This window comes from Lolium perenne, chromosome 7, assembly GCF_019359855.2.
Source record: "Lolium perenne isolate Kyuss_39 chromosome 7, Kyuss_2.0, whole genome shotgun sequence".
Lineage (NCBI taxonomy): Eukaryota > Viridiplantae > Streptophyta > Magnoliopsida > Poales > Poaceae > Lolium > Lolium perenne.
In genome coordinates this window covers 222,923,510-222,994,140 of record NC_067250.2, presented here as the reverse complement: position 1 = coordinate 222,994,140, position 70,631 = coordinate 222,923,510, and the positions used below count along the sequence as shown (strand labels likewise).

At 43.6% G+C, this 70,631-nt stretch overlaps 4 protein-coding genes and 3 long non-coding RNA genes across 12 annotated transcripts; 2 read left to right on the top strand and 5 right to left on the bottom strand.

Moving 5' to 3' along the window:
• Window positions 1–14,962: 14,962 nt before the first annotated feature.
• Window positions 14,963–18,580, bottom strand: LOC127313665 (uncharacterized). Its single transcript, XR_007859164.2, has 6 exons — window positions 18,103–18,580; window positions 17,918–18,014; window positions 17,676–17,752; window positions 16,716–16,791; window positions 16,471–16,549; window positions 14,963–15,047 (listed from the first exon to the last, which is right to left on the bottom strand). It is a non-coding gene; the product is annotated as an uncharacterized lncRNA (long non-coding RNA).
• Window positions 18,581–24,122: 5,542 nt separating this feature from the next.
• LOC139829864 (uncharacterized) lies at window positions 24,123–26,543 on the bottom strand. Its single transcript, XR_007859162.2, has 5 exons — window positions 26,189–26,543; window positions 26,004–26,100; window positions 25,762–25,838; window positions 24,803–24,878; window positions 24,123–24,636 (listed from the first exon to the last, which is right to left on the bottom strand). It is a non-coding gene; the product is annotated as an uncharacterized lncRNA (long non-coding RNA).
• An 11,384-nt stretch (window positions 26,544–37,927) lies between these two features.
• Window positions 37,928–45,805, top strand: LOC127313664 (uncharacterized). Of its 2 annotated transcripts, none has more exons than XR_007859160.2 (3): window positions 37,928–38,137; window positions 39,267–39,465; window positions 45,064–45,805. It is a non-coding gene; the product is annotated as an uncharacterized lncRNA (long non-coding RNA). The 2 variants fall into 2 exon arrangements; XR_007859159.2 differs by having other exon boundaries at window positions 37,931–38,137; window positions 45,366–45,805.
• Window positions 39,045–45,259, bottom strand: LOC127313662 (zinc transporter ZTP29). Of its 5 annotated transcripts, none has more exons than XM_071823095.1 (13): window positions 45,144–45,259; window positions 44,862–44,920; window positions 44,495–44,749; window positions 44,314–44,398; window positions 43,489–43,550; window positions 42,912–42,968; window positions 42,598–42,638; window positions 41,981–42,048; window positions 41,122–41,178; window positions 40,915–41,032; window positions 39,960–40,060; window positions 39,659–39,727; window positions 39,045–39,390 (listed from the first exon to the last, which is right to left on the bottom strand). In XM_071823095.1, the coding sequence occupies exons 1-11, from the start codon at window positions 45,205–45,207 to the stop codon at window positions 40,015–40,017; spliced, it is 912 nt and encodes a 303-aa protein (XP_071679196.1). In that variant the 5' UTR covers window positions 45,208–45,259; the 3' UTR covers window positions 39,045–39,390; window positions 39,659–39,727; window positions 39,960–40,014. The 5 variants fall into 5 exon arrangements, with proteins under 5 accessions (XP_071679196.1, XP_051200104.1, XP_051200105.1 ...); XM_051344144.2 differs by lacking the exon at window positions 39,659–39,727 and having other exon boundaries at window positions 44,495–44,581; window positions 44,657–44,749; XM_051344145.2 differs by lacking the exon at window positions 39,659–39,727 and having other exon boundaries at window positions 44,314–44,395; window positions 44,495–44,581; window positions 44,657–44,749.
• Window positions 45,806–46,002: 197 nt separating the features above from the next.
• On the bottom strand, window positions 46,003–46,732 carry LOC127313663 (uncharacterized). Its single transcript, XM_051344146.2, has one exon. It carries the CDS (start codon window positions 46,720–46,722, stop codon window positions 46,285–46,287), a length of 438 nt encoding a protein of 145 aa, XP_051200106.1. The 5' UTR covers window positions 46,723–46,732; the 3' UTR covers window positions 46,003–46,284.
• A 5,205-nt stretch (window positions 46,733–51,937) lies between these two features.
• LOC127313661 (transcription factor BIM2) lies at window positions 51,938–55,037 on the top strand. The gene is made up of 9 exons (XM_051344140.2): window positions 51,938–52,095; window positions 52,269–52,446; window positions 52,529–52,631; window positions 52,753–52,822; window positions 52,936–53,040; window positions 53,122–53,275; window positions 53,365–53,509; window positions 54,046–54,175; window positions 54,780–55,037. Exons 2-9 carry the CDS (start codon window positions 52,356–52,358, stop codon window positions 54,804–54,806), a joined length of 825 nt encoding a protein of 274 aa, XP_051200100.1. The 5' UTR covers window positions 51,938–52,095; window positions 52,269–52,355; the 3' UTR covers window positions 54,807–55,037.
• Window positions 55,038–55,415: 378 nt separating this feature from the next.
• Window positions 55,416–60,722, bottom strand: LOC127313660 (probable E3 ubiquitin ligase SUD1). The gene is made up of 9 exons (XM_051344139.2): window positions 60,416–60,722; window positions 59,758–60,270; window positions 58,390–58,986; window positions 58,093–58,295; window positions 57,710–58,003; window positions 56,944–57,101; window positions 56,695–56,858; window positions 56,429–56,611; window positions 55,416–56,031 (listed from the first exon to the last, which is right to left on the bottom strand). Exons 1-9 carry the CDS (start codon window positions 60,692–60,694, stop codon window positions 55,645–55,647), a joined length of 2,778 nt encoding a protein of 925 aa, XP_051200099.1. The 5' UTR covers window positions 60,695–60,722; the 3' UTR covers window positions 55,416–55,644.
• Window positions 60,723–70,631: the final 9,909 nt, after the last annotated feature.

Genomic DNA, 70,631 nt, shown 5'->3' with positions numbered 1-70,631 from the left:
CTAGGGTTTGTGTTTCCAATGTATAAGTATGAGGCATGTTCTTGAGTTGGCCCTACTTGATGGTAATTTTGCTTCTCTTTCATTGCAACGGTCGATGATTAAATTGTTGTGGAACTGCAAGTTCCTCACTTTCGGATGTGATCCCGGGATGGTGCAAGTGAAACTTATGATATACAAAAACGCAAATCATCTTGTGCACCCACTCGGTTCACTAGCCCCATCCCTAAGATTTGTGTGTATAATGTAAGTATGATGCATGTTCTTAAGTCGGACCTACTTGATGTTCATGTTGCTTATGGTTTGTTGAAATGAACGATGATTAAGTTATTGTTTGAAGGATGATGGCGTGTAATTCACACGTTCGTTGGGAACCCCAAGAGGAAGGTATGATGCGCACAGCAGCAAGTTTTCCCTCAGAAAGAAACCAAGGTTTATCGAACCAGGAGGAGCCAAGAAGCACGTTGAAGGTTGATGGCGGCGGGATGTAGTGCGGCGCAACACCAGGGATTCCGGCGCCAACGTGGAACCTGCACAACACAACCAAAGTACTTTGCCCCAACGAAACAGTGAGGTTGTCAATCTCACCGGCTTGCTGTAACAAAGGATTAACCGTATTGTGTGGAAGATGATTGTTTGCAGAAAACAGTAGAACAAGTATTGGCAAGAGATTGTATTTCAGTAAAGAGAATTGGACCGGGGTCCACAGTTCACTAGAGGTGTCTCTCCCATAAGACAAACAGCATGTTGGGTGAACAAATTACAGTTGGGCAATTGACAAATAAAGAGAGCATGACAATGCACATATATATCATGATGAGTATAGTGAGATTTAATTGGGCATTACGACAAAGTACATAGACCGCCATCCAACTGCATCTATGCCTAAAAAGTCCACCTTCAGGTTATCATCCGAACCCCCTCCAGTATTAAGTTGCAAAGCAACAGACAATTGCATTAAGTATGGTGCGTAATGTAATCAACAACTACATCCTTAGACATAGCATCAATGTTTTATCCCTAGTGGCAACAGCACAACACAACCTTAGAACTTTCTGTCACTGTCCCAGGTGTCAATGCAGGCCTGAACCCACTATCGAGCATAAGTACTCCCTCTTGGAGTTACAAGCATCTACTTGGCCAGAGCATCTACTAGTAACGGAAAGCATGCAAGATCATAAACAACACATAAGTATAACTTTGATAATCAACATAACAAGTATTCTCTATTCATCGGATCCCAACAAACGCAACATATAGAATTACAGATAGATGATCTTGATCATGTTAGGCAGCTCACAAGATCCGACAATGATAGCACAATGGGGAGAAGACAACCATCTAGCTACTGCTATGGACCCATAGTCCAGGGGGAGCCTACTCACACATCACACCGGAGGCGACCATGGCGGCGTAGAGTCCTCCGGGAGATGATTCCCCTCTCCGGCAGGGTGCCGAGGCGATCTCTGGATCCCCGAGATGGGATCGGCGTTGGCGGCGTCTGCAGGAAGGTTTTCCGTATCGTGGTTCTCGGTGCGGGGGTTTCGTCACGGAGGCTATTTGTAGGCGGAAGGGCAGGTCAAGAGGCGGCACGGGGCCCCACACCACGGGGCCGCACGGCCAAGGGGGGCCGCGCCGCCTAGGGGTGTGGCCCCCTCGTGGCCCCTCTTCGTCTCTCCTTCGGACTTGGAAGCTTCGTGGAAAAATAGGCCCCTGGGCTTTGATTTCGTCCAATTCCGAGAATAGTTCCTTACTAGGATTTCTGAAACCAAAAACAGCAGAAACTTGACAGCGGCACTTCGGCATCTTGTTAATAGGTTAGTTCCGAGAAAATGCACGAATATGACATAAAGTGTGCATAAAACATGTAGATAACATCAATAATGTGGCATGGAACATAAGAAATTATCGATACGTCGGAGACGTATCAGCATCCCCAAGCTTAGTTCTGCTCGTCCCGAGCAGGTAAAACGATAACACAGATAATTTCTGGAGTGACATGCCATCATAATCTTGATCATACTATTTGTAAAGCATATGTAGTGAATGCAGCGATCAAAACAATGTATATGACATGAGTAAACAAGTGAATCATAAAGCAAAGACTTTTCATGAATAGCACTTCAAGACAAGCATCAATAAGTCTTGCATAAGAGTTAACTCATAAAGCAATAATTCAAAGTAAAGTCATTGAAGCAACACAAAAGAAGATTAAGTTTCAGCGGTTGCTTTCAACTTGTAGCATGTATATCTCATGGATATTGTCAACATAGAGTAATATAATAAGTGCAATAAGCAAGTATGTAGGAATCAATGCACAGTTCACACAAGTGTTTGCTTCTTGAGGTGGAGAGAAATAGGTGAACTGACTCAACATTGAAAGTAAAAGAATGGTCCTCCATAGAGGAAAAGCATCGATTGCTATATTTGTGCTAGAGCTTTGATTTTGAAAACATGAAACAATTTTGTCAACGGTAGTAATAAAGCATATGCATCATGTAAATTATATCTTATAAGTTGCAAGCCTCATGCATAGTGTACCAATAGTGCCCGCACCTTGTCCTAATTAGCTTGGACTACCTGGATTATCACCGCAATACATATGCTTTAACCAAGTATCACAAAGGGGTACCTCTATGCCGCTTTGTACAAAGGTCTAAGGAGAAAGCTCGCATTTGGATTTCTCGCTTTTGATTATTCTCAACTTAGACATCCATACCGGGACAACATAGACAACAGATAATGGACTCCTCTTTTAATGCTTTAAGCATTCAACAACAATTAATTCTTTTCTCATTAGAGATTTGAGGATGTTTGTCCAAAACTGAAACTTCCACCATGGATCATGGCTTTAGTTAGCGGCCCAATGTTCTTCTCTAACAATATGCATGCTCAAACCATTCAACTCAGTGTAGATCGCCCTTACTTAGGACAAGACGAACATGCATAGCAACTCACATGAAATTCAACAATGAAAGTTGATGGCGTCCCATAAACATGGTTATCGCACAACAAGCAACTTAATAAGAGATAAAGTGCATAATTACATATTCAATACCACAATAGTTTTTAAGCTATTTGTCCCATGAGCTATATATTGCAAAGGTGAATGATGGAATTTTAAAGGTAGCACTCAAGCAATTTACTTTGGAATGGCGGAAAATACCATGTAGTAGGTAGGTATGGTGGACACAAATGGCATAGTGGTTGGCTCAAGTATTTTGGATGCATGAGAAGTATTCCCTCTCGATACAAGGTTTAGGCTAGCAAGGCTTATTTGAAACAAACACAAGGATGAACCGGTGCAGCAAAACTCACATAAAAGACATATTGAAAACATTATAAGACTCTACACCGTCTTCCTTGTTGTTCAAACTCAATACTAGAAATTATCTAGACCTTAGAGAAACCAAATATGCAAACCAAATTTTAGCATGCTCTATGTATTTCTTCATTAATGGGTGCAAAGCATATGATGCAAGAGCTTAATCATGAGCACAACAATTGCCAAGTATCACATTACCCAAGACATTAATAGCAATTACTACATGTATCATTTTCCAATTCCAACCATATAACAATTTAACGAAGAAGAAACTTCGCCATGAATACTATGAGTAGAAACCAAGGACATACTTGTCCATATGCTACAGCGGAGCGTGTCTCTCTCCCATAAAGTGAATGCTAGGATCCATTTTATTCAAACAAAACAAAAAACAAAAACAAACCGACGCTCCAAGAAAAAGCACATAAGATGTGATGGAATAAAAATATAGTTTCAGGGAGGAACCTGATAATGTTGTCGATGAAGAAGGGGATGCCTTGGGCATCCCCAAGCTTAGACGCTTGAGTCTTCTTAATATATGCAGGGGTGAACCACCGGGGCATCCCCAAGCTTAGAGCTTTCACTCTCCTTGATCATGTTGCATCATACTCCTCTCTTGATCCTTGAAAACTTCCTCCACACCAAACTCGAAACAACTCATTAGAGGGTTAGTGCACAATATAAATTGACATATTCAGAGGTGACACAATCATTCTTAACACTTCTGGACATTGCATAATGCTACTGGACATTAGTGGATCAAAGAAATTCATCCAACATAGCAAAAGAGGCAATGCGAAATAAAAGGCAGAATCTGTCAAAACAGAACAGTTCGTATTGACGAATTTTAAAATGGCACCAGACTTGCTCAAATGAAAATGCCCAAATTGAATGAAAGTTGCATACATATCTGAGGATCATGCACGTAAATTGGCTTAATTTTCTGAGTTACCTACAGGGATGTGGACCCAGATTCGTGACAGCAAAGAAATCTGGAACTGTGCAGTAATCCAAATCTAGTACTTACTTTTCTATCAACGGCTTAACTTGGCACAACAAAACACAAAACTAAGATAAGGAGAGGTTGCTACAGTAGTAAACAACTTCCAAGACACAAAATAAAAACAAAGTACTGTAGGTAAAAACATGGGTTGTCTCCCATAAGCGCTTTTCTTTAACGCCTTTCAGCTAGGCGCAGAAAGTGTGTATCAAGTATTATCAAAGGGTGGTACATTCTCAGCGGGGCGCGGAGTTTTCTCAACCAGGCATAGTATATTAGATACATAAGTTTTAGCATCTCCCTTTTCATTAGTCTTAGGTGTGCTACTCTCATCAAACAAATTTTCAGGAACAAGCCAAGCATAGTTATTTTCTAGTGCATCATTCATAGCTAAGAGCTTACATGGTATTGGTGCTTTGATCTCCCCTCCATCATTAATATTATTAGTGTACTTTATTCTATCCATATCCATCTTTTCAAGGAGACTAACAAAATTAGTATGAGAACCAAGCATATTAAATTTAGCAAAGACCTTCCTAGCTTCTCTTGCTAGACCACCAAATTCTCTAAGAAGGGTTTCTAAAACAAAATCTTTCTTTTCCCCTTCTTCCATATCACCAAGTGTGAGAAATATGTGTTGGATTATAGGATTAAGATTAACAAATTTAGTTTCCAACAGGCGAACTAAATGCGCAGCAGCAATTTCATAAGTAGGCGCAAGGTCTACCAAGTGTCTATCTTCAAAATTTTCAATAGTACTAACATGATTGAAAAATTCTTCTATATTATTTCTCCCAACTATAGATCCACGTCCTACCGGTATGTCTTTTGTGGTAAAATTAAAAGGAAACATGATGAAATAGGTAAAGTAAATGCAAGTAAACTAATTTTTTTTTTGTGTTTTCGATATAGCAAACAAGATAGCAAGTAAAGTAAAACTAGCAACTAATTTTTTTGTATTTTGATTTAGTGCAGCAAACAAAGTAGTAAATAAAACTAAGCAAGACAAAAACAAAGTAAAGAGATTGAGAAGTGGAGACTCCCCTTGCAGCGTGTCTTGATCTCCCCGGCAACGGCGCCAGAAAATATGCTTGATGGCGTGTAATTCACACGTTCGTTGGGAACCCCAAGAGGAAGGTATGATGCGCACAGCAGCAAGTTTTCCCTCAGAAAGAAACCAAGGTTTATCGAACCAGGAGGAGCCAAGAAGCACGTTGAAGGTTGATGGCGGCGGGATGTAGTGCGGCGCAACACCAGGGATTCCGGCGCCAACGTGGAACCTGCACAACACAACCAAAGTACTTTGCCCCAACGAAACAGTGAGGTTGTCAATCTCACCGGCTTGCTGTAACAAAGGATTAACCGTATTGTGTGGAAGATGATTGTTTGCAGAAAACAGTAGAACAAGTATTGCAGTAGATTGTATTTCAGTAAAGAGAATTGGACCGGGGTCCACAGTTCACTAGAGGTGTCTCTCCCATAAGACAAACAGCATGTTGGGTGAACAAATTACAGTTGGGCAATTGACAAATAAAGAGAGCATGACAATGCACATACATATCATGATGAGTATAGTGAGATTTAATTGGGCATTACGACAAAGTACATAGACCGCCATCCAACTGCATCTATGCCTAAAAAGTCCACCTTCAGGTTATCATCCGAACCCCCTCCAGTATTAAGTTGCAAAGCAACAGACAATTGCATTAAGTATGGTGCGTAATGTAATCAACAACTACATCCTTAGACATAGCATCAATGTTTTATCCCTAGTGGCAACAGCACAACACAACCTTAGAACTTTACATCGCTGTCCCGGTGTCAATGCGAGGCATGAACCCACTATCGAGCATAAGTACTCCCTCTTGGAGTTACAAGCATCTACTTGGCCAGAGCATCTACTAGTAACGGAAAGCATGCAAGATCATAAACAACACATAAGTATAACTTTGATAATCAACATAACAAGTATTCTCTATTCATCGGATCCCAACAAACGCAACATATAGAATTATAGATAGATGATCTTGATCATGTTAGGCAGCTCACAAGATCCGACAATGATAGCACAATGGGGAGAAGACAACCATCTAGCTACTGCTATGGACCCATAGTCCAGGGGTAGACTACTCACACATCACACCGGAGGCGACCATGGCGGCGTAGAGTCCTCCGGGAGATGATTCCCCTCTCCGGCAGGGTGCCGGAGGCGATCTCCTGGATCCCCGAGATGGGATCGGCGTTGGCGGCGTCTACGGAAGGTTTTCCGTATCGTGGTTCTCAGATCGGGGGTTTCGTCACGGAGGCTATTTGTAGGCGGAAGGGAAGGTCAAGAGGCGGCACGGGGCCCCACACCACAGGGCCGCGCGGCCAGGGGGCCGCGCCGCCTAGGGTGTGGCCCCCTCGTGGCCCCTCTTCGTCTCTCCTTCGGACTTCTGGAAGCTTCGTGGAAAAATAGGCCCCTGGGCTTTGATTTCGTCCAATTCCGAGAATATTTCCTTACTAGGATTTCTGAAACCAAAAACAGCAGAAAATAGCAACTGGCACTTCGGCATCTTGTTAATAGGTTAGTTCCAGAAAATGCACGAATATGACATAAAGTGTGCATAAAACATGTAGATAACATCAATAATGTGGCATGGAACATAAGAAATTATCGATACGTCGGAGACGTATCAAAGGACACAGATGTCGTATAGAGGAGTGAATACGCGATTTAAAAACTTCTACAAGAATAAGACTAGTATTTAATTTGGCAAGCACAAAACCTATATAAACTATGGTTCACCTATGTGCACCAACAACTTATTCTAAGCAAGACAAGCAACAATGTAATAGAAAGATATATAACTTCAAGTATTAAGGCTATCACAATGTAAAGTGCATAAGTAAAGATCTCAGGTGCAAGAATAGCCAAGGGGACGTGGAGACGACAATGTATCTCGAAGTTCACTTCCCAAAGGAAGCTAGTCTCTATTAGAGCGGTGTGGTAGCCAGCGGGAGGATATTGAATCTTTGTTGTCAACCCTAGTTTGTTCTAGTTTACGGCGCTATAGCCTCATAATCAATATGTCGGATAGCCTTGTTTGTCTAACCAATCGACAAAACCACCAACGCACCACTTTTCCATCATCCATGTTCATTGCCGAGGTAAACCCTCGTCAACCGGTGCCGTCAGTGGGAAGCTTGGGCACTGGAGTCATGGAGCCGGCGATTTTTTGGTTTCACCAAGCAACAACTCGATGATTGATGGCGTCCCGATCAGGTTCGGTTCCATCGATTTCCTTCCACACCCACCCGCTCCAAGTGATAAAGCAGGCGATATGAAGGATAGAATTTGGCGTGGGCTGGTGCAGCTGCACGCCATAGATAAAAAGAAGCCCACGGAGAAATTCATGGGCAAGGAGTGAAAGTCCGCAAAACATAATCGACGAACATTACCCGCCAGCCTTCTAGAGGGTGAGGCACCATCTTTTCGCCGGCGAGCTTGGCCTCTGACTTGGTGGAGACTGGAGAGCATCCCGTACCGGTGAAGCTTACGCAAATCGCCCTGTGTACACTTGGAGCGGCTCAATCCAGACACCTGCGGCTTCCTGGTGGTGTCCTCACAGGCGACACACGCGGCCTTCACTTTCTTCACCATGGTGGTGGATGAGGAGATTGGATGCTACATAGAAAGGGGAGGAATATGGAGCTAGGGAGTGCGAAGGAACAGAGGAAGAATATGAAGCTAGTGGCGTCATCGAAGAATGGGATGAAAAAAGTACATATGTTCCCCTTTTTATCTTACGAGTTGGCAAACAAGGACCGTTCGATGCATGGGACGGTTTTCGTGGCGTTCATCTATGGAGGACACGTGGAGAGCAGGAGGTAAACCAGTTCATCCATTTACTGCTCGACGTGGGATTTAAGGAAGTTACCACGCGCCGCACCAACGGACGTTTCGGTTCTCGTGTGGTCACGTGGTCAAATCTCCCATCGTGGGTGAACGTTGCGCGTCTGTCACACTGTGACATATGGCCGACACATGACGCGTCATATCAGCCTTGTCAAAACAATTTGGACACACCACCATCGTCATCATTGGCATCGTGAGCAAAGGAAAACAAGATTCTTCGAGTTCATAGTATTTAAAAACTCGCAGATTAGAACTAGACTAGATCCAACAACTCCACCTATGGCAGCCCCCTATACACATATGTTCATATAGTGGATTGCTAGCAGGACGTAGCGATCCTCCACCGCGGGGACGTGAACCTGGGTACATCGTGTACCGCCTCGCTCCCGGAACCTCCGTCGTCGCCTTTCTCTAAAACCCAATCCCCTCATGGTGGGCATTGCCGAGGAACCGTCTCATCAATTGGCGTCGTCTGTGGGAATAGCGTCGACTAGATTTCGTTATCATCAACAACGCGCATGCTGATCAACCTCAACAAAGCAGCAGCAGCGCATCCGATCTACGTCAAAAAGCAGCGTCGCAATGCACGTGTAGAAAGAAGAAAAGAAAGAGGAGGCAATCAAACTCGTCGATATCGTGCAGGCACAGAACGGTGCCGTGGTGCCATATTCCGATCGCCGGGCGACATTCGAAGCCACGTGAAGCCATGTCCTACTGAATCCATGAGAGAAAAGCAAAAGGAAGTACCATGCAGAAAAACAGATCGGATCAGCCCATGTCCCAAGATGAGAAAAAAAGCAATCAACCGTCTGGAATTGGAAGTGGATCAAGTTTCAAAGCAATACAAGCAAGTACTCTGTAGGAAAAACGAAATAACTACTCTATATTATTTGGGAACTGACTTCGTTTTTGTAAGAGTTTTGAGTTTTTTTTTGAGGTTAACGTCATGGTGACACGTGTTGTTTCAGATAGTTTGTTACCAGCTGGTTTTCTTCTGTGTAGCATTTGGTACTCTCTAGCGTTTTGTTGGGGGGGGGGGGGGGGGTAACAGGCTTCAGTGATGTGTTGGCTTCGTGTTTCCTCATTGTGTGGTCATAGCTATAACTTGGATGGGACAGTGGTGGGGGCACAATTTGCACGACTTGTCGGTCGTTACTGCCCACACCGCTTTGACTGGTTTCTCTTTCCGCGTGTCTGTCTTCTGAACTCGACCGATATCAGTCTCGCCTCTTCTCCTCACGCGCAGCCTCCCGATTCCCCACCGACGAACTTCTTCGGTGAGCCGTCGTGGTCCACCCCAGCGAGCCTACTGTGCCCCCTCCCCCACCTCACTTCGCTGTCCGGTGCCTCCTCCACCACGAGAACCATCAACCCCAGAGGGCTGCTGCCGCTCCGCGTAGGTCTGCCGCTGCCACGGCCTGGTGGCGGGGCACGGCGTCGGGGCCAAACTCGGGAGATCGGATTTTTCAAGATCGGGGCACGCTATAGCTGGAGGTCGAGCGCCGGCGGCGGATATCCGGAGGGCAAGATGGGATGCACTGTTGGGAAGATGAGGAGGTGGAGGCCGAACCAGAAGATCGCCTCCTGGAAGGTCCTCTCCACCATCCTCTGGTGCGGCGCCATTAAGGCTGTCCTCGACAGGAATGAGCCCAGCAAGGGAAGCTGTCGCCTCCTTCCTCGGACTGTCCTCGAGGCCCTCCATGAGCATATCGCCACACTCTGCTGGAAATCCGCCTCAAGGTATGTCCCGAAGATCGGACGGCCTAGAGCCGGAGCGATCATTCCAACAAGTTACTCAGTCCTCCTCTTGTTTCTCAGCCTGCTTAGTGTTACCTTCTTTTCCCTATACTGATTTGTTGATGTTACTTGTGGTCCGAGCGATGTACCTCAGGGTCAAGTCGGCAAGAGCGCCGCCTGCAGGAGGGTGTATGTAGGGTATACGTACCGCCAGGATGGGGTTGAGGGGCTGCCGGAGACGGTTGACTTGGAGGGAGAAAGGAGCAATGGTTTGCGGCTTAAGTCATGGTTAGCAGGGCAGGGAGGCGACGACCACGGGAGCCAGCCGCGTCGTGCTGCAATGTACCATGTAGCCCCCCTGAACTCTAACTCAGTTAGGATTTGTCAGAAGTGGATGCAGTTCATCAGGTGCATGGAATCCCACAAGCAGGATTTCGGAACGGTCCAGAGAAGATTGAGCAATGAGGCAGCCAAAAAGATATAGTAGGAGGCTACTCATGGAAGGTACTTCGCTAAATTCCATGTTTCATCTTACTGTGTGGTTGTGATATGATGCATACGAGATACAACATGATGTGCAACATGATTGCTACATTTAAGCCACTCAATCATGCAAACCAGTTTTTTTTCTTGAAATCTTAGCAATGTCTTAACTGGTTCAGGGGTGACGGCTTTGGATCTGTGTACTACTGTAGTTATTGTGGACATGGCAATAGAAAAAGCAAGAAAGAATTAGTAATAGGAAGATATCTCCCTTTATTTATTAATGCATAGAAGACATTTTTAGGATTCTAATAAGTTCATTTCAAATTTAGTATAATGGATGGAAAGTTGATCTTGAAATTTGTCTGAATAAGTGCATATTAATTTGTATTTTTTCAGAGAACAATAGACAGGGAAGGTCCAATTGAAGGCAGTTACAAAACTGCAACCACAATTTCAAGAGGAAGGTTAAGGTATCTTTTTTCTTGCTAGATAAATGGTTGGCTCTGCATTTATTTGGGAAGGTGATTGAGTAAAGCTGTGCCTCCAATTCAGAAGTTAAGGTGAATAGAAGGTTTAGTTAAAGCACTTCTCATAGTATTCTGCGTAGAGGTAATTTTGGTTCATGTGAACTGCTGGAGTTCAGCCAATGGACATTAGCAAACTTCTGAATCTGGCTGGCCTCCAACGAGCTTTTACTTCTACATCCTGCATAATGAACTGGATCTCAAGAGATGGAGGTGCATGTATGCCTTATTCCGGCAGGTATTTCTTTATCTCTACATACATTTTATGTGCAGTGGTTCTTATGCAAATGTTTAGAGGCGACAAAAATGTAGAGGGCTATCTATCTTTAGAAGAAAAAAACATCTTTTTGAGACAGATGGATTGATTCCGTATGCATGTATATTTTACCGGGATGTTCTTATTTTGATTACTAATTCAATGCATCTCCATCTCTCAATTGATGTGTGTTGAGTAACGACCTGCCAGACCGTATATAGAGTTTATCATTAATGATTGTAAGGATATTGGCTAATTCCAATTGCTTGAGTTTATAATCATATATGAGTCCCAGTTAAAAAAATATCTGCAATAAGTGCCATTTTTGAACTCTGTGATGGCAGCAAGTAGATCCATGGTCCTGAATGTTAGCTTATTCCTTAATGGCCGTACACCAAAATTCTCTGATTTGGTTATTTTAGTTTCCTTTGTCAACAATAAGGTTGTTTTATGTTTCTCAATTGTGATCAGATCTTTGTAATACATGGGACTGGCAATTTTCCAGCATATATTATTTTCTCTTTGTGCCCATTTAATACATGAGAATTACTTTCTGGAGGGTTTCTTCCAAATTGATTGATAAAATTTTCACATTAAGAACTCATTGACCTATTTTTCTGAACATTGAATCGTTATCATCTTTCCACTGAAGTTTTGAGGCTTATAGATATTTCTCTTGCAGGTTTGTCTTATTTTTGATAGACACAGATATATTATGTTCGCCTTCTGGTTCATAAGTTGCCAGTCCATAGTTCAGCACACCCTCCTGGTCCCACTCCGCCACGGTGACCAATTATTATGTGTCATGTTAAGTCGTTGCCACTGGAAGAACGAGCAAATATGATTATTTCTTAACTGTGATAATTGCATGTGTAAGTTCTTTTGTTTAATTCTAAATAAGATTCTTCAGTTGCTACTTTCTTTTGGGACAAAACCCACAAATCAGACGTATCCATTATGTCTGGTCAAGAAAAGATTGTGAGCATATGATTCGTTCTGTTCATTGGAAGTTGGATATGAAACTCAAATTTCCTTCGTGGATTTTGCGGCCCATAGGAAGATTCCATGTTTTATGATCTAAAATAGAGCCAGTGGTGCAAAAAAGGGTTAGGTTTTGTTTTTACATGAATTTATTCTCGCTTTGTAATCCCATTTTTCCTTTGTAATTGGCATATGATCGTGTGCCTACGGTTCGATATAGGTATGATATTGGAATTTGCAAATTGCACTGCAAGAAGATCGAACAAAATATATGTGAAATATGCCAACTATGCTCTATTCGTAGGTTATGCACTCATGATGCATACTCATGTTGTTTATTATGTCCACGAAAAGCCTCCCTGGAACCTGGTCCGTTAGATGAATATTAGAGAAGAGCAGAGAGAATTGTTTGGTTGCAATGGATTCCTATTTGGTGTGCTGCTTTTGTTTAGGTTCGTCTTCTAAAGAAATAATTAATTAATCAATTGAGATTGCTGAAACCTCGAAAGTCTGCATGCCCTCCCTAGAACCTGATCTTTTAGATATGCTCCTTCAGCAAAAGCTTCACCTCTTTTTATTCAAAACAACATGTGAAAAGGTGGTACATGATTATGAATTCCTTACCATCTAAAGGTGAATTTCTAAGCTTTAAGTACATATTTGTGGTATATCTGATAGATATGTCACCGTACCATATCAAGCTAAAAAGTTTAAGTCTTCAGCTACCATTATTAATTACTATCCTGTTTATCCTTTTCTTTGGGTGGGGAAACTAGCACAGAGCTATGTTATTGGCCACTCTCAGTGAGTAAGTGAGATCCAAGATTACTTTTAAGTCGATGAGTACATTTGTGCACCGTTAGCTTGCTACCTTTTTAAATAGTTGGATGAATTGCCCTATTCTCATGTTCACAATTTAAGTTACTGCTATCACTAAAAAAGGTTCCACTTGTTGTATTAAAAGGAGATCACTCTTCCTGTATATGAGCTGACTAATCTATAGAAAAAGGTTCAGCTCTCACAAGCACACACAACGATTTAGCAAACATACAGCTGCCCTATTCTCACATTGTCTTTTTAAATCATTGACATCCACTTAAATAAGTATACTTGCCATCCACTTAAATAAGTATACACTAAAGGAGATCACTCTGCTTTTATGTTGCAATATGAACCAAGAAGTGTACATGCATCTGACTAATTTAATCTCTCACAAGCATACATACATGTTATTAATTTTTTCTTCGGCAGATTTGACAGCCATTCTTACTAGCTCCATCCTTCAATACACAGTTGTGTCCACCAAGGTTTTACCACTGAAAATCTTATGAGCTAAAGAGTCATAGATAGTTATTTCTATGCATAGTTAGTACATGTGTGTATGAAAGACAGGAACATTTGGGCCAGCTCACTCGCTTGAACGACTTTGGAAAAATTTATTTAAAAATTTGGCAGATTTGGAGAACTACTTGCTAATACTTCCACAGCTCGGAGGATGCTGCTAGGAAGGGGCCATAACTTGCTAAGTTGTAAAGCTAAACCAGGCCAGTTGGACTTGAACTTTATTTCACCGTTTGTGTAATTGTGAGGTTACATCCTTTTGTTCACGATGAATTGTCTCTAAGTTAATGTCCTTCCAAATCACTTTCCATTTTATTTTCATTTGTAAGGCAAAATCCTCCCAGCCCACCAGAGTTCAAACCTCAGAGTTCAAACCTCAGGTATGAACATCTGTGTTTATCATAAAGGTGAAATATTCATTCAGTGGGAGGCGACGTTTCCATCGATAGCGAGGAGCATGTGGTGACTTCGTCAATTTCAAGATCCAGTCCGTCGGCTCAGTCTTCCGGACATGCTCATAAAGGTAGGGTGTGCGTGTGTGCGTTGAAAGGGGTGAGTGTATGTGCGTGTATGTGGGCGCTTGTGTTTGTACTGTGTTTCTAAAAAAACTCCAAATTGATCGCGTTCTATGTAATTGGCATGCAGAGTGTTTGACTATTAGTCGTTCTTGGGTGCAAACACCATTTCAGGCTTGACTCCATACATCATTCTTGGGATGGATGTAACCATGTAAATTGCCTGCGTCTACTTGCCCATCCTGACACAATAAGGATTTCTGTAGATACAAGGTTAGTTCCATGTTCGTACACATATATAGTTACCTAGAGGACACAAATGCTAAAATGCAAGAAAGGCCCAAGCCTGTTACATCAATGGCAAGATTTAGTATTAGTATTGATGCGAAGGAGCAAGTTTTTGTATGTATCTTTATCTTGAATTCGCTCTCGCTCTGAATATCACCATTATTGTGTAAACACAAGGTTTGTCCAAATTAATGCAGGAACTTGACTCTTTCTCACCTTTATGCTTGCCAAATTACAATCCTATGGCTTCCCTATATGCTCAAGTTCGCTATACAATTATATGTGAGTGGGATTTTTTGCATTTAGATATATAGGCTTATTATATGAGGCTCACGGTGCATGTTTTGAACTACAGGTTCCATGTCAATTGTGGGGACCCCGGACTAGCTGTCCGAAATTCCCTGTTATGTATACAGTTCACGATCCCATGATCAGTGTGTCGTGAACACATAACCGAACTGATATCAAATTACACCATCCATTACAAAGAGGAATAAGAAAATTACAACATGGTCACATGACCAATACTTACATAATAGCCTCGAAGGGCCTAACTAAACATCAGAGTAGCATCATCACTTCAAGAAATTGATACCCAAGTCATCTGCCATAACCCTACAGGCAACTGACTGGGAAGACGTTCCTAGCTCGCATAGACGTCGTCCAAAATCCTTCTTCATTAGTCGAACTCCTCCAAGTCTGGCCAAGTAAATAGCCAGGGACAAAGCCGTGAGTACATTTGAATTGTACTCGCAAACCATCAAGAAGGTGATACCAATTCTAACTAAAGAAGACAAGAGAGGAAGAATAGTTTCTCTTGTGGATATAGCATGTAGAAGAGAAGAGATGTTTTTGGTGGAGATAGCATCCCAACTTCTCGATTGAAGGGGACACTTCAAGAATTTATCTAAGACATCTCTATATCTCTATTTAAGAAGATACTTCAAAAGAGTTCTACAACATAAAACACTAGGGAGGGGGTAACCCAATTTTGTTTCCTTTCCGACCATCTCCATATGGTCAACCGAACCATTCCCGTACCCTTCCGGTACTCCGAAAACAAGTTCCTTTCTTTCATTTTCCAAACAATATTTGTAAACCAAAAACTCATCAGGCTAAGCAACAGCCATTCCAACCGTCCATGACCGCGGACGCGGCTATTCGAATAGATTTTACTCTGCAGAGTTTGCACACTTTCCCCACCTCTATCCGGATACCTATCGTGTGGGCATCATCCCCGCATAACAACATATGCCACGACGGATACCCGAACATAGCCTTTCGCCCATTCGACTTAGCAAGAGGTACTACCATATGGAATATGTACCTCCCCGGCACCGTGGCAGCTCACCACCCTTTGAGCGTGGCTCCACCGCCAAGCCAGGAGACCCATAGTGTCTTCCGGACGGGTCAGCCCCGAAGGCCTCCCGTTATACTATTGTCCCAACCATGACAACCCGGAGGGGGGTAACCGTACCCTTGTATAGTTGTGCAGTGCCTCATGCTAAGAAGAACAAACATCAAGCTAAGCTCCGTGCCCACTTTGGAGTAGCTGTGGTTGCGCGGGTTAATTGTCACGGGTGAATACTTAGGCGCCAAAGTTTTCGAAAACAAGACTTTCTTTCCAACCATCTTTGCCAAGATCCTTTCCTTTCGTAAACACACGCTTGGGTAAATCCAACTCACCCAAGGTTTTAAAAAAATTCTTTTCAACAAGGTATTTTTCCAAGGGGGTTCCCAACCTATAGTTTTATGGATGAACTAAGATACATCAAGGCATGATGCTAGCCATCATACCACTAAGGATATGATAATTGAGGTGTCAAGGGGATCATACATACTTAGGATAAGCATGCATAGGGACATCATAACTAAGATGATTCAACAAGGGTCATGATGTTAATCATTATACCACTAAGAAGGTGACAATATAAGTGGTCAAGGGGGCATACATGCTTAGGGTAAGCATGCCCTAACATCAACAAGGGGTTCAACATACTTGGGAATAAGTATGCATAGAGTAGAGGACCAAACATCACACATGATACAAGGAACCAAGTATATAATGGAACAATGAACACAACAAGAAGGATAAATAGCAAGAGATCAAAAGATGGCTTGCCTTGGTTGGCTTATTTGTCCCTGGACTTCTTCAAATTCTTCAAATCCTTCCTCTCCTTCAAACCCGATAATGTTCGAATCTATCGCCGCGAAATATAAAAGGAACACAATCAATCACATTGCAACAACAAGACAACATTCAACAATCAACAACTAATCATGCAGCCAAGGTATAACATACTAAGGACCTATAGATACCACAAAACAACTTTACGAGTTTTAATTTAGAAAACCCCATTTATTTACCTAGTAAAGGTATGAGTGCATCACAACTTAGCAATTGCCTCTCTCGTTTATCACCATGGTATAAACCAATTATCCCCTGGTAGATAACACCATAAAGATGACAAGTGCATTAGTTTGGCATCAAAAACATTCACATTATAATCTGAAACATTTTTGCAAAAGCGGGCAATCATTCTCCCTATTTTATAAAGCTTACATAACACTACACAAGAATAGGAAGCAAATGATATGCCCCACCATTTGAAGACTTAAGCAAAACAAAAGAGCTAAAGTTAAATTGCAGAGGTTTTGTTTTGCAAACATAAAACAAAGGTTGCCCATCTCTACTAAAAAGAGTTGGTCAAGGGTTTTAAATAAACCGAAAAGTTTTGCTTCAACAATGCATGTCACACATAAACATTACTAACAGCAACAAATATGTATTAACAGAGACTAATAATATTTTTCCTATATAGCCAGAACTAATACAAGACTAACCCAATTGGAATCACCCAAAAATATTAAACCTACAATTTTAGGAATTTCTTTGAATCTGACTGTATAGAAAACAAGATCTGTAAGCCATAAATCGTAGAAAAATCCTAAAAATATGAGGCCACTGGAATTCGAAAGATATTTAAACAGAGATTCACACACAATTGGATTTGGGTTCAAATTATTTCTGAAACTCTCACAATTGGATTTACAAGTTTACTGCATGTTTTCACCATTTGCTTTAACTATGGAGTTGCAGAACAGATAAAGGTTTGAATCTTGTTTGAGATGATTAAGAAAACATTCAGTAATCCTACAGAATTGGAATCACACAATTAGGTTCAAAAATGGATTTTTGATGATTTAAAAGCTAACAGCCATGTCTGCAGAACACACAGAACAAGTTTAATTCATCAAAAATCATACACAAATCATAGAAATATGAGGTCAGGTGCATCTGAAAGGTATTGAATAGGTGATTCTTACCCAATTGGTTTCATTCAAAAATTCGTTCCCAAGCTCCTGGTTTAATTCGACAAAGTTAGATCTGACCAGATCTTGATCTGTGAACCATTTCAATTTCAAGATGTCATTTGAAGTGAAACCAATGCCAAAATGAAGGTACTGGAGATGGCTTTCACCCACAGTTGAGTTTGCTCAAAAAGGTTTTGTAAAACGGGAGAAATCTAACAAACAGTGATTCTGCATGTTTGCAGAACTTTATTTACCATGCAAAATCCGTAACTAATTTGAGGATGAGACCAACGCCAAGTTGTAGATCTTTCCAGTACCTATCTGTGGAACTTTGAATCACTCAATTTGGATCTGCACACAAGATTTGGCGGATTTTACAAGTTCGTACCAGAATCTGAAACAGCAAGATACAGAAATTACTGCAAGGTTTTGGACGAACTTTGCTCAAGAACTTCAGATCTGAGGATAGCTCAACCTTCTCCATGCTTGGACCAACATGCACCTGCATCAAGATCCAATTTAGTGAGAGGAGAAAGGATAAAGTGAGCTGGACTCATCAAAGATTAGGGGAGAAGAGAGGGAGAGAGATGCTCTCATGGTGAGGGGAAGCTTGAGGGAGGAGGGGAGCTCCATCTTGGTGGCTTTCCATGGCCATGGCTGGCCATGGAGCTAAGGAGGAGCAGCAGCTCGTGGGGAGGAAGGGGGAGGAAGGTATGAGGGAGTGGAGTGTGAAAGAAATGAGCCAAGGGGAGTGGAGGTGGCAAGCCAAGCTCTTATATAGAGGGAGGATGGTGGCTGCCTCCATTTTGATTGGCTAAGGTGGGTGGCTGCCCATTTATTTGTTGGGGTAGTTGGGAGGCAAGGCTTGCAAGAGAAGGAAATGAAGAGGAGGGGCTGGCCGAATTTCAAGTCATGGCCGGCTCCTTTCTTGTCATGAGCAAGAGAGAAATGTGAGAGAGATGCACAACATTCATGTGAATAGTTCAAGGCATGATGTTGAGAAGATAATGTCAATGAGTGACTTTGATAATGATAAAAAATAGGAGTAGATACATATAGATAAAAAAGGAGTATGAAGGTGACATGTGCCATGAGAATAATCTCCACCACTTTGGTTGAGACCAACTTATGATGAAGATGGTTCCCAAGGTATAGTTGATGAATAAAAGTTTTTAATAGAATTCAAAATTGAAGGATTAGGGTTGGCCGCATGCAACAATACATGAGCATGCCAAGGTAGATGGGATGGTGATGGTGGTTTAGTCAATGATAGAGCAAGGTTAAGAGAGAAGGTGAGTGAAGTATCCATATACTCACAAGGATGAATATATTGACATAACTCATCAATTTATGAGATCAAGGTGATGATGGAAGAGAATATAAAGTATTTGAAACACCTCAATTGTCTAGGGACAATTGGGAATGAACTCAAGTGGAATGGAATTTGAAAATGTTGAGAGAACTAGTTGGAACATAGGAGTTCAAAATGTTCTACTTACTTTCCCAAGTGAAGTAGAGTTTTCTCAAATTTAAAGCAAACAAGAAATGGTATAGGTACCATAAACAAGCCTTTTGTTAAAAAGAAGGCAAGATAGAAAATAATTGTTTTAGAAATCAGTACTAGGTAGAAATGGGATGAGAAACAAAACCCATTTCAGCTCCTTGTTTTCCTTGAAGACTTATCTTGAAAAGATTTAATAAAACTAGAAGTAGTTTTGTGATCAAAACTAGAGAAGGAAAAACAATAGGGTTTTTGAGAGAGGAAACTAATTTAGGGAGGAGTGTTCTCAAGGGTAGATGGTGACTACAAAATGTACCCATCATTCCACTCTTGGTTTTTGGGAAGATTAAACTTGAATAAACACAAGAGGCAAAAGTGCAGAAAGTGATCTTGAGGTTAAACATTGGATAGGGTACAAGATCAATGGAGTATAAGAGTTGCAAGAGTAGAATGAGACATGCAAGACGTGGAAGTTACATATGGTATTGCACAGATGAGATTAATGCATTGAGGTCAACAATAACAGTTGTGAGTGCTTAAGGATCAATTGCCAAAGTCTGGACATTATAAGCCTGTCAACACAGATGGTCGACATGGCCTCAAAACCAACAAGGATGAGTGGGTATAAGAGAGGGATGTAGCTAGGGGAAGATGATCCCAAGTTTTAAATTTAGGATGATTGAGCTAGGTTGTACCACAAGGAGAAAAATTAAGAAGGCACACTCAGGTTGCCATCAGGGGAAGAGTTTGAGGTAGTAAAAAGGAAAACAACTTTTCCTAGGACACACATGTGTTTTATTAGGTGAGTTGTTTGTTTTACCACTAGAGGTGTTGTTCTAAGAGGTGGCTCAAGACAAAACTCAACAGGAAATTAAGACAACACATCTACCAACAGATCAAGGCAATTCATCATAACAAACAGATCAAGGCAATTCATATTAATTAGTCTATAGAAAAAGTTTTTGTTCCCCCTAATTTTTGCAATAAGGACAAATAAACAAGTTTGCAAAAGTTGGGGTGTTGCAGATCTTCCACCCTTAAAATAATCTCGTCCCGAGATTACTGAGCGCAGAACTAGAGGGGTTGTAAAACTTAACGAAAGTTAGACTCCATTCTTCTGTAGATGTGCCGTTGTTGAAAGGGTTGCAACTTCAGCTTCCGAGAGACATGGTAACTTCTGGCCGAGAGCAAGCTTCATGAGGAGGTTGACTACTCCATGAAAGTGTTAGATCCGTAGTTTTCTTGACGGTCCTAGAGGAGGTTCAAGACTATGGGATGGTTAGTGCACCCAACGGTGGTTGAGCAGGGTTGAAAACCTTTTAGAGTTAGCTTAAAAGTTTACTGGAAGACGAAGTCTTCCACCCTTAAAATTGTTCATCGGGGAGGGGGTTTGAAAACTCTAAGCTTCGGCCACGGGTCTTGTCGGGCGCTTTTTGGAGAAGTCATTGATCTCTCGCCTTGAGTCGAACATCTTCAGAGGACGTTGTGCAGTCCATGGCCTCAAGAGGCGTTAGTGTAGTCCCACGTTTCCAACGGTGTTTTAGAAAGTTTTAAGTTTTAGGGTTAGCTCCAACCTTTAGTATTTTTCATCGGTCTTCCACCCTTAATATTTTTCATCGGGCTTTTGGAAAAACTCAGAGCTTCTGCATTGTGGTTCTGTCTGGAGCTTCTGAAGAAGTCAACATTCTTCTGTATCCAGTTGAAGAATCTTCGGGAGAGACGTGTAGACCACGACTTCAAATAGGTAAACACGGTGTTTACAAAACCAAGGGATGCGAGGTAAGTTAGTAAGTTGATAAAGCGCCTGGTTGGTATCCATATGAAGCATCAACAAAGGCCGTCGAAGACAATCTTCAGCTTGGGGGTCGGTGTTGACTTATACCAGTTGGAAGTGAGTGGGTAAGTTGCACCTAGTCTTGAGTTCTTGAGGTATCTTCATGAGCTTCACTTGAGGAGGACCTGATGAACCATGTGATGTAGCTTGTCTTTGACGCTAATGTCCTCTCAGCTTGTTAGACGGCGTGTTAGAGGGTGGTTTCAAGAAGATATCCTCGAGGTCAGTGCGGTTATGCTCTAAGGTTGGATCAAATTAGTATGTCTTCTCGTAGAGGTGCAGTCACTGTTGAAGGTAGGGGCTTCTGCTTTCTTGATGAAGTGGAGATGCTTCAACGGATCTTGAAGGTATTGGCTTTTGCTTTGTTGGCGTAGTAGAGATGCTTCAGATGACCTTGAGAGTAGTCGGCGTAGATAGGGGTCTGAGTTAGTTTCCCTAACGGTCGAAAAACAACTGCTAACGGGTTTAGAGTTAGAGTCTTTCGGTAATCTACCCAACTAACTAGCAGTTAGCAATACATCGGCGAGGCAAACTTTAATCCTATCATCGCATGTGACACCCATGCAACCATAACCAGAGACAAAATACCACTAACAGAGGCTACTGGTATTTTTCCTAGATGCACAGTAACAAAACAAGATCAACACAATTGGAATCATTCAAAAATATTTATTTTTCAAATTTTGAGACTCAAAATACTAACCAGAAACAGTGATCCAGTTTTATCTATTAAAAATCGCACAAAAATCCTAAAAATACAAGGTCAGTGGCATCTGAAAGATAATTTCATACTGGTTCTAGTGCAATTGGAATCACATCAATCGGAGCTACCAAACTATTTTTATTAGCAAAACAGTACACTGGCAGATTTCCATTTTTAATTTCTGTTTTACAAATTTCAAACAATTAAAAAGGACGGGAACGTCTAAATAGCAAGACATACATGCACACAACAAACAGATACAACCACTCAAGGCAGCACACTAGGGAACTACAAGCAATCAGCATACCAAACAAGGCACTCTAAGTATCTAGAGATACCTAACACGTGGGGGTAGCTCAATCGAAGAGATTGAGTTTTTCCTATCCATCCTATAGGTTTGGGGCTGGTCACATATGTCGACGTCTTCATCTTGCTGGCATCGACTTCAACTTGGATCCTTGTAGCATTTGGTGGTGAAGGGGCCGGGTGTTGAGTCATTGATGTTGAGGCGGAGGAGAAAACTGTGTAGAACTTCTAGTCTCGACATCCCGGAAACATGAGGTCTTTGAAGAGGTAGCTGTTGAGGTGCTCCCGAAGTCGATATCTTCTCGTGGCTGGCCTAAAAATTACTAGTCAAGAAACTGAGGACTTGATCCTAGGCAACTGCAAAAAGGTGCAAGTCCACGGAGGAACAAGGTCAGATCTTTGACATACTTTGGTGACAACCAAGGATATAATTTTATCATCCCTACATCAACACGGCTAAGTCGGCATCCAATCTTCATTAGCTGCGGTTGGAGGTACTTGAGTCTTTCGGAGGGATTGATCCATCTTTGAGTTCGAGTCTCCGGTCTGAGTTTTGGGACATCGTCCAATATGTAGGTTTGAAGTGGAAGAGACAATAGAGTAAGGATTTTCAAACCTTTTTATAAAGCGGAGAGGTAAGAATTTAGAAGCTTTGAATAAATAAGAGGAGTAGAAGCTATACTTCCGACTAAAAAAAGAATTTGTTTCGTAAATAGTTTTTCCCAAGTACTTGTTTCCTAACTAACGTCCATGCTAACTAAGGTCTCCTACAGTCAGGATGGCTCTGATACCAGCTCTGTGGGGACCCCGGACTAGCTGTCCGAAATTCCCTGTTATGTATACAGTTCACGATCCCATGATCAGTGTGTCGTGAACACATAACTGAACTGATATCAAATTACACCATCCATTACAAAGAGGAATAAGAAAATTACAACATGGTCACATGACCAATACTTACATAATAGCCTCGAAGGGCCTAACTAAACATCAGAGTAGCATCATCACTTCAGCAGCGCAGTACCCAAGTCATCTGCCATAATCCTACAGGCAACTGACTGGGAAGACGTTCCTAGCTCGCATAGACGTCATCCAAAATCCTTCTTCATTAGTCGAACTCCTCCAAGTCTGGCCAAGTAAATAGCCAGGGACAAAGCCGTGAGTACATTTGAATTGTACTCGCAAACCATCAAGAAGGTGATACCAATTCTAACTAAAGAAGACAAGAGAGGAAGAATAGTTTCTCTTGTGGATATAGCATGTAGAAGAGAAGAGATGTTTTTGGTGGAGATAGCATCCCAACTTCTCGATTGAAGGGGACACTTCAAGAATTTATCTAAGACATCTCTATATCTCTATTTAAGAAGATACTTCAAAAGAGTTCTACAACATAAAACACTAGGGAGGGGGTAACCCAATTTTGTTTCCTTTCCGACCATCTCCATATGGTCAACCGAACCATTCCCGTACCCTTCCTACTCGAAAACAAGTTCCTTTCTTTCATTTTCCAAACAATTTTTGTAAACCAAAAACTCATCAGGCTAAGCAACAGCCATTCCAACCGTCCATGACCGCGGACGCGGCTATTCGAATAGATTTTACTCTGCAGAGTTTGCACACTTTCCCCACCTCTATCCGGATACCTATCGTGTGGGCATCATCCCCGCATAACAACATATGCCACGACGGATACCCGAACATAGCCTTTCGCCCATTCGACTTAGCAAGAGGTCCTACCCTATGGAGTATGTACCTCCCCGGCACCGTGGCAGCTCACCTCCCTTTGAGCGTGGCTCCACCGCCAAGCCAGGAGACCCATAGTGTCTTCCGGACGGGTCAGCCCCGAAGGCCTCCCGTTATACTATTGTCCCAACCATGACAACCCGGACTCGGGGGTAACCGTACCCTTGTATAGTTGTGCGGTGCCTCATGCTAAGAAGAACAAACGTCAAGCTAAGCTCCGTGCCCACTTTGGAGTAGCTGTGGTTGCGCGGGTTAATTGTCACGGGTGAATACTTAGGCGCCAAAGTTTTCGAAAACAAGACTTTCTTTCCAACCATCTTTGCCAAGATCCTTTCCTTTCGTAAACACACGCTTGGGTAAATCCAACTCACCCAAGGTTTTAAAAAAATTCTTTTCAACAAGGTATTTTTCCAAGGGGGTTCCCAACCTATAGTTTTATGGATGAACTAAGATACATCAAGGCATGATGCTAGCCATCATACCACTAAGGATATGATAATTGAGGTGTCAAGGGGATCATACATACTTAGGATAAGCATGCATAGGGACATCATAACTAAGATGATTCAACAAGGGTCATGATGTTAATCATTATACCACTAAGAAGGTGACAATATAAGTGGTCAAGGGGGCATACATGCTTAGGGTAAGCATGCCCTAACATCAACAAGGGGTTCAACATACTTGGGAATAAGTATGCATAGAGTAGAGGACCAAACATCACACATGATACAAGGAACCAAGTATATAATGGAACAATGAACACAACAAGAAGGATAAATAGCAAGAGATCAAAAGATGGCTTGCCTTGGTTGGCTTATTTGTCCCTGGACTTCTTCAAATTCTTCAAATCCTTCCTCTCCTTCAAACCCGATAATGTTCGAATCTATCGCCGTGAAATATAAAAGGAACACAATCAATCACATTGCAACAACAAGACAACATTCAAAAATCAACAACTAATCATGCAGCCAAGGTATAACATACTAAGGACCTATAGATACCACAAAACAACTTTAAGAGTTTTAATTTAGAAAACCCCATTTATTTACCTAGTAAAGGTATGAGTGCATCACAACTTAGCAATTGCCTCTCTCGTTTATCACCATGGTATAAACCAATTATCCCCTGGTAGATAACACCATAAAGATGACAAGTGCATTAGTTTGGCATCAAAAACATTCACATTATAATTTGAAACATTTTTGCAAAAGCGGGCAATCATTCTCCCTATTTTATAAAGCTTACATAACACTACACAAGAATAGGAAGCAAATGATATGCCCCACCATTTGAAGACTTAAGCAAAACAAAAGAGCTAAAGTTAAATTGCAGAGGTTTTGTTTTGCAAACATAAAACAAAGGTTGCCCATCTCTACTAAAAAGAGTTGGTCAAGGGTTTTAAATAAACCGAAAAGTTTTGCTTCAACAATGCATGTCACACATAAACATTACTAACAGCAACAAATATGTATTAACAGAGACTAATAATATTTTTCCTATATAGCTAGAACTAATACAAGACTAACCCAATTGGAATCACCCAAAAATATTAAACCTACAATTTTAGGAATTTCTTTGAATCTAACTGTATAGAAAACAAGATCTGTAAGCCATAAATCATAGAAAATCCTAAAAATATGAGGCCACTGGAATTCGAAAGATATTTAAACAGAGATTCACACACAATTGGATTTGGGTTCAAATTATTTCTGAAACTCTCACAATTGGATTTACAAGTTTACTGCATGTTTTCACCATTTGCTTTAACTATGGAGTTGCAGAACAGATAAAGGTTTGAATCTTGTTTGAGATGATTAAGAAAACATTCAGCAATCCTACAGAATTGGAATCACACAATTAGGTTCAAAAATGGATTTTTGATGATTTAAAAGCTAACAGCCATGTCTGCAGAATACACAGAACAAGTTTAATTCATCAAAAATCATACACAAATCATAGAAATATGAGGTCAGGTGCATCTGAAAGGTATTGAATAGGTGGTTCTTACCCAATTGGTTTCATTCAAAAATTAGTTTCCAAGCTCCTGGTTTAATTCGACAAAGTCAGATCTGACCAGATCTTGATCTGTGAACCATTTCAATTTCAAGATGTCATTTGAAGTGAAACCAATGCCAAAATGAAGGTACTGGAGATGGCTTTCACCCACAGTTGAGTTTGCTCAAAAAGGTTTTGTAAAACGGGAGAAATCTAACAAACAGTGATTCTGCATGTTTGCAAAACTTTATTTACCATGCAAAATCCGTAACTAATTTGAGGATGAGACCAATGCCAAGTTGTAGATCTTTCCAGTATCTATCTGTGGAACTTTGAATCACTCGATTTGGATCTGCACACAAGATTTGGCAGATTTTACAAGTTCGTACCAGAATCTGAAACAGCAAGATACAGAAATTACTGCAAGGTTTTGGACGAACTTTGCTCAAGAACTTCAGATCTGAGGATAGCTCAACCTTCTCCATGCTTGGACCAACATGCACCTACATCAAGATCCAATCTAGTGAGAGGAGAAAGGAGAAAGTGAGCTGGACTCATCAAAGATTAGGGGAGAAGAGAGGGAGAGAGATGCTCTCATGGTGAGGGGAAGCTTGAGGGAGGAGGGGAGCTCCATCTTGGTGGCTTTCCATGGCCATGGCCGGCCATGGAGCTAAGGAGGAGCAGCAGCTCGTGGGGAGGAAGGGGGAGGAAGGTATGAGGGAGTGGAGTGTGAAAGAAATGAGCCAAGGGGAGTGGAGGTGGCAAGCCAAGCTCTTATATAGAGGGAGGATGGTGGCTGCCTCCATTTTGATTGGCTAAGGTGGGTGGCTGCCCATTTATTTGTTGGGGTAGTTGGGAGGCAAGGCTTGCAAGAGAAGGAAAGGAAGAGGAGGGGCTGGCTGAATTTCAAGTTATGGCCGGCTCCTTTCTTGTCATGAGCAAGAGAGAAATGTGAGAGAGATGCACAACATTCATGTGAATAGTTCAAGGCATGATGTTGAGAAGATAATGTCAATGAGTGACTTTGATAATGATAAAAAATAGGAGTAGATACATATAGATAAAAAAGGAGTATGAAGGTGACATGTGCCATGAGAATAATCTCCACCACTTTGGTTGAGACCAACTTATGATGAAGATGGTTCCCAAGGTATAGTTGATGAATAAAAGTTTTTAATAGAATTCAAAATTGAAGGATTAGGGTTGGCCGCATGCAACAATGCATGAGCATGCCAAGGTAGATGGGATGGTGATGGTGGTTTAGTCAATGATAGAGCAAGGTTAAGAGAGAAGGTGAGTGAACTATCCATATACTCACAAGGATGAATATATTGACATAACTCATCAATTTATGAGATCAAGGTGATGATGGAAGAGAATATAAAGTATTTGAAACACCTCAATTGTCTAGGGACAATTGGGAATGAACTCAAGTGGAATGGAATTTGAAAATGTTGAGAGAACTAGTTGGAACATAGGAGTTCAAAATGTTCTACTTACTTTCCCAAGTGAAGTAGAGTTTTCTCAAATTTAAATCAAACAAGAAATGGTATAGGTACCATAAACAAGCCTTTTGTTAAAAAGAAGGCAAGATAGAAAATAATTGTTTTAGAAATCAGTACTAGGTAGAAAAGGGATGAGAAAACAAAACCCATTTCAGCTCCTTGTTTTCCTTGAAGACTTATCTTGAAAAGATTTAATAAAACTAGAAGTAGTTTTGTGATCAAAACTAGAGAAGGAAAAACAATAGGGTTTTTGAGAGAGGAAACTAATTTAGGGAGGAGTGTTCTCAAGGGTAGATGGTGACTACAAAATGTACCCATCATTCCACTCTTGGTTTTGGGAAGATTAAACTTGAATAAACACAAGAGGCAAAAGTGCAGAAAGTGATCTTGAGGTTAAACATTGGATAGGGTACAAGATCAATGGAGTATAAGAGTTGCAAGAGTAGAATGAGACATGCAAGACGTGGAAGTTACAGATGGTATTGCACAGATGAGATTAATGCATTGAGGTCAACAATAACAGTTGTGAGTGCTTAAGGATCAATTGCCAAAGTCTGGACATTATAAGCCTGTCAACACAGATGGTCGACATGGCCTCAAAACCAACAAGGATGAGTGGGTATAAGAGAGGGATGTAGCTAGGGGAAGATGATCCCAAGTTTTAAATTTAGGATGATTGAGCTAGGTTGTACCACAAGGAGAAAAATTAAGAAGGCACACTCAGGTTGCCATCAGGGGAAGAGTTTGAGGTAGTAAAAAGGAAAACAACTTTTCCTAGAACACACATGTGTTTTATTAGGTGAGTTGTTTGTTTTACCACTAGAGGTGTTGTTCTAAGAGGTGGCTCAAGACAAAACTCAACAGGAAATTAAGACAACACATCTACCAACAGATCAAGGCAATTCATCATAACAAACAGATCAAGGCAATTCATATTAATTAGTCTATAGAAAAAGTTTTTGTTCCCCCTAATTTTTGCAATAAGGACAACTAAACAAGTTTGCAAAAGTTGGGGTGTTACATCAATCCCTCTGGTGCATTTAGGCAAGGGTTCCATGTGGCAAATAAACAAACTTCAGTTGAAGGTTCACTTACAAATAAGCAAACTTCAGTTTTCTGCTTGTGTTACCTGGTCTGCATGAGTTGTTGGTTTTAACGGACATGTTCTTATATAACTTGGTGGTTCTATGGTGTTTAAACTATTTAAAAATTTCATTTGAATGTCTTTTACTTGTACATACGGAAGGCCTGGTTTTTATACTTTGTTCCTCAGTTTTCAGGGACTTGTGTTTTTTATGTTCATTATAACTTGAAAGGTATGAATATAAACTCATGCAGAAGGAAGGAGAGCCTCTCCTCTACTGGATAGATGCCGTCTGCCCAAATTACGGCAAATCTGAGCCTTACCAGTGGCACTGTTCCTTAACATAATAGGTGAAGGCAAGAAAATCGAACCAATAAGAAATAATCAAAATGGATTGTCCAGTGTGTATTTAGGCTCTGGTTATTACTGACTGTGTTAAATGGAATTGTACTATTTTATTTATGTTTGATGGTGTAACGAAATTTCTGATATGATACAACTATATCTGCTAATCTACACCTTATAAACCACATCTCCTCTATGGATGGTTTCTCCCACAACCAATTTGAATATTTGTGGAACTGACATCGAGAACTCTGGTAGAACTATGCAACACACTTTAACAAAAGGTCATCGTTCATTCTAAGCCACATTCGGCGCGCGGCACGCCAGATCTTGCTAGTTTAGGTTACAGACAAGCCTCATGAAGGAAAAAAGAGAGCTTCACATCTTCTATCGGGTGCTAGCAATGCACGAGGAAGACGCATCAATCAGCAGCCAGCTAAACTAAAAGCCTCTACACACGAGTTTACATGATGAAGACAACAACAAGGCGGACTTTACTCGAGCCAGTAGTATACTGAACTAGCGAGACCCGGCCGCTATCCGAATAAAATCCAACTCCGTCGCAAATTCGCCTTACAAAACAAGGACCAGGTGCTATATTTCTAATTATGCAAAATTTATTTCATGAAATATTCTTCGCCTCGTACTATTATTTGCGCGCAGGTTTTTGGCGCCACAATATAACTGCAGATTGAAACAAAGTTTCGACTATGCTGCTTAGATGACCACGCCCGCCATCACGCACTGGTTGCACTCGGGGCTTACCTGACTTGGACCCGACATTATGGACTCGATATATTCGGGTGCTCGCCCATCACGGATTGGCCATATCAACTATGTCCCCTTCATCGGCCACGTCAGTTAGGCGCCGCATGGATTATCTTGGATGGCGCAATTATTTCGGATGCGCCCGCCGCATGGATTATCTTGGATGGCGCAATTATTTCGGATGCGCCCGACGCATAGGTTGTCTTGGATGGTGCAATTATTTCGGCTGCGCCCGCCGCATGGATTATCTTGGATGGCACAAGTATTTTGGCTGCGCCCGCCGCATGAATTATCTTTTGTGGCACAACTATTTCGGCTGCGCCCGCCACATGAATTATCTTTGGTGGCGCAACTATTTCGGCTGCGCCCGCCGCATGGACTATCTTTGGTGGCACAATTATTTCGACTGCGCCTGTCACCTCAAATATTGATTACTTCGCCCGCGTCCGCAATGCGACCTGCTTCCACATTGGCCTCGTCACAGCCGAGTTAATGGCTTCATCATCTATGATTACTCGATGGACTTATCTTCTTCGGCTCTGGATATATCATCGTCTACGGTTATTAATGGATTCATCTCCTATGGCCAATAATAAATGATCCGGTGCACTCCCGGGTCGATGGCTTCATCATCTATGGTTATCAATGGATATCATCTTATATAAATGATCTAATGTACTCCCGACACTGGAATTACTCGGAGCTCCTGGAAGATCTTCAACCATTATGTCTATTCCCATTGGGAGCGCCGGTTCGCTGGGCGCTGGTTCGCTGGAATCCAAGAAATTATGAAGAAAATTACTCCCATCGGGAGCGCCGGTTCACTGGAATCCAAGAAAATATGAAGACTATTACTCCCATCGGGAGCGCCGGTTCGCTGGACGCTGGTTCACTGGAATTCAAGAAGATATGAAGACTATTACTCCCATCGGGAGCGCCAGTTCGCTGGGCACCGGTTCACTGGAATTCAAGAAGATATGAAGACTCCTTACTCCCAACGGGAGCGCCGGTTCACTGGAATTCAAGAAGATATGAAGACTCCTTACTCCCAACGGGAGCGCCGGTTCACTGGAATTCAAGAAGATATGAAGACTCAAGTTTTGTTTCTTTGAAGAATTGCAGTAATTCGGGACACCCGGACTACATCGTCAGGAACTTTGTTCGTATATTACAACGAACATAGGTTCGATGGAAAATACGCCCAGATATTGCACTCTAAAAAAGCCTCTGAAATTACGAGTGCTATGATGCAAAATCAACGGGGACCTTGCTCTTTTCCTTTGCTATAGATGCCTCAAAGAGTGACGCAGATAGCAAGGATCATGAAACACGTACGAAAACGACCCACGCTCGATACTTTAAACTACAGAAGTATCAAAGAGCGACGGAGTCATCGGCAGATCTAGTGCCACCGATCTATTCGGGAGCTGCTGTCAAGTCATGCATCGGTTGAAAGCAAAGTTGCACATACAACAGGTTTAGAAAACCTGCAACACGAGCTGATCACTCAAATAATTTGCTGCCGATAAACTTACAAACAATGGCATCAACGATGCTCAAGGTGCATTAAGAGTTGCCCCTTGAAACAAGCACCAATGTATCAACGGCACCAGAAGAAAACTATAACATCGGGTTGCTCGACTTGAGTCTACTCACGGTTGCAAAGCATCCGTGCCTAGACTCGGGGGCTACTCCCATCGGGAGCGCTGGAAGCGCACCCGATAAAAATCATCGGCTCCTCCTGGATATCACCTAAATTATCGGCTCCTCTGAGATGTCACCCCAATCATCGGCTCCTCTGAGATATCACCCCAATCATCGGCTCCTCTGGGACATCATCCAAATCATCGGCTCCTCTGAGATATCACCCCAATCATCGGCTCCTCTGGGACATCATCCAAATCATCGGCTCCTCTAGGACATCATCCAAATCATCGGCTCCTCTAGGATATCATCTAAATCATCGACTCCTCCGAGACATCTACGGTATTTGACTTAGCATTTTTTACACTCTATACATAACTATTTCATATTTATCTACAGGCTCGGGGGCTACTCCCATCGGGAGCGCTAGTCGCGCACCCGATAAAAAATGGAAGCCTCGTCGACAATGAAGAATAAACCCGAAGACATCAACATCAAGATCTTCGAGTAGTACAACTTGATTCTATGCGTGGTTGCAAGTACCCGCCCATAGACTCAGGGGCTACTCCCATCGGGAGCGCTTTGCGCACCCGACAAAAAGAAACTTCGACTTTGCATCAAGCACAAGATTCAAGACTCAGTAGAAGATCAAGACATCCGGACGATGGCAACTTTAGTCCCTGCCCGAAGCTTCACTTCGGTCAGACACTCGGGGGCTACTGATGTGGGCATAACCCTTCGGGTACTCGACATTGCCATACCCGATGCAAATTATGAAGATGGACCAGCACAAGGACTCGACGAGCTGGACCCGCAAGGAATATCAACTTGGACTACAAGGAAAGAAGACTCCAATACGAATCCTACTAGGACTCTTGTAAACCCTAGCTTGGCTGATATATAAAGCCAGGCAGGGGCACCTCTTAGGACACATATTCAGAAACATAGATCATAGAGGCGACACGCCTAAACATCGAAACCCGCAGATTAGAACTAGACTAGATCCAACAACTCCACCTATGGCAGCCCCCTATACACATATATTCATATAGTGGATTGCTAGCAGGACGTAGCGATCCTCCACCGCGGGGACGTGAACCTGGGTATGTCGCCTTTCTCTAAAACCCAAGCCCCTCATGGTGGGCATTGCCGAGGAACCGCCTCGTCAGTACTTTTATTATTAATGGGAGTTGCAGGTACATTTGGTTGCAGACAAGCTTTTTTGGAGCCTATGATTGGCTACGAGTACTAAAACATAGCCTTGTGGGCTAATCCTATTGGGAGGGCTGGTCGCGCACCCAAATGCCATAAAGACATGTCGAAGAGGAAGAAAGAAATCTCCGAGTCCAGGAACGGCGTTAAACACCTTAAATACTGACTCATCAATCACTTCCATCGGGAGAGTCAATGACGCACCCGATGTTTTTTGGGTCAATAGTTAACCCAACAATTTTAGCCAATGCATCAGCCAAACAAGGCAATCAGTATAAAAAAATCTTATTCTTAGACCGCGTCCGCCGCGATAAAATGTTTGAATGTTATGTTCGTAAAGAGCATAAAGATAAGACCCCAGGATCCTCCTGTGCGGCGTGGCACTCACACAAGATGCACTCTGTTGGATCATTTCCATATCAACAATATGAAGAAAAAACTTGACGGACGCGTTGGGTACCTGTTATGCATAGCTGGAACTTTGAACTCGATAAGTCCTCCGTGGCCCGAATTGAATTACGCCAGTATTCCGAATTCGAGTCCGGGGACTTGAGTTTGAAGTAGGTTTATGAAGTTTTTGCCCAGGAGAATTAATTGGTTCCCGATCCGTCGGAAGCACCAGGCACGTTTACCAAAATCCCCATGACATAATATAGAAGTTTAAATGGTACTTGAATATTCAGGTTCACTTATAAAGAGAAGTAATGGTAGATATTCGACTCGAGTCTACAACACGAATAGAATCTCAGGGCTACTGCAATGGGTATGTCCAATTGGGCCAACAACTTAGGCAACCCTGGTGTATATTCAGGAGAAGACCACGACGCCAGAAGAAGGAGCCCGCAAAGCAAGGCTTGCCGGGCAAGGAAAGGCCTATACAAGGAACCGACATTGTCATAGTTAGGCAATTATAAACCGACTCGAACTGGACTCTGAGACCTAGCGTCCTATATAAAGGCTAGGAGGAGCCAGCGGGAGGATATCAAATCTTTGTTGTAAACCCTAGTTTGTTATAGTTTACGGCACTATAGCCTCATAATCAATCTGTCGAATAGCCTTGTTTGTCTGACCAATCGACGAAACCACCAACGCTCCACTTTTCCCTAAAACCCGAAGCCCATCATTCATGAACATTGCCGAGGTCAACCCTCGTCAGCTAGTATATTTGTGGCTCTGCAACTTGCAGTTGATGCAGGTCACAGTGGCCATCCTAGATGTCTCCCTGGCCCTTGGTGGTGCAAAACTTGACTTTTCTTCTTTTTCTTACCTTCTTCCTTTCAGGTGATCTTTACAGGCTAGGGGCAGTATGTCTTCAGTTTCAATCTTTTTCCAGCCATGATGTTTTGGCATGGGATAGAACACTGGCTATAGCTATTCAAGTACATGGGGTTTTATTGAAAAAATCAGAGACATAATCCTCTAGAAACTTCCCTGCTTTGTAGCTGACAACATGATTGCAAGGCAACCCAGACAAATCCCATTTCCTACAAGAACAACTATTGTTATCCAGGTTAACCTCATAGGTATGATCACCAGTGCTCTTGACTTGCCACACTCCACTGCACTTTTGGGCACACAGGGTCTTGAATATTGTTTTATCATTTCTAGCCACTCTGCATTAAAGGGAGTGATTTCCCACCGTCTAGTTTCTCCTCCTTCGCTTTTACCATCAAACCTGAGCATTTTCTTGTCATAGATCCCAATTAACATGGTCACTATTGGTTTGCTTCTCACATCTAGTATGCGCGTGTTGAAGACTTCACTCAAACTGCTGTTGACTAGATCTGGCTTGCAGTTGGTATCCATGGCCCACCTTACCCATGTGTGCATATGTATTATGGAGAGCCACTGCCAAGCTGGGTCGCACTGCTTCTTCACTTCTTCCGTTGCTAGTTCATAACCATGTTCAGTGTAGGAATAAGATGCATTGTCCATGCACTTCTTCAGATCCTTTCCTCTGAAACTTGCTATTTGGAAATTGGCATAGATGTTCCTAAGGCAAAATCTTTGTGGACTATGGGAAGACACTAGACACATCTTTTATTAGGCCCTTCTGCATGTCTGCCATGATGGTGTAATAACCAAACCTGCCTTGCTCTCCACCTAAAGCTTCCTTTAGTTGTTCTAGAAACCGCTTCCAGTTTTTTGTATCTTCTTCAGCAACCACAACCCATGCAATAGGATAAATGCTATTATTCTCATCGCTGTTAGTTGCTGCAAGAATTTGAGCTCCAATTGTTAATTTTATGAAGCAGCCATCCAACCCTATAAAGGGCCTACATCCTTCAACGAACCCTTGCGTTGCAGCAATATTGAGAATAAAAGCCCATGGAATATTGGATGGTCACGGATAAGAACTTGCCGGCATCTCTGCATTGCCTCTGCCTCTTCCTCTCTGGGACCCCTCACAGTTGTGGACAATGCATCTAGAACCTAGGTTTTTATCTATGAAAGTTTGCAAATAATCCCTAATTATGTGGTACTGATTCTTGTGATCACCCAGAATCATTTCTCTGGATTTTGTCTTTGCCCTATAGGCCATCTTCTTTGGCACATCAACACCAAAATCTTCTTTAGCCTGGTTAATTATAGTTGTGATCCCCATGCTAGGATATGTCCTGAAGTTGTCCACCTATGCATTGCTAAGCCATTTGGAATTTACCCTGTTACTTTAAGGTTTCGTTGGACATGAGTGCTGCAATTGCATTTTCTTAATGCAGAAGATTTGCTCATGCTTAATCCTTGAAGCTGACATGGGGAACTGGCGGTGGTAATTCTCCTTCTTCTCAAGCTTACACATAACTATAATTGTGTCTGGGTTATTCATGTGGTAGTGAAAGTTTCTCACTTGTTTAATGTGCAGTCCACAAAGTGCTTGCCTAAACTGGTAAACATCTTAGAAACACAGTTTAAGCCTAAAATGCTACTCTGAATTTTCCCTACTCTCAACATACAAACCCTTTGAGGTCGCTTCTTTTCTCTGCTCTTTCTCCATTTTGGCTGCACAAATGGTATGGACTCAAAACCATCATCTTCATCATCTGGAAGAAAATCTATATGCACTTCATCATCAGAAGGAGTCCAGTCTTTCTTAACTGGCAGTTCAACTGGAGAATGTGATCTCAGAGTTGGACCCTGCCTCTTTACTTTCTTCTTCACTGGCTTGTCCAATGGTTCACATCCAAATATATCCTCTGCATCACAGTCAAATATGTCCCCACACTCAAAGTTTAGTGAATCCACACCCACCTTCTTCTTCTTCTTCTTCTTCTTCTTCTTCTTCTTCTTCTTCTTCGCACTTACTTTCATCATTTCCTCTCTTTCCTTTCTCTTCAATTCATCTGCATAGGCTGGGTCAACCTGGCATGGATACATCCAACTGTTGTGCAACTTCCTCCTCATCTACATTATCTTCTTCATCTTCAACAAAAAATTCTCAGCAGTTTGTGTATACAAAGGCTGCATGTACACACTGTTCTGTGTTTGAAACTGATTATGATTGGGCTCTTTCTCCTCTACATGAACAGAAATGTGGCTTAGATAAGATCTTGAAAATAATTTGGCTGCCTTCTTGGCCTTCGAGGGCGACACAACAATGGCTTGTTTGCTCTTGTCCCTCACCATAATTAACAACAATTTCCTAGACCTCTCATACTTTCTGACCATCTCTTCCACCTTGATATTATTGTCCACTAATTCAAGCCCATTCAGACCCTCCCCGTCTTCCTTTACATAATATACATTGAGTCACACAACTCATAACCTTCCTTCTCGCTTAGTGACAACAAGTTCTGAAACCTAATATATCACACCGACGCATCTTGGATTGCACAAATTTAACACAATCATATTGTACATACATGTCCACATATCTGAATCGTGCCTAAATGATTAATCGCTTTGTCCCGCTCGTTAGAGCATCTCCAGTCGTTGGGGCTCCCCAGGCCGAAATCCGGCGCTATTTAGCGTCGGATGGATGTAAAGTTTGGCCTGAAGAGACCCATTTTCCCAGCGGCGAGCCTAGGATGGATGAAAATTCCGGACAAATAACGGCGAATTCAGACAAAAGAAGACGAAATTTGTTCAAACATAGGCGAAATTTAAAAATATTTAACATATATAGAAGAGTTCGTACATATATAGGCCGAATTCGTCATATATTTGAATTCGGCCACAGGGAAACAAAAACTAGATTTAATAACGGCGATCTACATGCCGAAATGGCGGTAGAAGGCCGTGTAGTCGCCGTCATCGCCGCCATCGCTCGAGTTGATAGCATCCTCGGGCGGCGGCGCCTCGTACCAACGGCTTGAACCCTGGCCAGGGTCGCCGCATGGCGGCGTCGGCCGGTAGAGCTCGTCGTCGCTGCTCTCCTCGAGCTTGATGAGCGGCACGGCAACGGGCGCGACGGTCGGTGCGGTGGTCGGTGCAGCGACGCGGACGACACGTTGCCGCGCGGCAGCCCTCTGTTGCTCCGCCTCCTGCCGCTCCCAGTCCCGCCTGGATCAGTCGAGCGTGGCATCCATGGGGAGGGCGTTGTCGGCGGGGACGAGGTCGTTGAGCGACCTGGCGATCGCCTCCGCCACCGCGGCGTCCTCGGCACGCTTGGCCTCCTCCTCGACGAGATGGGACGCGGCCGCTGCGGCCTCCTTCTTCGAGGTCTTCCTCTTGCGGCCGCGCGAGGGAGACTACGGCTGGTCGCAGATGACGAGGGTGCCGCTATTGTGCCCTCTGGTCGGCGGTGGAGAGGCCGGCTCCTTCTTGACGACGGCTAGCGTCGCAGGTGGAGGAGCCGATCCGTCGGACCTCGACGCCGACCTCGACCCAGACGACGAGGAGGACGGCGCCATCTGTCGAGGCGTCTAGGAGCTACCGTGCCGGCGCGACACGGTAGGCGCCATCGGTGGCGGCATCCCCAGAACGGGGGAACTTCCACCCTCGATGTGTGTGAGCATGTTCTCGAGGGTGCGGCCAGGCCCGCTCCACCAGCGGCGGCTGCCGACAGCATTCTTTCTAGCGGGAGAAGGAGGAGGGCCATCGTACGCGACGAGTTCTCGCTCGATCGTACCTTTGCCAGAAGAACTCCGTCCAGGCGTTGTAGTTGTCCGGGTAGAAGCGCTCCTCCGCGCGCTGCTCGTCACTGAGGGTGACGAGCACCGTGTAGATCTCCGCCTCCAGGGCGGCGCGACCGATCGGCGACGGCGGGATCGGGATGCCGCCCGCGCTCAGTCGCCAGCCTCCGGGCGCGCGTAAGTCCGGCGGTGCGGGGTAGCCCGCCGCGTGCAGGAGCCTCCCCTCCCATTGGTGGAGAGAGCGGCGGCCGAAGCCGTTGTTCGCCGCGCCGTTGCCGAAGTTCGCCATTGTTCGCTCGTGAGCTTGGGGAGAGAGGTGGTGTGAGAACAGGGAGACAACGTGGTGAATGCGGCCAGACGCGGTAGTTCCGCGATAAATAGAGGGCGACGCGCGTGAAATCGAGGTGACGGCATCAACACGCCACGTGGAAGCTACGCGTCCGACGAAGACTGACCGACGGCAAGCTTTTCGCGGAAAAATGAACGTCCAAATCCCCAAACGAAAATGAGGATCCGAGTTGTAACTGGATCGTTTTCATTCATTCGAATAGAAAAAAAAAAGGCGTTGGAGACGGCTGGAGATGCTCTTACACACGCTTTCAGTTTAACTCCCCAGCTCGTCGGCCGTCGGGTCGTCTATCCCCCTCGTGTCCCAGCTCGGCATCCCGTTCTCCTCTCCACGGCTCCGCGGCCCGGCAGACACGCGAAAGGCGTCGCACCGCACTGATCTCTTCCACCCCAGATTTGTTTTCTCGCGAGGTGGGCACGACCTGCGTTTTTTTTTTTTTTTTTTTTTTTTTGTATCTCCTAGTTTAGCAATCGTGGCCCAGATCTGTCCCTATTTTTACTGCTATAGGAAATGTACGATCTGCTTCGGCAATACGAATTGTGTCGTCGAAACTCGAAACATGGGATTGGAGTTTAATTTCAAAGTCTAGGGTCACACTGAACTGGAGTAGTTGATTCCATTCCACTTATAAGTTAAAGATCTGGAAGCAGTTCTTTTATTTACCCAGGCATTCATCGAATCTTAGAAACTGGATTTGTAATTGGCCCGGAGTCCAATTCAGTTCTTGGTCGCTACAATTGCAATTCAAATACCATGATCTGAACCAGAGTATTTCACGTGGAGATGCCCTGCTATATATGTGTGCAATAATCTGAGTCAGTTCAGGAGTATTTCAAGTGGAGATGCTCAGTTTTCCTGCTTGTGATAACAGAGTGTTAATGTTAATTCGTGGTCAGGATGAAGGTATGGGGAAACTAAAAACGATGTAGATATCAACCGGGAACTCATAACATAAGGAAGATTAGCCGGGGTCGGCAAAAAGAATAGAGAAAAGGCAAACTTATTCAAGAATTTTTACACCGACCTGTTCCCTGCTCGTGTCCAGAAAAGGGGAAAGATGTTTTGAAACTGTTTTATGCTTGCCCGAAGTATTAAGTCTTAAGTTCATTATATCTTTAATTTTTGCTAAAACCAATTAGATCCAAACCAAAGCTCTCTTTAGAGCTGCTGTCAACTTTCCCAGTAAACCACTAGTGTAGAATCAGCTACATGCTATTATTCAACTTCGGGAGTTGCAGCCTTTCAGACATGCTCTGGATCTCATGAGTTTGGCGGTAGTGGATACTCTACCCCTTGCCAGATCAATGGAGCAATAGCTGAATAGCAAGCCACACGGTTTAACCTTTGCATAAAATAAATTTCACTGTATACTTTGTTGGATCACATGATGTACAATTATCTTTGATAACAAATGGTTCATCTCATAAACATTTTTGTTATTTACATCACACGAGTGGTTTTTATCTCCGTCCTATAAGTACAGTTTTATTCATTATGTACATGACTTGTTGGAGTTTGAGGCCTATAATTTTCTTGCAGCCATGGCAGCCATGCATCAGGAGGACATCAATGAAGGCCCTGATTTGCAGGTCATCGTGTCAGCTACTATTGCAGAAAGCTGTATCATGACATGCGACTGTATGCACATCCTCCCAACCGTGACCTGGAGAAAAAACAGAAACGCAATGCTGCGATATGGTCATGTTGTCTTGCCAGTTCCATGAATGGAAATACTAAGGTAAGATGGCCAAACTTGTCCCCCCCTAGCCAAGTCTTTACACTATGTATATTCTTAGAAGTTAAGTTTATAGTTTGTAAAGTACAGTCAACAGGGGTCCTACAGGATTAAAAAGAACACGCAAAGCAGTTAACTTGATAATGCAAGTTCTAGTGCAATCAATTGCTATGTTAGAGAGTGTGAAAGTGATTACGTGAGTGGAGGGTAGCTGAAGATCATTCATGGCTAAGAGGTGCCATCCCCAGCCAACAGGTTTTTATGTCTGTGCACAGTTACAGTAGCTTAGGAGTACTCTAGTAGTTAAACAGCAGTACTATGTACTATTAATGTCAATGATACTTAATCTCAGACTTGAAGAAATGAAATTCAATGTCATTTGAAGGTTCAATTATTTATTTTTGGTAGTTTGGGGACTATATTTTAAAAAGCATCATGACAGTCAAGTTTACTTCCTCTGGATAGCACAGTAGTAATGTCAAGGAAAAGTAAGATACCTTACTGAAAGTCCACGATGCATTTGCCCATAGCACTTATTGGGTTAGACTGAAATTAAGCGCTCATCTCCTTTGGAAGACTAATGTCCAAGAAGTGCAAGCTGCCAATAGAAGTTTCATTGCACATCAAAACATATCTCCGAACATACTTGTAATGATGTTAAGTAAAGAGCCATGGTTGCAGAATAAACGATTTTATGATGTCTCAGATGATATGTTTTCCTGTTCCTGTGTTTTTAGAATCTTCTATTCTGAAGAAGCTATAAGAAATAATGCGCCTATAAAAAGGTTTCCTTCAAAACATATTACTAATGTATACATGATTAACTGAATCAATGTAACATTTAGATATTTCTATTAATTAGATTTGCCTTTTGAATGTTGCTAGCTACACCAATATTAAACATGATCATGCTGGTAGGACTTGGGGATTAATCAAAGATCAAAATACACTTAACGTTGGTAGACATGATTTCTTATGTTAGCCAAATTTAAAAAACAAGAATTGGGCCAAAGTAAGTTTTTATACTTGTTCGATATTTCGTACTTTCAGTAGGAAGTTAGGAACACAAGTTAATAACATGATACATGGAAAGTTGTAGTGTAGTAGATAATTTATGGTGTTTTAGTTCATAAGGCCGATCTGCTAAAGATTGTCTGCAAATTTTGGTCATGTTCACCAAAGTGTGTTAGTGTTCTGTTTACTACTATATTTTGGACATCTTTCAGAATCTGGCCACGATCCAGCTCATTGTTTGGCCACATGCAAAGCTCTGGCAAAAGATTGTGTGGCCAAACTGGGAGGCAGATTTGGTTGTGGTCTTTTAGGCAAATTTGGCAATTATGGCTACAAGCTGACATGCATAATTACCATTGGAAATATGACTACACGCCACGTACATAAAATATATTACCTTATATGATTTTAATTGTATTGCATCGTGAGTTAACATACCTCATAGACATAAATGCCATGCCAACAAATACAGCTTTCACAGCGTCCTTGCGTCCAGCATACTCAATTGCTAATGGTAGCATCTCATACAATGTCAGGAAAGCCATTACTCCTCCCACTGTGCAAAAAGGAAAATGAATAAAGCTAGTTGAATAGATAGTTTATATTAATTATCAAATGTTATTAATTTTCTGAAACTGCTGTTACCCAATCCAAGTAGACCTTCCAATATTTCTGGATTTAGGTTGCTCGGAAATATATATGCTGCAAGAAACACAGTGTCATATGCATTGTTTGAGATACAAAGAGGAAAATATAAATGAAGTGCATCTGCTCAACCTTTAAAGGTTGTTACTCACTGAAGAGAAAAGGTTGAAATAGTGATAGATCCTAGAGAAAGATTAGTTGCAAGTGGTTGTTCGTTTTTTAATGCAAATCTTGCATGTCACCGACTAGAGCGATTTTTATGGTCCAGAATGGACCCTGATACATTTTCAACCACTGAACTTCTCAATCAGATAGTAACATGTGGTCACCATAAATACTAAGGTACTTTGCAGCTGCTTTAGTGACCACAAAATTACTAATACTAGGGTACCTTTCAGCTGCTTTAGTGACCAAAAAATTACTAAATACTAAGGTACCTTGCAGCTACTGTTATTCACCGCAAATTCTTCATATCCATTTCCATGTCTGGCACTAGTACGTATTGTATCTCACATGATATACATGTTCCTCTATGGATGATGCGTCTTGTTTGCTTTAGGCTTATAGCATTGTTTGATGATCACTTCTGTCTTAGCTATGTTCATGACCAATTCATTGGATGTAACACTTCATAATGCGTAGTTTTGTATCATTTCGAAAATATTTTATGTCACACATGGGTAAGTGGTAAACCTGTGTTGCATTATTCATTTATTTTAGTTCTTAGTCTGTAAGAAATTTTTACATGGCCCATATTTATGTTTATTTCAATTTAATACAGCAATGCTAGGTTAGGGGATTAATGGCACAAATGTTTTGATCAAGCAACTTATATAGAACAAATGCAGAGTCAACCTACCCACGATAATTACACCTAGTGGCTCCGCAAAACCAGAAAGTGTTGCTAGTTTGAATGCTTGCCATTTGCTGCATCATAGACACAAAATAACAAATATTATTAAACTGCAACCACAGAGCTAACTTTCTTTCCAAATCAGTGTGACTGTAGTATTTATTATAAGATCTTATGTATTGTAGTAGCATTTATATGCTTATTTAGGTGATATAAACTGATAACTAGCAATTAGCCTTTTGAATTAAACCAGCTAAGCCGTTCTTATTCCCTGGTGATTTTAATATGACATTTAAGATATATATAATTCAACATATAATTCAGCATTGCCATGTTAAGACATATACATGTCTCACTGTAGGTGACCTCATCCCAGCATGCACAGAGACCAAGAGAACATATCTAAGAATATTTTAATGCGAAATGGCCATGAATGGCCCTCATCGCACAAGGCAGCACAAGCATTTTAATTCTTACAGAGCACATTAAGTAGGGGTATGTAATATTGTATTAACCAGTAATGAATAGTTATTCCGAAATTGAGACTTCTCCTGCCAGTGACAGTTGTGAAACAGAGAGTATAAAATCTACTATGCATATTCTGTAATAATTATAACCAGTACCTGCAAGTTGCAAAGTATGCAGGGAGAGCGACAGCAATGCCCTGCGCATGAAGGAAAAATTACTACAAATATTAGCAGATTCTTTGGCCCTACCAACTTTCATTAGTAATTAGTTGTGTAAAGATTCATCACAATATAGGAGTTGTAGTATTATGTGTCTTAAAGGGCAGTTCTGCAATGCATTGTGCCCATATAGGACGTGAGGAGAGCATCCTGTCCCAATTTTATATTTTGGTAGTTCACTGAGGTTTGGAATGAAAGTTACAGGACAATTATGGTTCCATATCCATTTAAAAATCAGTATATTCAATTACCTCCGGGATGTAGTGTAGAGCTATAGCAATAACCAAGTTAAGGCCAACACGAAAACCCTGAAAGGTAGATAAGATTAATGGGGTGTACAACATGAACTACTACTATTGATTATTCAGTTTCTGGTTCATACATATTCGAAATGATGACATGTTATCTGCTTAAAAGGAACATGCTTCCAAACAGAAAAAAAAACATAACATGCTTGGATGGAGATGCAGCATCTTTAGACACATCACCTATTGTGTGAATTGTTTGTATTTAAGACATAATTATTTGTGAATAGAGTTTGGAGGTGTTCAACAGTTCAAATGGTTAACAAGGTACATAAACTAATAGATATAGTATCTGTAATTATATATAGTTCTTGAGAAACATCGATTGAAATTTTGACTGTACATTTTAAATCAATGGAAAAGGATAACATATACCAGTATTTACTAATTGCATCATATCTGATAAACATACAATATGCTAGTATCTTCTCAAGTCTTTAACCATGAGTCAGAAACTTAATACATTGAGCATGGTATTAAGAGAAAACGTGTTACTCTAAATATGTAAAACAGTGAATAATACCTTTGCAGTTCCAAGAAACGCGGCAGTACCCACAGGGAAGTTTTGCAGACTCACACCAGCAACTGTTGACGTGAGAACATTGTTAATGAATGCGATCATTATAAATAATGAACTTGGTAGGAAAGGGCTCTATCATTACTTGTATATGCATATATTGCCTACATCATTTCGATAACTATTTGCTTGGTTGTCTTATTTTAATTTTATTGTCTGAATTTATAATTTATGAAAAACTTCTGCCCTTATACTTATCACATAATAATATTGACTTGGTTTTAGGTGTTCAATAAAACAGTAACTATCCCGGGTCATAACACTATTTTACACTGAACATCCTGAAATGTACTGCTAATATTGCTTGTTAAATCATGTCTATGATTTTAAATTGGATTAGCTATTGAATCTGAATCAGTTAATCTAATTGCTTTGTACACTGTTGTAGAACAAGCCCTAAATATTTTGTTGGAGTCAATATGCTCTAGCTCAGTACTAGAATGTTAGATATAATCATATAGTATATGCATTTGAAGAACAGCGATCATGAAGTCAGGATTTCTGTATAATTATTTAAAAGGCGTGTTTTGTCTTTCTGGGCTCATGATGAAAACACTGATGTATTTTTGGTAGTTTATATTACAGGTTTTGCTTATGTCATGTTGTACATTGTTATTTCTCATTTGGAAGGTTGAGAGCACAGACATCTATCTAATTTTATGCATACATTGAATGGTTCATAAACTGCTGGACATTAAATACATCAACTTAAATGTACAAATAATTTGAGCAGAACATAATTTATAGGGTACCAAACTGCATTGGACTTACCAATTGCGGTGACAATTACACTAAAGATAACTCTTCTTCGGTGTCTCATCATAAGTTCCTGCCGTGCTGTGCTATTAACCGTCTTCTTCCCCAAATGGAAAACAGAGAGGAGAATCATATTTAGTCTTTTCGAGAAACGCTAACTGAAAAAGTATGTTAGCAAAGCTGAGGGAAGCTATACTTGTTTGTCATTTTCATCTGGCGGACTGCATTCTGGCTCAGGGAAGATGTCGGCAATTGCTGAAAATAGAAGTGCTCCAGCAAAAAACTGCAAAGCATAGGCTAAAAAGATAAGAAATGGTACAGATGCCTGAAAAATCATCTCGCTTACTCTCAGTCTCACCCAAAGGTTCCCTTTCAGAAAACCAATCGCATTGACAGCATCATAAGCCAAGTCAAAGAAAGACATGCTCAACATGAGTCCAGTAGCAAATCCCTAAAAGGAGTCGTCAAAATGATTGTTAAATGTTGGTTCATATACAAATAAACTTTGTTGTTTTGGGTGTGATGCTTTGGTCAGCATTAAGTAGATAGTTGTAGCGTTTTACCTGTAATATCCCAAGTGTTCTGTTGTTTGGTGCATGATTTAATATTGCAAGTAATGCACCTGTTGAAGCATAATAAAATATCATTGGCGAAATGAGTAGCAAAACGTTATCTGACTAGTATACCATTCCAACATTCTGGAAAGCAAATATGGGAAAACACCCATTGAGAAATATGTGATCTATAGTGCATCAAATTAAACAGGTCATGTGGTGATGAATATGTGATATATTATGAACAAAGGGCAGAAGGGGAGGGATGAAGAAAGATGTATAAATGCGTACCGAGGGAGGTGCTCAAGCCACCTACGAGAGACAGAGTGAGAGCAACAGCAATTTTGGGATCCATAGTATGTACTGAGCGACGGACTTAACTATTCCCTATGCACAGTAGCTTTTCGTTGAACTGGAAGAACAGTAGAGGTATGGGGATGGTTAGAATGCTAAACTGGGCAAGACAGTAACAGCGGCTGTTGTGACGGAGATGTATGTGGCCTTTATATACAGGCTTGGGAGGGGCCGCTATGATGTAAGGTACCTGTGGGCGACAGGTGATGATGCAACTGAATGAGAAGAATAGGAAGGTGATCAAGTGGAGCAGGAGGCCTCAATGGTTGACGCGGTGATATATATATGTAGCTTGAACAGTTGCTCTGGTGAGTTGAGGGGGGCAAGTTTGGAATGACTTGGCAGATGATTGCTTGCTTGGTTGAGGGTATGCCTGCTGGTAAGGTCAGGCTGTGATGTAACTCTCTCCTAGATTTATTCTTTAGACGGGAAGCAGCTATTAAGGTCCAGGTATCTTACATGCTGAGAGGCAAAGCCTCCTTTTGTGTAGTACAACACAAACTATAGGAAGTACATATATATAAGTACAAGCCTCTTGCTGTAATGTAACTTTGTCTCTTGGGAAAGTGGATGATGCAAGACCTTTTTGTTGTCGGCAATCTAATGGATTTCATTCGGAGTTTCCATTTTATAACATACTTTACCATGAAATGAAGATAAAGTACAATTCTGTGGGAGCAAAATATATGTCACACATTAAGCTCCTCTGAACAATCTGAGGCTACGTATCTAGAGCCATGAAACAAGCCTCCTGTTGCAATGCGTGATTGCATCATCATCATAATCGTATAGTTAACTCATTGCAGGAAAGTAATTGATGATATGGCTTATATAAAACGTAAAGGAGAAAAGATGCGGGAAGGTGGAGTAAGCAGGAGGCGGACGTAACAAAAAAGACGCCCCAGACCTAGTAGCCGATTGGTGCTCAGATTAGATTAAACTCTTGCGTTGCGTATCCATGTTTGTATTGTATCCTAGCAGCTAGTAGGATCATGTGTCACAAAAGGAGAAAGCATGCAATCCAAATGCACGCACGCATGCTCCGTAAAGAGAAAGCAGCAGGGGACGTGTAGCTATGCTACGTAGCGGTACACGAGGCCAGATCTTGACGCAGGCCGTCGTTGTTGTCACCGGCGGCGCCGCCCTCGTCATCGTAGGTTGCGGCGCACGTGGTGGGGAGGCGCATGAGCATCCGGCGGTCCGCGCCGGAGATGAGCGGGCCGGCCAGGAGCATGCACAGGCACGGCTGCCCCAGCTCGCGCACCGCCGAGCAGCACTCCTCGTTGGGCGGCGTCGGGCTGAAGGGCGCCACCGCCGCCTTGCACGGGATCATCAGCCGCAGCAGCGCGCTGAGGTAGTTGTAGCTGCTACTGCCGCATGCCGTCACCGACTCGCCTTCTCCTTCGCCTCCTTTCGCCTCTGATGATTTTCCAACGGCGTTGAGCACTAGGAACGATGGCACGAGTAGTAGCAATAAGAGCAAGACTAATTTCTTAGCTCCTCGCTGATGAATCATCCCGTTAACAATTTTGCAACCTAGCTTGTGCAGCCTGCTAAATGCACATCATAAATAGGATGTGATGATAGGATTAGTTTTGGTAGGTAAGTCATGTGGCGCATGGCTAGCTTCTCGGAAAACCAGGGAACGAATGCATGACTGATTCTTGCATCGGGGCCATAGTGTTCGTGTTCGTGCTCGTCGTCATCGTGTCCAAAACTAGTTCACGATTTTTCTGTCAGCTTAGACTATGAAACTGACGCTTTTACTATGATGTAGTTTAAAATGCTTGATCACAAATTGATATTGTCAATTTAAAATGCTTGATCACATATTGATATTGTTTAAGTGCTTGATCACAAATTGATATTGTCAAAAATGCATCGTCGCCTTTGAGCACTTTCATGCATTCCTCCACTATTGAACCGTCTTATCTTGCTCAACCTCTTCACTTTAGTTGCTACAAGTGGCTTACAAGAGGAAGTTTGATATGCGGACATAAGGGAGGGAAGAATGGTGAGAGAATTGCTTCTTTACCACTATATTATATATGTCGTCCACTTCAGTTTTCTTTCTATCTATCCATTGCCATCAGATTTTTGTCGGTGGGCTGCCCGTTAAGTACTGAGTGCAATGTCCATTCGCTGGATTGTTAATATATGTTAGCCAAACAAGTACGAAAATATGTTAGCCAAACAAGTACGAAAAGTCATGTGGCTCAAAATTATAGGAGAATGAACCCTAGTTTCTATTTACAGCTCTGTGATTTAATATTTATGTTACTTTCCTATCGATGTCTTATTGTCTTCAGAAAAGTATAAGATCATGTCTTAGAAGAAGGAAGAGTTTGAACATCTTAAAACTTGCTCATTTTCTTAGACTTTATTTTGTAATCGATAAAGATAACTTATGTATCTCCATCATGTACCATTTTCTACTATAAATATAGCCTCTGCGGCTGATGGTACTGTTTGTTAAAAAAATATGAAAAGGCATGCATGCAAAAATGTAAAGCTACTAGATGAACTTGGTTTAGGAAACCTAATTGTTGCACTAAGTGAACTTCATCCAACCATTCCTAACCACGAAAGGGGAATACTAATACATCACGGAGGTCAGGTCGATGCATTGTCACTCTCACTACTGTCAAGTTGGATGGAACAATCTCGTGCCGAGATGTGATCGAACTCCACTTTATTAAGAGCAAGTATAATGAGGTAAAATAATGTAGTTTCGCTGAGTTGGATGAGAGAGAAGAGGAAAGAGAACAAAAGGAGGTTGTAGTATAAGAGCCAGCTACAACACGTGCTCCTAAGTACTTTGTGAGAGTGCAAGGTAGACCATATGATAATAAAGTAATCCACGGAAATTCAATTCAGCTCAACAAGTCGATTTTTTATGAAACGACTTTGTAAGCGTGTAGCACGTCAAGATGTACATGCGGATTTTTCGTTTTAATTTTTTAATTTTCAAATATGTGTAACATCCATTTCAAAATAGAGGGAGCATATGTTCCCATGTGTCAAAACACCACTCTCATCATACTTATATCTAACTATTATATGTGTTGGCTATTAAGTTAACTATAGATGACATGACAATAACATATAACCAACTGCTGACTTTTCTATTATTCTTGCTCTAATGGAGGACACGGAAATTTTATGGAACAGTTCAATGCTTGTGAAGAATCTCTCGAAATGTGGCTTGGCCTCCACTTAGGCTTTGTCGATTGGTGATAATAAAATGATTAAGACACTAACGTGCGTGTAACCAGGTGCTTAGTCTAAAAAAACAGTGGTAAAATCAGCATTTACGACGTTAGAAATTCTTTAAGTGAAGAATGCAGAGATTTGGGATTTTGTTTCTTTTCCTAATAGCACTTCCGTGGCTCTATGCATCAGACTGAGCAGCATAGGACAGCTCGTAGTACGAGAGGCTGAATCAAGAAGTTCAGATATTCGTTCAGCATCAAGCAAAAGTCTATATCTTGGCTAGTTTTTAACTCTAGCAAATCTTACACGTCGTCTCATCAAAGGTCGCTAGGAGTGAGCAACAATCATCAAAGATTTTCGCTCCCAAAGCTCGATAAATAGTTGTGCGATCCTCGATGGTCTCCGTAATCGTAACCTAGCTCTGTGCTTTTTTTCCCCATTTCGAAAAAAACTAGCTTTGTGCAATCAGATTGCAAGGATAGCCCGTGAATGACAAAACTACAACTTCCATCATGTTACTCCATGCGTTGCACAACTGCCACTTGAAGGACTTTTTTTTTTTGAGAAACACAGTACAAACGCAGACGCTCACATATACATCTATACACTCACCCCTATGAAGACATACACGCACACCCTACCTCTATGAGCATCTCGGGAAGACTGAGCCGACGGACCAAATCTTGAAATTGACGAAGTCACCACAGGCGCCTCGCTGTCGACGAAAACGTTGTCTCCGCACTGAAAGAATATTTCGTCTTTATGAGACACGCAAATGTTAAACCTACAATTTAAACTCTGATGGGCTGGGGTGGTACAATCACCCTCCTAACTACCCAGGTTGGTTCTCCTTTCAGGTGGTGCTTTAATATGTTCTGCAACTTCGTCATCTAATTAACTATTTGACCCCGTTGATAGCATGACTAATTAACGTACTCCCTCCGTCACATGAAACTTGTCTGACATTTGTCAAAATTTAGATGTATCTAAATGCTATTTATTGTCTACATACATCTGAATTTAGGCAAATTCCAGACATCTTTCATGGGATAGAGGGAGTATAGTTCTTTTTAAACTTAATACTCATAAAATTATATTATTCATCCAGAAATTATATACCAGTGTGGATGCACTCTATATAGAACACAAAAGACTATACTATATGTATCATCAATTTTTACTTTTTTTTGCTTCTATATTTTAAAATAGATACTCCTAACCCATTAAACCGGTCATAGGGAAATAATTATAAGTACAAAATCTATGATTCTTTTTATATAATTTATGGGGGGGTGATGTACCTAAACATTGTCCATGCATAGGTTTATGTAAAATAATTCACATAACAAGAAATTCATAAAAAAAAATTTGGAGCAACCGGCAGGAGCTCTGCCTTTTCATTAAGAAGAGGGAAATTTGGCTAGTTTATAAGGGAACTGGCCGAAAACCGGTACAAATGCAACACCGTGTCCGGTTTATAAGAGAAACCAGACAAGAGAAAACCAAACACGACACAGTTTTTCTGGGAAACTGGCGAAAACCCGCATACCTGGCCACACGACCTGGATAAACCAGGTCTGGAGCGCCGCCGAATGGCACCAGCACGACGGCAACAGCGAGCGCCACGACTGCCCGGTCCACGTCCCTGGAAAGGAAGTCGGAGCCGAAAGAGACGGCTAGGCCTTTCAAGCTTCGAGGGGTGAGGCAGGCCGCAAGGCAAGCCAGCAGCACTCGCGCACCGACGGAACACGAAAACATCGACCCAAGCAGTAGCCAAGGCATTGCCGGAGGTGGCTCCCAAACATTCCAAAAAAATGACGCCTCCAAGGAGGTGACGACGTCCAAAGACGCCGCCGTCATTCAATCCAGCGCAGCAGGATTTGGGTTTTCACCCCGGAATGATGGGCGGAGGTGTGTGAGGACTCCACGGCAACGCCTCCAAGGAGGAAAACGACGCCCTCGAGCGTCGCCGTTGCCGGCACCGACCGAGTCGGGCAAGACTTTCGTCCGGAGACCTACAACACCGCCACTGTCAAAGACAGCCCAAACCCCGGACGAGCACAAACCACAACAACAGGGGCGCCGCCCACGCCACGGAGACATACCCTGCCGCCCACACATCCAGGGCATATCATCAACACACCAAGATCCCTGAGCCGCCGCTCCGGCCACCACGCACGGTAGGCCAACACCTCACGCCAACCTGCCGCCGTCCCCGAGACGTTGCGAAACAAACGCCCGAACCACCAAGAGCCGCGCCGCCGCGCCGCCGTCCATGCGCCATGGCACACCTCTGCCATGGGCCTGCAGGTGCCAGCAATGGCAGCCTGCCACACGCAGTGATCCACCACGGCCACCGGGACACCGCCGAAGCTGGGAGCAGCCTCCACGCGACCACCGCGCCGAGACACCCCGAGATCCGCCGTCCTCCGCGCAACCTCCGTGCCGAGGCGAAGCCGGCCGCCCCAAACCCTCCACCACCGCGTCCCCGGGGCCGCCGCCCCGGCATGCCTGCGCCGGCGAGCCCCAAAGCCCGAGGAGGACCAGATCCGCCCTCCGGCCTAGATCGGCCCTGGCCGCACCAGCCCGCCGACGCCCGAGCGCGCCGGAGGCCCGCAGCGAGCCGCCGCCGAAGATCCTCCGAAGCCCCGCGCCACCTGTGCACGCCGGCGCGTGGCCCACGCCGCACCACACCCGGCCCGCCACCACCGCCGTCGAAGCCCGGGGCCGCCGCCAGAACCACCGGGCCCGGCCCGTCGACGCGCAGGCCGCCATCCGCGTTCACCGCGAGCTCTCCCCGTGCCGCCTTTGGAGGCCAGGGCCGCCGCCACCGCGGCGACGTCAGCGGCAGCAGATCCGGCCGGCGGCGCGGCTAGGGTTCCCCAGAGTCGCTCCGCTCGAGCGACGTGGGGGAGGGGGGCTCCCAAAGATTTCCTATCAAGGGAAATTATCTATGAACCGGATTAAACAAAAAAATCACTAAGTTGTGTAAACAAGAAAATCACTTGATGAAAACCGGATTAGACAAATTGTCTATGAACCGGATTAAACGAGAAGTTCACATAATTAGATAACTAAGTAGTGTAAGGCTACTCATAGTGAGAGTAACTCCACTAACTAAGTGTCCAACTCATCAAATTTACTTGTGTGGCGGTAGGTTAATTGTAGAGAGAGGGATAGAGAAACATAGCTAGTTACGGTAACATCAAACTTCCCAAGATATAATGAGTCTATAAGCTAATTAATAAAAAACATCTATGATACTATTTTGATGTTCTAACCACTATAAAGATAGTAACATAGATATAAAGATAGTAACATAGAATAGTAACATGTGCATGACTAGTCTAAGTTGTAATAGATTAAACCACCGCTTGATGAAAACCACAAAAAAATTCAGCCGCAAGACAACACACCTACTTGGGTACCATTATCCAAAATTTAGAATTCCACGGAAAAGAAAGGCCGCGTCAACAATATTAATCTTTGACAGTAAAGTTCCATACAATTTTGCAAAAAGGTCCCGTTAGATTTTTCTCGTGCTCCCCAAATTTTGATCGCGAAAAAAGCTCGTTGAACCCCCTCGCCGCTCCGGCCTTCCTTCTCGGCGGCGGCGGCGGCGGCGGCTGGAATTTGGCATCGCCCCGTCGTGGTCTGCGGATCTACGGCCCCCGAGGTATTCTTCTCTCCGAAACTCCGTCCTCTACTGTAGTGGCCTGCAGTGGAGATCTATATTTCGGACATTGTTAATTCCACGGAATAGTAGGTGACCGAAACCTAGCCTGGATTGTTCCGAGTTTCCTCTTCTTCTCCGCGGAAATCTAATCCAAAATTTATCATCTTCTTCAGTCCAATCTGCTTCGGTTCGTCGCGGACTTGTTTCCTGCGCGGCGGCGAGCCGGCAAGGGCAGGCGGCGGTGCGGGTCCGCCTCCCTCATGCAGAATCGGGTAAAATCACATCCTGCCGCGGCCTCGCCCTCTTCCTCCAGCGGCGGAGACGGCTCCGGCTTCTGTCTCAGCGACATCAGTAAGTCAGTTTTCTTCCGCTAACCCCTCACCTCAGCGATGAGCCGTGTTGATGAATCGGGTACAATAATGTTGTGTTTCAGTGGAACTCGACGCCGGCAGCGGAGGAGACCACAAAACGCCAGGCAGCCCAAGGTCCAAGCACTCCGCCACCGAGCAGAGACGTCGCTGCAAAATCAATGAGAGGCAAGCCCCCCTAGTTCAATCGACTGTGCACTATCCATCAAAATACAACTCCCTGACATTGCCCCATAAACCTGTCGATAACTAGTATTAGCATTATTACTACTGGCTAACCGCAATGCAGATTTCAGATGCTTCGTGACCTCGTACCGCAAAGTGATCAGAAGAGAGATAGGGCTACATTTCTCTTGGAGGTCATTGTTTTCCCCTCTCTTCACCCTATTTCTGTGAGGGACTCCTTCTGTGAGGATACCTGTACTATTAACTTGCAGTGCACCTATGAACCACATGTTGTTAACCTCTGCAGGTGATTGAATACGTCAAATTCTTACAAGAAAAGGTACAAAAGCATGAGCCATGCTCATGCACGGGTGGTGATTGGAGCCAAGAACATGCAAAATTGGCACCCTGGGTAATCCACATGTCTCTCGCCTCCTCTGCACTTCACATAAGCATGCCTGCTAATTTGAATTTTTTTGCGTTGTATTAACAGAGTAGCCACCGTGTGCCAGTTGATCTTATGCCAGGTGCAGCAACCACAACGGAAAATTTCTCTCCTGGGAATTTTCTGGAGAACAGCATCCCCGCCATGCCAGAAATGCTGCAAAATGAGGAAGCAGTAGTAGAGCCGGCCAGGTTAAATGCAGGTAAAATTTTGATAATATGTTTATCTGAGTTGTTTGCCTTTCCGTTTGTAGTGTTCAACCAGTGCTAATTCTTTATCATCTCTTGTCAGATAGTATAGAATCGCAATACCAGTCACAATGGCAACAACTTCCATCTACAGTGGATTGTCCTATCAACGGTGAAATGAACAATGAGAAAGAAGAAATGGCTATAGATGAGGGCACCATAACTATTTCCAGTGTGTACTCCCAGAAGTATGTATCTAGCTTGTGCAACTTCCTCTGGAATTTCCCTTAGTGAACTTCCGGCATTGCTATTAGTTAGTTTTAGAGTTTCTGAAAAAAAGGGATAGCTACTGTCTATGGTACATATAACTCTTAGCTGCAAAAGGTTTCTCAACAGGTTCTCCCTGGTATTTTATGCACTTCTCTGTACTACGACTTGGTAGGATGAATAGTGCATATGCATGAAAGCCAAAAAAAATGTGCCATAGCCACGTCTTATAATACCACAAGGTGTCTTACCCTTATCTGATATATATCTGTCATCATACGTGCCGATACATATCCAGTGAGTATTGGGCACACATGCCTGATTTGTAGTTTGTAAGAAATGATTCCATATATCTACATCTTTTATTCAGCTTTAGGTTGGATTTATCTCCACCATCCATTTAGCTCCATTTTCTTTTTTGATTAGTCATTGCATTTTTTATTGCTACATGTTTTCTTTACATTCATCTTGAATAGCTTTGACTCATCCAACTAATTTTGTAATTCATCTTGAGCAGCCTATTTACAGCTTTGGCTGATGCAATGGAGAACTTGGGTGTTGATTTGTCACAAGCAAGTGTCACCGTGCATGTCAATCTGGGTAGAAGAGCAGTTTCCAGAAGGCCTAATAGTATGTCCAGTGCAAAGGTGAAAGTTCTCGACTGACTCGTGAATGTTTAATTAAAATATGGAGTGGAGCACTAGTTTGAATTCCTGCCATCATGGAATAGATGTATTTAGCATGTTGCAAAAAGTATATTGATAAAATAGGCATAATTACTAGACTAATACTGTGCTCAGTGGCTCAACCACAATAATAATGCATGGTTAATACAGGGCACATTTGAAAGACATGTAAGGCTTGGACAAACTGCTACCCAATATGTACTGCCGTTATAAGACCAGTTTGTTATGAGAAATAGCAATAGATTCATAATGTTCTTGCTTTTAACCTATTATTACAAACCTGCACTGCACTTAGTTGTAAATTGTAATTTTGTACAAGACAGATTTGTGTTATAGAGTAGTTCTCCATTTATCTTCGCTCCTGACTGCTTGCTAACACCCTTTCGTTTCTCGAATTAATGGTAAGCTGTCACTAGGTGTGGCATCACAAAAATAAATTCCAAAATTAAATTGGAGCTGCGCTTCCCAGGAACAAAAGGGGAACCATTACAATTAACAATGTCTTCTTACTATTCTGCTCATTGTTTATTTAAGAAGTCATCTGACATTTCCTTTCTTTAAACAGGAACAGGAAGGCATGCCAGCAAAGTAGCAAACTAAATCATGCAAAATGCTAGGCAGACCAGAAGCTGTGAGTAATCTGAGCAAGTGTTGAAGAGGCAGAGTCAAGTAGGGAGTTGTTTCCCTGGTTAGATCAGGTCTTTGCTTCTATGCCTTCATGTGGCCTCTCTCTTCGATCCTTGCTGGTTGTAGATTAAATCAACATTTGTCTCAGACCATGTTTCGGGCAAGTTTGGTATATGTGATGTTAGTTTCGTCAGAAGCTACAACCTACCGTGCTTGATACAATCTTTCAGTGTAGCTATTCTTACTATACAAGCTCAATCATTTCAAAATAGTACGTATTTCAAAAATGAAGGCCAACGGTTTTTGTGGGACCCACGGATAAGGCAACTAAAATGCTGATGATGTGGGCTACAGCACCGGACAGGGCTGTTTAAAAACACCGTCGAACTAAGGTTGGTTTCCAAACCGTTTTTGCAATAAAAATCTCAATATCCCCAAGTCCACAAGAAAACGCCAAATGCAGTTAAATCCACAAAAATGAAAAAAAAAAAGCAGTTACATTAGTTGAAATACCAAATCCACCTGAAACCATGACACGAGCATGTCACGGCGCCGGAAAAAGAAAATTAAGATGTGCAGAAAGTAGCCCGCGAGAACTATCAGAACGTTGAGATTCAGCAACGTGCCCACATCACCTGAAAGACCACATCAATGGAAGGAAAACTGCATCCATATTTACAAGTAACCTCTCCAACATCTCATCTGTATCCTCTCTGCCAGTAACATGGCCTCTTCACATTGCGTGCTAATTGTCACTACTTTTAAGCTAACTACTGTGAATCAACTTGTAAGGGAAAGAGCCTTCAGCTGTTGTCGGTGTAGTCTTGCAACCTCTGCCCAATAATATAGCGCTCATCCCTGATAGAATCATGGAGTTTCACCAGGACTCTGTAGAATGCCTTGGCAAGGTAGCAAAGGGCACACACCGCGAGGCTGCCCAACCATGCAAAATGGTACACCGCTGAGTTCACCGCATCAGAGTAGCCAAATCTTGGGAAGAGGCCCTTTGCAAGCATATAAGGAACACCCAGAGCAGTCACTAGTTTCATGGTGATAGGTACCAGTACATCTTGCAACACCCACATTGCCCTCAACCCTGCAAATCCATCCTCCCTTGCCCGAGTAAGCTTCGGGTCCCATCTTCCATCAATGAAATAGGCCAGGAAAGACGCATCTGTTCTCCAGTGAGCCTTCAACAGCAACAAAAAAGAAATTAGGATATGTGCAAACCACCTTAAACCCGTGACAGCTGCAAAGATAAGTCACAATAGAAACTCAGCCATTATTAGGCATATATTGACCGTTATTAGTGTGCTTGAGGCGGCACAGGAGGCAAGAGGTAGACATTGTAGGCTTTATCAATGGAAAGGACCAATTATAAAAATACTGTGACTAATAAAAAAACAAGCAGAACTTTTGGATGATTCACTTTAGTAAGGACAGGATGTCTTTTGTAACTGGTACAATTTGGGTGTAACGTAGCAAATTTTACAACATAATTCCAATGATCTGATTATGCCATGGTATGTCCAGCATAATAATAGAAGTCAAGAGGTCAGCAAGGTGACAAGAGAAGTTTTGTCTCACCAACTTAGTCCAGAATTTCAGCAATAGCCGCCCCAGGAACCAAATACTGAAAAGGTCTAGAACTGGAATGTCATCGGCTGGCACAGTGAAGGGTGATATCACTACTAGATCTACCAGGAACTTGAAGGGTGATATCAGGAGAAAATCAACCAGCACTCCGATCAGAACAGGGATGATAACAATCTGGCAGGAGACAACAAGTTATGGAATTGTAACTTAAGATCGAAAATACATAAAAATAGAACCACATCAATCAAATTGCTCACCCATATGAACAAAAGCGGAGCGCTCTTCATAGAAGCTACACCCCACTTGCAGATAACAGAAGCTAGAAGGTGTGTTCTCCCAGAAGTGATGTAGATAAATGAATCTCTAGAGGCAGCGATAATAGCTGATATGATGCAAAATCCAACAGCGAAAGCAAACAGATCTACAAGAAAGATTTCCAGAGTAAGGACGAACGTGGTAAACAAATATCTACTTCCTTTACAGAGGAATATTGCAATTATTATTACCATTGGACTTCAATCCACCTGCTACTGGCAGCTGAGGGATGGAAAACAACAATGCACGCCCAACTGAAATTGGAAAAATAAGCACAGCGGAGTTGAATACCACAACAGTCAACCATGCTAGCATTACAAGTAGCATCACTCGAACTGCAACAAATTTCCTGTTACAATGTATAAGAATGGTAAATATCTAAAGAATCGTGTTGTCAACAAGTCTAGGTTTGCAAGATTTTAATGAATGCTAAAAAATAATGAGCTGGAACTTATAGAAAACAAACACAAGATTAGGAAAAAAATCAAAGAAAAACTGATTTATTTTGAGACATGAGAATAAAATTGCCATGAGAATAAAACTGTTCTCCTTCTTTGCAATGAAAAGAAACGCAATGTCATTGCGTTTTCTCGAAAAAAGAAGATGCAACAGTAAGCATATATGTTTTTGAAGAGCCAGTGTCACATGATCCACAGTGCCCATATGAAATTTTGGACTATAAAATTATGTATGGATCTCACTTCAATATTAGGCCCTATGAGAAGACACATTTCGGTAAGAACTACCGAGATATACTATCCTCTTCATTGGTGAGGTAAAAATGTGCAAAGAGAACACACGCCAAAACTATTCCAATGTATGTATATGAAATAAATAGTGAGCAATGAAATTATAAGGATAAAAGCAGACTATATAAGAGAATAGGCATCACTGCAGTCAGGTTAAAAACAGTGCAGACCGTACAGTCCCCTGGATCAAGAAAATATGGGGGTTCACCTTTTAGCCTTAGCTTCATAAGTGCTGCCATACTGGTCATTTGGTACAACAGTATTCCCAACCTCATGTCCACAGGCTCCATCAGGCTGAACAATCAACAAATCTAATAGATCAAGAGCTCGTCCAGTACTGGCAAACCAAATTCTCAGTATCTTCTCCACTAATGTGCCAGGCTTGAGGTAGTTGAGTGTATTGCAAATGAGAAACCTCAGAAGAATAGCACCAGAAAGTAACTCTGCATAGTTCCGTGGCGCTTGCCAAAGCGACGTGCCCTTAGTAGGAGGATCAAAGTAGCTACAATTTACAATATTAAAATAAATGTGTTGAGTCTCCAAAGACAGGCCAGGTATACATCAGATGAAGAACAGAAATAGAATACTTACGTGATATCTAATGGGAACAACTTAGGTGCCAACCGACAAGCAGTTTGAACAGGAACAAAAATGACCATACCAAGATAGACAATGCCAACAAGAAGACCAGGAAGCCTCTTCAAAAAAAATTTAAGGAATGGTTCGCGTAAGCCTAGATTCTCATTTTCCTCTTCAGCAAGTTGGACAAATGGGATATTAAATCCTGTCAGTATCTATTGAAGCAAACAAAAAATCACTCATTAGCCCTGAATCATATACTGTATACACTATGACAAGGAAAGACCATGAATACAGTGAGATAAATACCGGACGGAGAAGACTGGGCAACATGGATCGTAGTTCATAAAGGATGCATCCAGTAAGCCAATGAAGAGCAATAGAAGAAAATGATGAAGCCCATAAAACTTTGAACCTTTCATATACTGTTGCATCAAACATTTTTGAGGTGCAGATATCAAGAGACCATCCGAAGAGCAAAGGGAATATTATAGCCATGTTTATGAGATTGAGAGAAATATTGGTAATAGTGATCAAATTTGCGATGCCTCTGAAGAGCTTCTGGCCCAGAGAGAATGCCTTACGGACCATAACATGTATACCAGGCAGTCTTGTAAAGGGGCTTAACAACCAGCATATCACATTAACCGAGGCCTTGAAGAAAACTGCAATCAGAAGGCGCTCGCCCCTTGAGTATTGACGGAAAGTATGCATCCCAGCAAAAGTAACACCCAGTGAAAAGATAAGTTTATATCCAATGAAAAGGATATAACCAGTTGAAGCGTTTGGGTTGACTTCAGCCGTATTTCCAAAGCTGAAACATGATATGCACCATAGGATTATCCTTCCCAATGAGAAAGGGATAAAACCAAAAATACAAGCAATGGCTATGTCAACCATTACCACCTGATGAGAAAAGCATACAGTTAGAATTTTATGAAAAAGGTATAAAAAGGTAAGCACAATAAATCTGAAGCATCCATTCTCCAAAAGCATGCACATAACTAAGCCAGTGTAGACAAAGCCATGCTGGAACTAGCCTAACAACAACAAGGTAATAAAATCCTGGAACAGCGCAATGATTACAGCACCAAGAAGGACAAGATTTTGCCACTTGTGGTGGCGCACCCAAAACAATAACCAAATAACACTACACCTATATATCCTAACATTATAATTTGAATGTATCCAAGGTACAGACAGACAAACAGCAAACAAAATTGATGATGTTGTCACCCAATTGCTGGGTAGGAAAAAGATAAAGAGCTGAATGCCATCTAAATTTAAAGAACAATTTAAAGCATTGTGTTCCATCTGATAACCAAATCATTTAAATTTTGGTATTGCTGGCAATAACCTGGATCGTAAGCAACATCTGCACTTTGAAATGGACTTATGCTGTACTATGACCGACTAAGAAAAACCATGACGAAGTGTGATAAATGCTCTAGAATATAACTGCATTCAATCAATGGTTCACTACTACAAGAAGAATCTATAACCCTCCCATCACAGTAACCTTCGAATGAAAAATCCCTTTGTGATTGTTTGTCTTGTAAATAATTATTTGCTTCTCAACTTAATGCTAGGACGATCAAAGCTTTGGCACGCACTAATAAGAACAAGAAACAGTAGTGTACAGCCAAGACAGTGGGGAGATCAAAGCAAGAACCATACCATCAAGGAAGCTTCAACAGTATGTAGCGCGAGGACTTGCAGGCTATCCATTCCCCCAAATCTGTTCTGAAGGCGAGCTTCCAGGCGAGCAATCCAGAGGGCCAATGGAGCAACAGCATCAGCAGCGATCCTGGCAAGCCCGTTACGCTGCCTAAAATGGCCAAGGTCCCTGACGAAGGCTCTCCTGGCAGACACACAGGCAACTATGGTGTCCACGGAGGGCATGAACCTGAACCTGTAGATGCCATCTGCGAGGATGGAGCTGGCGGAGAGACGGATGGAGAGCAGGCTGCGCACTTGCGCGAAGCTCCTGGAGAGGGCGATGCGCCATGTCCAGAGCGTGGTGACGGGCATGACGAACTCCCAGAGGACCATGGCGAAGACGAGGGAGAGCAGCAGGACGGCCCAGCCCATGGCCTTGTTGGCCAGGCCGAGCACGAACTCGGAGACGGGCAGCCTCGCGGGCGCGTTCGGGGCGTAGAGCGGGCTGATGGTGATCTCGCGGCTGCACACCTGGTCGAGCGAGCACAGCACATGAACACAACATCGATATGGAGAATTCGGGTGTTCAGTTAGCAGCATGAATCGAAATTAGCAAACACAAGGTCATCCATGGCGGGTAGGGTTAGGCGGAGGAGGAGGGTAGAGGGATGCCTACCTCGCACCGGGACTGGCGGCTGGTGGCGAGCCATCGGAGGAGGCAGTCGTCGTGGACGAACCTGATGCTGCCGCTGCAGGCGCAGGGGCGGCGCAGGGGACGATCCGCGTCGGCGGGGAAGCGGCAGATGCGGCACTGGTCCCCGTCTTCGTCGTCCGACCCGTCCGCGGCGGAGGAGAGCGCCATCTCCGGCGGAGGGGCGGCGGCCATCCTTCGGGAAGCTTCTCTTCGTCCTTCTCTCCCTTCTTCTTCTTCTCTAAGAGGACACCTTCCTCGCATCCCTCTTTGCTTCCCGGCCGACACCAGCACTAGTTTTTCTTTTTAATTGAGTTGCTACTTCTCTTGCACTTAATTCTCGATTATTCGAGGGTTTCTTCGACTCAAAAATTCCAAAACACAAACACGGAATAAGAAAACGTAAATGTACAATCTCGCATAATCCTATATTCTGACATGATAAAAAAAAAAAGTTCTGCTAACTACTCCCTCCGGTCATGTTTAATTGACGTCTGGTACTGCCTAGCTGCTACACCCCGCGTCGATTAAACACGACCGAAGGTAGTATTAATTTTTTTCTCTGATTTAGTATGGACATGTTTGGTTGCATGGACCCAGCTTAAATAAGCCCGCTAGGAGAAAATAGTGAAGTGGTTGCACACGAAGGAGAAGCTCGGAAGACACAACAATGAAAGAACATTTTCTTTACTGTGTGGTTTTGGTATTAGTGATAACATGATTAGTCTGAGCTAGAGCTATATGACAATGCGTAGAGCAAAGTATAAGATGATTGGAGACTTCTCAAGGTGCAAAGGTATGTGTCCCAATGATTTTCATTTACTCGAGCCATTAGAGCAGTATAGGTAGAATCCATCACCTACACAAACATACATTTGCACCTACTAATCATTCGCATGGTTAAGAGAATCTTCCCCTCAGATAAAAAAAAAAGAATCTTCCCCTTGCATCTACTGATGCAGCCCGACCTTCGGTCGTATCCGCATCATGGTCATCATCAAGAACTACGCTGAAGTCCGACGTCACGGAAGCATGGAAGAGGAGACGGAAGAAGGAGATACGTCCAGGAAGGCCGGCAGTACCGCCCCGGAATGGTCGTCTTCATCGCCACCCCGGCTGACGCCGGAGGAAGACGGACTGCCGCCATGCCTACGCCGACACCGCCGTCCCCACTATGAAGCCCATGAGCCGAACCATCCCACTATGCTCTTTGTATGCCTAAACTACTCTCCTCTAGTGGTTCCCTATATAGGCTCCCACCTCCCCCTTCATTAGGTAAGGAATGAACTTGAGAGAATTAGGCTCATTGCCTCCACCATCCCTTTGGGATTAGGGAAACCCCCTCCTTAGATTTACCCAAATCTATTGTACAAGGCACTCCTTATATGATTAGTCTCTCACACTTGTGATTCTACCACCGGTCTCTTACTCGTGTGATTCCACCGATCGTATACCGATCTTCCTCTCGGGGATTCTACCGCGTGTCTCTCCCTTGAGAGATTCTATCGGGATAGTGGTTCGGGCTATCGGGAGTAAACCGGAATTGTATCGGGTTGTGTTGCGTGCGTTCGCGTGTGTTCATCGTGTTCTTCGCCCTGTTCTTCGTGTTCTTCCTCTCCCCCGTCTTTCCCTCGGTCAATTCGTGAGATCGGGCAACCCACGTGGCCTTAGGCCGCATCATATGGTATCAGAGCAAAGGTTGCCACGAATTTGACCATAAATCTCTCCAATTTTCGCCCAAAAAATTTCTCCAAAAATTGCCCAAAAAATAGCTCGAAAATTGATCTCCGGATTTGTTGCGTTTTTTGTGATTTTGATCCACGGATCTGGTGTTACTAGTGCTGATCTATGTTTCCCCATATTTTTTCCCTCTAATTTCATCCGATTTCATCCAGATCTGAGTATGTTTGGCTCGTTTCCGTGAAGAACTGGTCGCGTGTTCGTCTTCCTCCCGTGAGTCAACGCTCAACGCCTCCTTCTGTAGCGCCCCACCTCGCGCCTGCTTTGCGCCGCCCAACCACGCGCCGCCGCCTGCTTGTCCTACGCCACCACCGCCGGCACGTCGCTTAGCCACGAGCCGCATCAATCCCGCCCACGCGCGCGTCCACCCGCTCTGCCTCTGCTCGCCCACCGCGCAAGCGCCCGCCAAGCCACGCCGCCTCCCAGTGAGCAATTCCCGAGCCGGCCCCAGCCAAGCGCGCTGCTCATCCGCTGCTCATCGCGCGCGCGTCCAAGGACCAGCTCGAGCGCCGGCCTCCCGCCACTGTGGCCCCACCGCGCGCGCCCCCAATCGAGCCAACCAGCAACGCCGCGCGGCCGCCTCCTATTCCCGTCGGCCACCACCTCCGCAGGCCACGGCTCGCCTGCGCGCCTTCCTCCTGGCCCACCCCGCCGCACGGCACCTCCGCTGCTCGCATCTGCCACCAGCGGCCCCGCCCGCCTGGCCCACTCGCTGCCGCTCGTCCGCAGGCGCCTCGCCCGCGCGATTCCCTTGCACCGGCCGCCCCTAGCCACCAGCTGGACCCGCCTCGCTGCTCTCGCGCCGGGCCGCACGCCAACCACCGCCAGGCCCCTTTCTTCCCGCTGCGCTGCCTGCCAGCATCTGCTCCACCACGCGCTGAATCACCACGCGATCCGCTCGCCCCAGGCCGCCCTTCCGCTCGACCCACGCAAGCTCGGCAGCGGCAGACTCCAACCGGAGCCAAACCGGACGTCACACCGGGCCACCCGGTTGAAACCGGAGCACAGACCGGTGCCATCCGGCGCAATCCAGGGGCTCCATCCGGTCCGGGGCTCGATCTGGACCGGGCGCGCCGGTCCCAGATCCGGTTTGACCGGGTTCTGGACCGATTCGACCCAGTTTCGTCCAATTTTGGCTCCACTTTTTGCCCCAAATTTTGACAACTTTTCGGAGCTCGTTTGACTCCAAATTTTAACAGCATCCCCCAAATACTCCACATAGCCCATCTCTAATTTTTGACGATTTTTGGAGCCCAAATTTTGACCGCTCGTTTTGACCCAACTTTTCGGGCATTGACTTAATTTGCCCGGTTTCCGTTTTGGAGTGCCTTTGGTCCGTGAGAACCGCTTCCGCGCCTACATCAACACCGCGACAACGGCATCGGCACCCCGGATTCCGGCGCATCTTCGACACCATCGTCGACACCATCGCAAGTTCGTGTGCTTGACACCGCCTAACCTTTTCATCTAGGTATAACTTGCACCCCTCACCCCTTGTAGCCCCGTTTCTTTCTTTGTGTACCTATCCCGTTGAGAGTGGCTTTCCGAGTGTTGCGAAGCATTGCACAAGTGTCACGACCGTGAGAGGGTGTGTGTGTGCGTTGAGTTGAGCAAAGCTCCGAAGCAAGCTCGGTGAGAAAGATACACAAAAGAAGAAAAGTGATATACATACATAGAGCGAAATAAAGCTTCTAAGCATAGAGAAAAAAAAAAGTGAAAAAAAAAGAAAAAAAAGAGTGTGTGTCCACCGATACAAAGGAGTGCAAAGCTTGTGAGCACTAAGAGAGAAAAGAGAAGAGTGGCATTTGTGCAAATCTTGTTGCTTCCCTCTTATGCAACCGAACTACCGTCTCTCTTGTGTTGGCGCGACACCGAGCTTATAGTCTTCGTTAGGATCATCTTTGTCACTTGCTCACTTCCTTGGTCGCGCTAACCCCATTGATCTTCTTGTGTGTGTTTCCGTGTTTTCTTGACATAGATCACCACTTTTGACATTTGACTTTGGATCTTACCCACATTTGACAATAGACTTTTCCGTTGATCTTTTTCGTTTGCTATCCACCCTTACCCACCACATATAGAGTTCTTAGCCTTTTTGCGTGTGCTTTGAGTGTGTGTGTGAGTAACCCCGATACATTTCGACTTTGCTCTTGGCTTGAACCATTTTCCGATACTTTCTTGATAGGTGAGATACTTGTGTAGCTTTCCTTCCACCACATACATATACACCTTCCTAGTGAGATATATACATGATGACCCCACAAGAGCAAGCCGAGATGAGAGCATACTTCGCCGAGCTAGATGCTCGAGAGGCCAAAATGACCCTCCAAGACAAAGCCGAGTGCAAATCCTACTTCAAACACCTTGAGAGCAAGAGTGATACACACCAGGAGTCGAGTGAGGATGTTTCGATTTCTAACAACTTAACCTCTACTCCTCTTGTGTTCTCTTCCTCTTTGCTAGGTTGCTCGGACATCGACGACGCCATTGCCATGGAGATGAGGGACTCCACTATATGTGAGATGAGCGACTCCACTATATGTGAGACGAGCGACTCCACTATATGTGAGCTTGATGAGTGCCTCCACTTCGAGAGCATGAGTGAAACACCAAGTGAGATGAGAGTGGTAGTTGATAGGTCATGTGAGGCCATTTTCAATTCTAACATCTTACCCTCTACCTCTAGTGTGTTTCCTTGTGTCTCACTAGGTGCCATGGATGACGAGACGCCTTAGATCATGGAGAAGATGTACATGGTGCATGAAGATGACGATATCACACCATGCTTGATTGAAGATGAACATGGAGGCCACGTCGAGCCTACCTCTTCCACAACACCTACCTCATATGAGCGGGAATACAAAGGTACCTATATGGGTGTTGATGATGCCATGATCCCACTAGTGGACATGAAGATTGATGAGTGCATGCATGATCTTGATGATACAAATGCTATGTCATATGCTTCTTTCATTTTCCCATGTGATGCTTTGATTGATACCAACATTGTTGATCATGTGGACTTGATTGCTTGTGATAACATGACCATGCCATGCTATGAGTGTTTCGATTTCTATCCTATTGCTTGCAATATGTTGAACAATTGCTCTTTCCCATGTATTGCTTGCAATGAAAATGATGATGCTAATTCTTGTGTTGTGACAACCTTGATGAACAATTGCTCTTTCCCTAGGTTTGTCGACAACCATGATACAATGTTGAACATGTTTTGTGCTAGATGCTTGCAATACTCTCCCATTAATGCAACCAAAATGTTGAACAATTGTTCTTTCCAATGCTTGGTTTGCCATAATGTTAATGTGCTTGTAAATGAGATTGCCCCCATAGCTCTCTCAAATTTTGGAGACTTTGCATATATCCATGTTGAGCATGTTCCCATGTTTACTACGCATATTCACCATATCTATTATGATGCTTTGCTTAACGCTAATGGTGAGGTGCAAAAGAAATGGACCATCATGATGGATGATGTGTTCATATACCATGCACACACATTGTTCTTGTTGTCTAACATGTGTGTAGGTACCCCAACTCCAATGTCAACCTCGATTGAGCACGAGTTGACAAAAAGAGCTCTTGAGAGCATGATACAAGTGAGCTCCAATGAGAGGTTTTGCCCGCACACTTCCACTACACAAGACCTCTCAATGAGAGCACACCGACACTTTGATAAGGTGACCTCCTTCTACTTGCGCCCTCTTCCTAAACCCATTGAACGCTGGCTACGCTTTGATTGCCCCTTTGCTTTTCTTGTGCTATTGATAGGGCTCTTGACAAGTGAAGGGACATTGAAGTGTTGGTGCCATCTACCTCCTCTACACATTCATGAAGACTCATCGTCGAGGTCGACTCTTTTTCAAGTGGGGGGAGATGATGCAGCCCGACCTTCGGTCGTATCCGCATCATGGTCATCATCAAGAACTACGCTGAAGTCCGACGTCACGGAAGCATGGAAGAGGAGACGGAAGAAGGAGATACGTCCAGGAAGGCCGGCAGTACCGCCCCGGAATGGTCGTCACTTCCACCCTGCTCGATGCCGGAGGAAGACGGCACTGTCGCCATGCCTACGCCGACACCGCCGTCCCCACTATGAAGCCCATGAGCTGAACCATCCCACTATGCTCTTTGTATGCCTAAACTACCCCTCCTCTAGTGGTTCCCTATATATAGGCTCCCACCTCCCCCTTCATTAGGTAAGGAATGAACTTGAGAGAATTAGGCTCATTGCCTCCACCATCCCTTTGGGATTAGGGAAACCCCCTCCTTAGATTTACCCAAATCTATTGTACAAGGCACTCCTTATATGATTAGTCTCTCACACTTGTGATTCTACCACCGGTCTCTCACTCGTGTGATTCCACCGATCGTATACCGATCTTCCTCTCGGGGATTCTACCGCGTGTCTCTCCCTTGAGAGATTCTATCGGGATAGTGGTTCGGGCTATCGGGAGTAAACCGGAATTGTATCGGGTTGTGTTGCGTGCGTTCGCGTGTGTTCATCGTGTTCTTCGCCCTGTTCTTCGTGTTCTTCCTCTCCCCCGTCTTTCCCTCGGTCAATTCGTGAGATCGGGCAACCCACGTGGCCTTAGGCCGCATCATCTACTTGTCCCTCTAATTCTCATGCCTGAATCTACCTAGGACCCCAAATCTTCTAGGGTTAGAAACTTCTCGATAAAAGTCCTAGAGGCACAATCGGCTGCACAACGCCCTCGATACCAACTATGGAAATATCTTGTGAAAGAACATCTCTGCAACTATGGGCATGTGTATTTGACGCAAACCGCTCTGGTGAAAGAACATCTCTGCAACATTATGGTTTTGTGTGTTTGATGACAACATGTGTGATACCTTGATGTGCGTTGAAATGGTGCACATTTAATCTATGGTTGAATTCAGGATGAAAAGCAAGAAAAAGGAAGGAGCAAACTTGCCCCAGGCCGGATATTCCGGGGCCAGATATTTGCAAGTATCCGGCCCCTGAAATCGGCTAAGGACTTAAGGGTTCGGGGGTACTGGATTTGGCCCGGACATTTGACTGGATATTTTATGTTGCACTAGATATTCCGGGGGGACCGGAATGTTAGGCCTCACTTTTCATCAACGGCTCAATTGGGGGGGTATAAATACCCCCTTCTTCCCCAAGCTCATGTTGCTCACTCTCTCCAAGTTCATCCCCTCAAGATGAGCCACCAAAATCACTTGATCTTCTCCCTCAACCACCCAAAGCTCTTGATCTTTGGAGAATCGAAGGAGAAGACCCCGATCTACATCTTCACTGAAGAGATTTTCATTTCAACCCTTATTTGCTTGAGGGCACCATTGCTAGTGTTTCTTTTGGAAACCCTAGTTGTTGTGACTTGATTTGATCTTGATGTTGTTGTGTTGTTACAGCTATTGGGAGCCTCCATTCAGTTGTGGATGTGTGCCCGAAGAACCTTGTAACGGTCCGGTTTCCGCCTCGAGGAAATCCCTTAGTGGACAAGTGAGCTAGGCCTTTGTGGCGTTGGTTAGGCCTTTGTGGCGACCACACCCCTCCAACGTAGACATATTTCCCCTCAAAAGTAAGGAACTACGGGAATCATCCCTTGTTTCTTTGCATGCTTCACTCTCGGTTACCTCTATCCTTTATTGCATTACTATATCTTGCTTACTGATATCTTGCATAGTTGTGTATCTTGTCATCTAGGTAAATTCACATAGTTGCATATCTAGAGAATTTACCTTTGTGTCAAGCCTTAATTGAAAAATAACTAAAAACTGGGTAGCACCTAGTCACCCCTCCCCCCCTCTAGGTGCGGCATACAATCCTTTCAATTGGTATCAGAGCCTCCGCTCTTATTTCGGGCTTCACCGCCTAAGAGTATGCCAGACGATGAGATTACGGAAGGGACCGGGAATCCGGCTTCCATGGACGATCTCAAGTCTTTGGAAACATCCTTGAGATCCTCCTTGGAATCTAATATGCTAGTTATGAAAAAATATCTTGCGTAGCTACTAAAGTCGTCGGTCCCTCCCATTAGTCCCATCATAGAGGACAAGGACAAAGACTCTTTAGTAGAGGGAGATGCTTCGGCCTCACTCTCTACTAAAAAGCCTGTCGAGGGTACTCCCCGGCAATGCCCTCCGTAAGGGGCTTAGGGTAGATGGAATCATGTAGGCTGACACGAGATATCGGTTATCAAACAAGCGGAGAGAGCGATTTACCCAGGTTCGGGGCCCTCGATGAGGTAAAACCCTTACGTCATGCTTGTCTGATCTTCATTGCTGAAAATATCGGTTACAATGGGGTGCCGAAGGTTTCGACTATGACTTTTGTCGAGAAGCTAAGTTTTACGGAAACCTAGCTCTAGACTTACGGTGGTTATGGCTATTGAGATTGTGTCCCTCGGCAGCCCCTCTCCTAACCCTTATATTGGGAGCCAGGTCTCGAGAGGTCTGTCCAGGCACGACTAGGTTACAAAGATTCCTAGGTCTAAACTTTCCTCGTATTCTCCGTCTTCTCGCCTTGTTCTTCAAGAATTCTTCTTAGGAACCGACGTAGCGTCTCACCTGGCCATCGAGTGCCTTCATGGGCTCCTGGTTGGGCCGCAAGAGATAGTGCAACATTAGTTACCCGAAGGGTAATGCCCACATCACTAGCCCTCGAGTGACTGGCCGAAGATACTTCGGGCAGGGACTGAAAGCATGCCTTCTGTCGAATGTTCGCCTTAGCCGATAAATCTTGACTTCCTTGTAACAGTAGCATCTTCTTTTATTGGGTGCTCGTTCAGCGCTCCCGATGGGAGTAGCCCCCGAGTCTAGGTACAGATGCTTGCAACCGTGCGTAGACTCAAGTTGTACTACTCGAGTGGTTTTCTTCTGCCGAAGCTTTCTGCAAATCGTCAGGATCATCCGATACATTTTCTTATATCGAGACTTTAATACTTTTAAGCAAGGTTTAGTACGTAAAGGATATCGAGTAGCTTGCCCAACTTTGATGGTTAACTGCCGATGGCAAAACAACGTTACCCTACACAGAATCAAGTCCCCGGGCATGATTCTGGATCTGAAAGAGTCTTCGAGTCCAAATTTCATCGGGTGCGCGTTTAGTGCTCCCGATGGGAGTAGCCCCCGAGTCTAGGCGCGGATGCTGGCAACCGCGTGTAAACTTAAGAACGAACCACTCGATTGTTTCAGTTCCTTTCGAATGCTCCAATTAAAGTCGACATTTCTTATGACATCATCAATGACGTAACCACTGCTGCGGCCTGATTGACAGGACATGACCTGACGGGCCCACCCTACTTCTGCGTGATCAGTTAGGAAATGACCACTGCTTGTGCATTGACCAAGGCGTCTCCTCGATTTCCACACGTAGTGGGAGTAATGGGCCGTCAGTTTCATCTCCCATACTTGGACACGTGTATAGTTGGATCTTCATCCACCTCCCCACGATCTCTAGTATTACGGCCACGATTCCCCAACAGTCCTCACCATAAATAGAGAACCTCCTCCGTTTTCACTTTTTTACGCTTCCTCATTACTCATCTTCCTCCTCAGCTCCTTTTCACCATTGCTCCTGCCTCCGAGAACTTCAACCACCATGGGAAAGAAGAAGGGAGTTGGTGGTTCAAGCGCCTCAGTGGGCGCGGCCAAGGTTGGCCTCGACTGGTGCGCCTCCACCATTTCCCATCGCGAGGTGGGCTGCGCACGCTTGGATTCATCTCATCTGCCGACTTTGACATCCGCCGCCCAGGTTCTTCTTCTCGCCCAAAGCCCCCAAAGGGCTTTACTGTCATGTTCGTTGCCTACTTGTTTCATGGGCTTTCTCTTCCTGCCCATGAATTTCTTCGTTCTCTCCTTTTTCTTCTATGGTATTCAGCTCTGGCAGCTGACCCCCAATTCTATCCTTCATCTTTCCATCTTTATCACATTGTGCGAGGCATTCCTCGGCATTGACCCCCACTTGGGCTTGTGGAGGAAAATCTTCTACGTCAAACGCCACAATGGCAATGACGGTCCCCCCGTTGTTGGCGGCGTCGGCTTTGTCGTCAGAAAGGAGGTCAATTATTTTGACTATCCGATGAAGGAATCTGTCCAGGGCTGGCGACAGAAATGGTTCTATCTGCGAGACATCCCAGCATCCGGACGGCGCTCCAACCTTCCTCCGTTTGAAGATGTTTCCCTTGCTATGCCGAAGAAATCCTGGCGGAACGCTCTTACTGCCGATGAAAGTGCCATAGCTGACCAACTGTACGAAAAGGTCTCAGACCTGAAGAGTGCAGGGGTTTTGACGATGTGTGGCACTGAGGTGGTCTCGGTGTTTCTAAAGCGTCGAGTGCAGCCACTGATGTCTCTTCCTCATCAACTGTGGATGTACATCAGCGAAAATGATAAGTCAAGGGCCAGCTTAGTCGGCCTGTCTGACGAAGAACTTCGTGATGAGGTGCGGCGCCTGACT

Bases quoted from the DNA above. Each gene is read 5' to 3' on its own strand.
- LOC127313662 (XM_071823095.1), bottom strand. From the start codon at position 45,207: ATGGATCCCAAAATTGCTGTTGCTCTCACTCTGTCTCTCGTAGGTGGC. The intron at 42,969-43,488 runs GTATTATTCACT...TCTACCTTTCAG, and splicing joins CGTTTCTTGGAACTGCAAAG to GGTTTTCGTGTTGGCCTTAA. The intron at 42,049-42,597 runs GTACTGGTTATA...TCTATGATGCAG, and splicing joins GCATACTTTGCAACTTGCAG to CAAATGGCAAGCATTCAAAC.
- LOC127313663 (XM_051344146.2), bottom strand. From the start codon at position 46,722: ATGATTCATCAGCGAGGAGCTAAGAAATTAGTCTTGCTCTTATTGCTA.
- LOC127313661 (XM_051344140.2), top strand. From the start codon at position 52,356: ATGCAGAATCGGGTAAAATCACATCCTGCCGCGGCCTCGCCCTCTTCC. The intron at 53,041-53,121 runs GTAATCCACATG...TTGTATTAACAG, and splicing joins ATGCAAAATTGGCACCCTGG to AGTAGCCACCGTGTGCCAGT. The intron at 54,176-54,779 runs GTGAAAGTTCTC...TTCTTTAAACAG, and splicing joins ATAGTATGTCCAGTGCAAAG to GAACAGGAAGGCATGCCAGC.
- LOC127313660 (XM_051344139.2), bottom strand. From the start codon at position 60,694: ATGCGAGGAAGGTGTCCTCTTAGAGAAGAAGAAGAAGGGAGAGAAGGA. The intron at 56,612-56,694 runs GTGAGCAATTTG...GTCTCCTGCCAG, and splicing joins CTCCGCTTTTGTTCATATGG to ATTGTTATCATCCCTGTTCT. The intron at 56,032-56,428 runs GTGAGACAAAAC...TTGCTGTTGAAG, and splicing joins TGAAATTCTGGACTAAGTTG to GCTCACTGGAGAACAGATGC.